This window comes from Salvelinus namaycush, chromosome 23, assembly GCF_016432855.1.
Source record: "Salvelinus namaycush isolate Seneca chromosome 23, SaNama_1.0, whole genome shotgun sequence".
NCBI classification, from domain to species: Eukaryota; Metazoa; Chordata; class Actinopteri; order Salmoniformes; family Salmonidae; genus Salvelinus; species Salvelinus namaycush.
The window spans coordinates 23,507,332-23,563,296 of NC_052329.1; the positions used below are offsets into that span (position 1 = coordinate 23,507,332).

Genomic DNA, 55,965 nt, shown 5'->3' on the forward strand with positions numbered 1-55,965 from the left:
ACATATAATCCTCAATGGATTTTAATGCTTCAAGTCCAAACAATGCAATGGTCCCTGGGAAATATCCATGGAGTAGCCTACAAAAAAAACAACAGAACGAGGGAAAGCACGTGGAGGTGGAGGCTCAGATACTACTATGGTAGTAGGACTGGCCTGGAGTAAGTCGATTATAGTTATACCATCTAATGTCCATACATGACTTGGTAATGTGTTGGACAAAAAAGGAACATAATGCATTCGGATATCATAAGACATAATTGTCCTGACTGACGTAACAAACGAGCCAAGATAGTCAGAGATAGAGTCTGCATTCCATACGACACCCTACTTTTGACCAGGACCCATCTCTGGTCAAAATTAGTGCACTACATAGGTAATAGGGTGCCAGAGAGCACCACCTGTCCAGGGATTTACCCTGGCTGCCTGAAAGGTTGTCTGTCGGCCATGTTGTTCTTTAAAGATCTGCTGCTGTAATCCTTAGCATTATAGCTGTGTTTATTCCACCTGTCCTCTGGCTGTCCGTCGTTCAAGGACAGGCCCTCCTCCTGACACAGACAGCTGAGGAGCAACAGTGACCACAGTAGTAGACACCACACCACCCACTTCATGTCTCATCCCTCCTACTCTCAAACGTTGTGCTCTGCTGTTTGTTTGCTCACAGACTGACACTATTGTCTTCTTATAGAACACTTGTCATATTGTCTATGATTGTCTCCTCTAGTACCAGCTGTGCCTTTGTACATGTGACACCACACATCCTATGACTCCTGCTTTGATGATGAAGCTCACAGCCAAGAGAGTTGTAGGTTTTGTTTGAGCATCACTTGAGATTGCTGTCTCAGATATTAGTTCAAAGCCCTAATGCACTAACAGTGCTCTATGCCTGCTTTCACTACTCAAGGACTTGCTCTCCAGAACTACTTTTGTTAGCCTTAGATTTTCTGATAGTTTGCCTTACAGATAAGTTAAATCCATTGTAATAGTTTTAAGGTCTGTCCGTTGTAAGAAAGACAGAGGCACTTTTTGACTTATTTAAACACAACCAGTACCGTATACAGCATGGTAGATGATGAAAAAAATCACACAAAGGGAGCAAAGAAATACCATTGTTCCGCAACTAAACACAGACGTGTGTTACAGCGGAGGGGAAGGTGAGGTGAAAACAACTGATGTCAAAGCTAATAAAATGCATGAAATATAAAGGAAGGGGATGTGAGAGGCCCCATCTAGAGGCCTTTCAAGGCGAGCAGCGTGAAGTCCTAATTACAGGGACTTAACACTGGCCTGTGCTGCACTCACGCTGCGCTGGTCTGGAGTTTAGACCTGCTGCTCCCGCTGCTAGGAGGAAGGAAAAGAGACTGACTGACCCTTTTTCTGCAGGCTGTGGATGTTTCCCAATGGAACCCTATTCCCTATATGGTGCACTACTGAGCCCTATGGGCACTGTTCAAAAGTAGTGCACAATAAAGGAAATTCAGTGTCATTTGGGATGCAGATAGACGGAGCCTCTCAGGTCTGAGACTTGGGGCATAACAAGACGTTTCCACTTTCTTCTGCCAATGGAGAGGAAAAATATAGTTCCATTGTCTGGAAGGTTAGGTATAATCAGATTAGGCAACATTCTGACCTTGACTGGACCAGTCTGAAGGAAAGAGGAGGGGAGAACTGGAGAGGAATATTCCATCATCAAATCAGGCACTTTCACAACATTACTCCTGTCAGGTTGAACCTTCATGCTCACTGAGTTTACCTGCAATAATGATCACAATTGACTCCCCGCTGTCCAATCACATGGCACCACCTGCTGATCACAATGAGTGAAGAAAATGTACTTGGAAAAGGACCAGAGATTGAGAGAAAGGAACTGGTCAAGACTTACTGTGGCTGTGTCCCAAATAGCAGGCACCCTATTCCCTATATAGTGCACAACTTTTGACCAGAGCCCATAGGTCTCTCTCAGTTCACTACATAGGGAATAGGGAGCCATTTGTGGCATAGCCTTGCAATACATAATACAGTACCTTATAGATGGTATCATGAACGTGGGATGTTTTTTATTTTTGCCCTTTTTTGTTGTTGCCCTTTTTCATCTAATTGGTAGTTACAGTCTTGTCTCATCGCTGCAGCTCCGTACAGACTCAGGAGAGGCAAAGGCCAAGAGCCGTGCATCCTCCGAAACACAACCCAACCAAGCCTCACTGCTTCTTGACACAATGCCCACTTAACCCGGAAGCCAGCTGCACCAATGTGCCAGAGGAAACACCATACACCTGGCGACCGTGTCAGCATGCACTGTGCCCGGCCCGCCACAGGAGTCGCTAGTGTACGATGGGACAAGGACATCCCTGCCGGCCAAACCCTCCCCTAACTCGGACGACGCTGGGCCAATTGTGCACTGCTCCATGGGTCTCCCGGTCGCAGCCGGCTGCAACAAAGCCTGGACTCGAACCCAGAATCTCTAGTGGCACAGCTAGCACCGCGATGCAGTGTCTTAGACCACTGCGCCACTCGGGAGGCCTGAGGGTGGGATGTTTACCATGTGAATCAGATTGCACATTGTTAACCTTGGCACCTGGCCTCCCTCCCTATGCTGTCAGGGTTGAAACCCTCTTTAAGACCAGTTAGTGTTTGTTTTTATCACACAGCTTCAAAAGGCAGTTGTGGAGTATATTCACATGATCCAAGAAGATCAAAGGAGACAGATTCATATGGTGTAATAATGCCTATTGAGAGATTACTTAGGTGACTGTTACCGTTAGTTACTGTTTATAGAGTAAAAAAAAAAATCATTTTTGGTTATGCCTCAACTTAAACTGACTTGCAGACTCAGACGGTTTTGGATGCCTTCAAGGGTGACTAATATCATAAAGTTATTGAGCTCCTTCAATTAGCTCAATCTCCAAGTGACTCTCGTGGTGACGTCAGAACAAATGCTATGTGGCAGCTCCATGCTACCGTTTGGACCCATGGCTCTGTTATTCAATTCACCCATGGCTGTGCTACCTGGAGAGGAGGGGTCATGAATTTGTGTCACTCCGGCAATGAGGAACAGAGGACTGGTAACTAGCTGGTAACCATGACGATGCACTTTCATTTTTCAGCCTGGCTTGTATATCCCAGAATGCAATAAAACCGTCTGGCTGCCATGTCTGGCTCCAGACCTTTTTTATTGACTGAAAATGTTGAGCCGCTAAGATTATTAGGTGGAATATGTGGCTAAATTGTGACTTTTTAGTGCCAATTTTTTTCTCTTTTTACTTGAGATGTTGGACATCATTAAGCAGACATTGGACAGGAGTGAGTCACTAATTATAGAGGAGAGAAAGTCCTATAGTGTGTCCCAAATGGCACCCCATTCCCTACAAAGTGCACTACTTTTGAACAGAGCCTTATGGGCCCTGGTCAGTAGTGCACTACTTAAGGAAATAGGGAGCCATTTCGGATGCAGCCTATGTGTTTTATTGAGGTTCTGCATGTCTACTGTACCAAACCAAGACTCCAGTAACTCTGTTGCTAGGGGCACAGGTCATCCCAGTCTTTCTTTATATTTATGTTGGCCAATAGAGCAGAGTTTCCAAAACTTGGTCCTGGGGCACCCCCTGGGTGCATGTTTTGGTTTTTGCCCTAGCACTACACAGCTACACACACTACAAATAACCACCTCATCATCAAGCTATGATTATTTGAATCAGCTGTGTAGTGCTAGGGAAGGAAAAAAAAGTGCACATAGAGGGGCCCCAGGACCAAGTTTGGGAAACACTAGAGAACAGGCTTTGTGCATATGGGTGTCTGAGTGCAGTCTTGTTGTTATCTCTTAAAAGTTTGTGGAGTCATTTTTTATGTGTTGTTAGGGGGAGAGAGAGGTGTGTGGAAGTGTGGACACAGCGGTCAAGTAAAGCCAGATTAGCCAGAGGAGGTTGGGGTGCCAGGCCAGGCAGGGCCACCCAACTGTGAGAAGGTCTGCTGTTTGTTCAGAGCTGGGGGATGGGTGGGGATTCCTCCTCAACATGATTCTTTTGAGTGCCTTGTCATTTTACCTCCATATGAATAAAGATTTGATATCACAAGGACTTCAGTCTTTAGTTATAACCGAATTAAAGCTAGAATCCTTGATTTAAACAATAACAAAGGGTCTCTCCACCTCTGTTTTGGTTAAAAGCTGAGGGACGGGCCTGGAGAAACTTAACCACTCTCAAATTCATAGACAGAGCTATGGAGGCATGGACTAACCATCCATGATATCAACATTTGAGTTTAAATAATGTTTTGAGGCCGTACAGTTTTTGTTTACATTTAATTTGTTTAGAAACATTGGAGTAAAACAAGCTTTTGGGTTCTAATTGGGTAAGCCAGTTGAACTAAGCTCAAGAGGCATTTATAAATTATATTCTTCAAGAATCAATGGGTATATATTAATTTATAAGTCCAACAATGGATGTAGCAACTAAGGATTCTAGCTTTAAAGCTCGCCATCACTTTTTGTCCCTATTTTATAGCTATGAACGTAGCTGTTTTTTGTTTCTAGTGAATTATCCATTTAGACCAGCCTTTTACAGTAATTAGTGGTTCGAAATTGTTATGGGAATAATTCAAAGCCTTTAGTTAATAGTCAGCACTAGCACAACAATGTCTTCTGTTGATGTTTTCTTTTATGAGTTTCTCAAGTACAATAAAACATAGCTCTTTTTTTATTGGTGGCCATTTGTTAAAAAAAAAATGGAATAAGTACAATTTCCTGTTTCACATTTAAATGGTTTTCAAGTTGTTGGAGAGGATTTAGTTGCAATCCAATGCCACTGGACTAAATCTCATGAACTGTATCATAAAGATCATCTCTCAGTTTATAAAACTGCGGCAGGCATTTCACTATCCAATCTACTGTATACTAAAGAAACCCAAACCGTAAAATTCACTGAAGGTTATTATTTCAGTTGAAATGTTTTTGCCAGGCACTGAGTCACTGAAACATTATCAACCTCATTTCCTACACTGACTTAGCGTGTCTCAAGGACAACATGAGCCCCAAACATTTCTCTCTCATCCAGGAACCTAAATCTAATTAACGGTGACAACAGATGTTCTTTGTAAGAAGAAATTATTGTGACCTTTCTAGGGCTGTTAAGGTTGCTTTGAATGCATTGTTTCGACTTATCTTTGATGGTGTGGTGGGCCTGGGGAATAACAGAGTTTATGTGTGGATTAAGAGGAGTGTGGCGTGGGTGTGCTCTGCCTACACAGACCTGCCTCTGATGTAGCGCCAAAGCTCACAGTCTGTGACATTTTGCCTGACATTCAGGTGAGAGACCATCCACAGGGTCCAGGGAAGGGCTGACTGACTGACTGCTCTTTTCATTACATGTATATAAAGGGACTTCCCTTGTTGTCCTGTCTCATGCTGAATATGAGAAATCATATCATACATTAGCACTGTATAATATCTAATATATAAACAAAACATACAGTATTACCATAGTTTGGCAACATCTTTCATATTTTACATACCATAGTTATTATTTATTATGTTAGATTTGATGTGAATATGCAATACTTCATATTGTATAAAGTATCAGAATAGATTTCAATAGGATCAGAGCCTCGGGCATAGATAAGAGTTGACTATAGGCTACTCCCTACGATATACAATAAGTGCAGGACATGACTAATTGCTTTTAATTAACGTTGGCCCGTTAAGAGGATCAATGGCGCCATCAACAATGATCCAGGGTGGATGAGGCTTGTAGGCTCAGGCCTGGAGAGAGGAGGATGGGGAGCGGAGAGGTAGGACTGGGGTTTGAAATATTGCCTCTCAAACCTTTAGTGGGCGATCATCAGCAATCAGCACCATAGATCACACTCGTAGATAGACATCAGGACTGTGTGAACATTGGTGTGAACGCTAACTCAGCACAGGTACAAGACAGGTGAAGTTCAATATGGCAAAGGAAATAGGGAAAAAATAATTCAACAAGTGATATCTCTCCGTTTGGATGCCTATGTGAAAGGCATTGTGTGAATGGTTATATATTGATCAGGCTAGGCGTGACAGCGGTGATCGGGTCTATTGCTGCTGCGAGGCTTAAGGTTAATTGGACAGAGAGAGTCTGTCTCTACAGTTCCAGTTGTGATTATGGCGATTCCTGTATCAACACAGCTAGGCCTCCAACCTACAGTAGAGTGTGTAACAGGAATGCTTTGGTCCGACATTCAGTGAATACATATAGAGGCGCCATGAGTGATTCTGGGGAGCTCTGCTCTCGTCATCCATGCATGTGTATTCTTTGCCCAGACCTTTGGATCATCCCTGGTCACCCTGTCTGGACCAACACTCTGCATCCATGTATACATTTTATGTGTGGGTGGTCCCAGGAATCAAACCCACTACCCTGGTGTTACAAGCACCATGCTCTACCAACTGAGCTACAAATGGGACCCTTAGGGCTCTGGTCAGAAGTAGTGAACTATATAGGGAATAGGGTGCCATTGTCATAAGCAAGAGCTTTGAAATATGTATCCTCCATTGCATGCTGGCCTGATTTGAAGGGGCAATCAGCAGTTGCTACATACAATTAATGATACAATAGATATACAAAAGTATGTGAACAACCCTACAAATTAGTGGATTCAGCTATTTCAGCCACACCCATTTCTGACAGGTGTATAAAATTAAGCACATAGCTAGCTATGCAATCTCTGTAGACAAACATCGGAAGTAGAATGGCCTTATTGAAGAGCTCAGGGACTTAGGATGCTACCTTTCCAACAAGTCAGTTCGTCAAATTTCTACCCTGCTAGAGCTGCCCAGGTCAACTGTAAGTGCTGTTATTGTGAAGTGGAAACGTCTAGGAGCAACAATGGCTCAGCCGCCAAGTGGTAGGCCACACATAATCACAGAACAGGACCGCTGAGTGCTGAAACGCGTAGCGCGTAAAACTCGGTTGCAACACTCACTACCGAGTTCCAAATTCCCTCTGGAAGCAATGTCCGCACAACAATTATTCGTCGGGAGCTTCATGAAATGGGTTTCCATGGCCGAGCAGCCGCACACATAAGCCTAAGATCAGAATGCGCAATGTCAAGTGTCGGCTGGAGTGGTGTAAAGCTCGCCGCCATTGGACTCTGGAACAGTGGAAACGCGTTCTCTGGAGTGATGAATCATTCTTCACCATCTGGGTTTGGTGGATGCCAGGAGAACACTACCTGACCGAATGCATAGTGCCAACTGTAAAGTTTGGTGGAGGGGAATAATGGTCTGGGGCTGTTTTTCATCGTTAAGGCTAGGCTCCTTAGTTCCAGCGAATGGAAATGTTAATGCTACAGCATACAATGACATTCTAGACGATTCTGTACTTCCAACTGTCACGTGTGCTCCCTCTCTGGCCTCTAGGTCACCAAGCTGCTCGTTATGGCGCACACCTGTCACCATCGTTACGCACACCTGCTCGTCTTCAGACTCTGGACTCCATCACCTCCCTGATTACCTTCCCTATATATGTCACTCCCTTTGGTTCCTTCCCTAACGCCTTATTGTTTCTGTATCTGTGTCATGTCTGTGCGTTGTTTGTGTTTTCTTGTTTTGTATTACGTTTATTTATTAAACCACTCACTCCCTGAACTTGCTTCCCGACTCTCAGCGCACACGTTACACCAACGATTCTGTGCTTACAAGAGTTTGGGGAAGGCCCTTTCTTGTTTCAGCGTGACAATGTCCCCGTGCACAAAGCGAGGTCCATAAAGAAATGTTTTTTTGAGATCGGTGTGGAAGAACTTGACTGGCCTGCACAGATCCCTGAGCTCAACCTCATCGAACACCTTTGGGATGAATTGTAACGCTGACTGCGAGCCAAGCTTAATCACCCAACATCAATGTCCGACCTCACTAATGCTCGTGGCTGAATTGAAGCAAGTCCCCCCAGCAATGTTCCAACATCTAGTGGAAAGCCTTCCTAAAAGAGTGAAGTCTGTTAGAGCAGCAAAGGAGGGACCAACTCCATTTTAATGGCCATGATTTTGGAATGAGATGGTTGACTAGCAGGTGTCCACATACTTTTGGTCATGTGTATGTACCCATTGATTCTTGAAGAATATAACTTAGAAATGCCTTACGAGCTTATTTCAACTGTCGTACCCCATCAGAACCCAAAATATAAGCTTATTTCATTCCAATGTTTGGAAACAAAGTAAATGTAATCAACACTATAAAGCATCAAAACATGATTAAAACTATCATTTTGATATCATGGATGGTCAGTCCTTGCATTCTAGCTCTGTCTATGAATTTGAGAGTGGTTAAATTTATCCAGCCCCATTCATTTTTTGTCATTTAGCAAACACTCTTATCCAGAGCAACTTACAGGAGAAATTTGGGTTAATTAAATGAATAGCCTTGCTCAGGTTTTACTTAATGTCCTTTAAAAGATTAATATTGAGTGTGTGTGGGTGCATGGCAGGTTTTGAAACAGACAGTGTTGAGGAAGGCTAATGGAAAGGAAAACTAACCGTCCTAGGTTGTGTCCCATTGGGCCGTAGGGCCCTAGTCTAAAGTACAGCACTATAAAGGGAATAGAGTGCCATTTGCTCTGGTCAAAAGAAGTGCACTATATAGGGGATAGTGTGCCATTGGGGACACATCCTTAATGTTCTCCATTACCCCACCAGCCAGCCTGCATGTGGGACCCTCCCCATGCCTCCTCTCAGTCCTCCCCTAGAGAGACTAGATCAAACATGACTGAAAATAGCCCTGCTAAGAGGGAACATTTATGTATGATTCAGGTCTATAAAGCCATATTGATTTGCTGCTTCCCTCACTCCACTCCCCAGCCCCCACTCTGGCCAGTGTTGGGATAATTTGTCCCCCAGGTCTAAGGTTGCATGTGAATTTTCTGTTGTGTCAGCTGAGCTGGGTGCAGCCAGCAGCACATGCAGTAGTGCTGCTTGTTCGCTTCAGAGGAGGTGGAACTCTAATTACACTGCTTTTAATTAAGAGCTCATTGCCTAGGAAAGCAACATCTTTAACTCGTTTATTGCCCATAGTTACCGGACATCTCCAAACTGTAATGGGCACATTTATCAAGATCAGCAAAGAAGTATGCGTGCCCTTCGGGTTTTCACGATAACACTCTTAAGATAATTTACTCAAGCAGAGAGTAGAGATTTTGTGGCTGAGGGTACAGTAGGAGAATGGGGGCCACAGGATGTACAGCATGTAGCTCTCTTGTGATATTCAATGGTTTGTTCGTGATGTTTTGTTGTTGACTGTCAACATAAATGACCTTTTCACCCTGAGAGTAACTGTTTAAGGTGTGGCCCTCCTGCTTTGCTCCTTAAAGCATTGTGGTTCAAAAATGCATTTCCTCTGTACTGTGAGCATTCTAGCTACTGCAAGTGCACCTACAGAAACAACAATCACAGACATTTTTTGAAAGACTATAAACCACAAACTGCCTAAGGTCTTGGTTGTGAAAAAAGATCATGTCCATGTATGCCTCCCAAATTGCACCATGCTCCCTTCACAGCTCTTGGATGATGGGCTGATATTATGAGTCACCTCCCCCATGCTTGGGACCTGTAGGGTTGGTTGGCACTGGAAGATGCTCTCTGCCTATACTCTAGAAAGATCCATGCAGCAGGGGATACCAGGAGTGGTGCCAGGCATGGTGGGCTCCACCTTGGATTTCACTGGCCTAGCCAGGACCAGCCAGGACCAACCAGGCGCATACAGTACAGCCGGTACCCAAACCAGAACCATCTGCTGTCCATTTTCACTGCCGTGCTCTCTTGATACCTTCCCTGCCAACGGCCCTCATCCCCCACCCACACACCACAGCAGTCACCTGAATCTACTCTGAGTGTCTAGTCTCTATTCCATCAACTGGCAATGCAGCACAGCCTGTTCCCTATGGTAAGATCTCTGCTTTTATATACGGGGGTTGTAAAGTTTTCCGTCAGATAGAATTATGTGATGCAAATTGATACTGTGAGTTATTTTTGAAATGCAGACTGCACTTCACTGCACTGTGTTTCAAAATGACACCTGGGTACAGTGCTCCCAGTGAAATGCAGCCTAGCCACCACCAACTGTATTAAATGACTTGATACTGCTGGAGTAGCTCACATACAGTATGCAGGTGGCCATTTACCATAAACAGCCATCCCTATTAGCGCTACCACTACTCTAATGGCAGATTAGTCAACACAATCTGCTGCTGTGCACTCCAGTCGAGGAGACATTTCCCTCCACTCAACAACCATCAAGCACTCAGCCTTTCAGCATGCTCTAAGCATAAGTAAAACGTAATGTTCAGAGGAGGAGAATTCAATACAATGCATGAATGGTCTGTGCCTTGCTCAGTAAAGAGTGAAATGTTGTTGTACCTCCCTTTCATAAAACATAAAGGAAATAATTTATAACACCACAATCACTTCCCTTCCCCAGCTTTTGTTTTGTATGCATGAACAGGTGGCTTGAAAACCAGGACACTTTACCTGAGCCTGAGGAGAAGAGAAGCCCTGACAACTAACCAATGCATTTGGCCAGGTATACACGTTCCTCAAAACAAAGTTGGTCTTTGGGCTTAATTGTCTTAGTGTTGTCATTTTGTGAGGTGTCCATGCTGTGGAGAATGACATCTTAGGACATGCACTATGTGCCCAGGTCAAAAGTAGTGCACTATAAAGGGAATAAAGTGCCATGTGGGACGCAGACGTCTTTCCCCTCTCAGTTTTATGGGCTCCCGAGTGGCGGAGGCGGTCTAAGGCACTGCATCTCAGTGCTAGAGGCGTCACTACAGACCCTGGTTCGATTCCAGGCTGTATCACAACCGGCTGTGATTGGGAGTCCCATAGGACGGCGCACAATTGGCCCAGCGTCCTCCGTGTTAGGGTTTGGCTGGGGTAGGCCGTCATTGGGAATATGAATTTGTTCTTAAGTGACTTGCCTAGTTAAATAAAGGTTAAATAAAAAATGTAATAATAACGTTTGGTCTACTGCACAGAAATCTCATATGCCTTAACTCTTAACATATCTCAGATTGCTTACTAGGTAATAGTATATCAATCAAGTCTGGAGTCAATGTGGAATCTATCATAGAACCATGTCTGGGAAGGGAACGTGGGAGGGAGGGTTCATATTAAGAACAGGAGAGTGCAGAAGAATAGAGAGGAATTGTAAAATATTTTTTTTCACTTTTGGAAAGAATTATGATTTTCTCCTTTCCATCGGGTTAAGTGGCTCATCACAGCCCTAAAGAGACCTATCTCAATGATCTGTCCCATAAACATCATTACTGGCCTGATCATCAGCCACCTTTTCCACTCTCTTTTCCAAAGACAGTGTGCGTTTGAGTGTGCTTGCGTACGTGTGTGTCTGAGAGAGAGAGGCAGAGAGAGAAGGGTGTAACTACACTTATTGCGATAGATGGATGCCAACAGTACATCTGTGAAGTTCATAAATATCACAAATAATACATGTTTTATCGCTAGTGAATTACAGAAGGTTTCAGACAGTACGCAGACCGTAGGCTGTAAATGGCAATCAGGAGAAGTTAAAATTCCTGATAGTTCCCACTGCTAAACTCCTCCTCTCTCCAGATTTCAGGAATACCATTGAAGGTAATTTCATTAGGTAGAAAAACAGCTTGCAGGCGTTATGCTCATGTGATTATTCACATTAAGTCAGGGAAGAGAGAGACGAGCTAACTCCATGTTAAGTGTTTGCTATTAAAAGCTAATGCCCCATGTAATTCAATTACGTTTTTGAAATTGGTATCTCATGATGTCGAATATGATTTACTATTGGGTGATAAAATCATCAGTGTTTTATCCTCTGCCTGTAAATCATGGCTGCAGCAGCGACAGTAAATTATAGAATCATCAGATATGGATGTATTACTAGATACAGAGCGGTTATATACAAGTCATAGTATTGATTCAACTGATTTACTGTAGTGTCGAAACAGTATATTATAGTATATTTTCATCATGCCCTGCTGCTGTTGCTAGTCTCTGTCACCCTGATGAACAGGAAACACAGTAAGGTTATTGCTTGACATGAAGTCTTCCTGTTTACTGCAGAATCTGTCAGTCTGTGGTGTGTGTGTGTGTGTGTGTGTGTGTGTGTGTGTGTGTGTGTGTGTGTGTGTGTGTGTGTGTGTGTGTGTGTGTGTGTGTGTGTGTGTGTGTGTGTGTGTGTGTGTGTGTGTGTGTGTGTGTGTGTGTGTGTGTGTGTGTGTGTTTGAATGATTGAGTGAGAGAGAGCGAGAGAATACTTATCTGACATAATGCAAAGTACAATGTATTTTCTGATGTCTTCAAGATGAAGTTATAGTCCATTGACACAACCAGAGGATGCGTCTGCTACAACCTCACAGTCAGTACCAGCTGTGTGGGGTGAAACTGTTTTCTATCTCTCTGAATGAGTCAAAATGTTGTTACAAACAAACCACACAAACTATCTGATGACTCAACAGATTTTTTACTCAAGTCATTTAATTTAGTGTCATTGCAAATAGATTACTATGATATACTCCAACACTAGCACAGAGGGTGGGTAAAAGTTCAGCAGCTTTGACAGGAAACACAAAAAACTAAGATGGTGATTGTGTAGTCCACAATGCAAAAAAGAACCATACTACTAAAGATGTGATGGAATGCTAGTGAAATAAACAAAGCCTACAATACTCATCGATCTATAGCAGCATCTAAGATGTGTACTGTATTAGCTTACATTACATAGTGCCCAACAGTTGACCCACATGTTTACAATTTCAAAGTAGTCAAGTCTTTGTATATTTTGCTTTTCTGGGCTCATCAAATCTCAGAATGATCCTGGAAAATTGGTGTAACATTAAAGTTAGCTAAAGGAGACACTGAGGAAGAAGGCTGTTGAATCTGAGGAGGATTCCCAGTTGGCCTATTGTGTAAAGAGGGTCTTACTTCATTCACGTTCTGCTGCATGATTCACATACTCTGGAAGACACTTGTTCCTGAGGTACAGCAGCACAGCTTTTGTAAAACATGATGTAGCCAGCTGGAGAACTGAAGAGTCTTTTTTATGTGCATAGTATTCCTCCATATTTGATTCCAATTGTGATTTTCCTTGCAGGACATTTCTAATGGCAAAGTATATTTAGTAAATTGCTAAATCTGACTAAAAGGAAAACACAGCCATGAAGTGAAATAGTGGGAAATTTTGTGTTGTAAAACAATGCCTTTGTGAGGGATTTCCAGAGCAGCAGGTGAGAAACAGTGAGTTGACTTTGACAGTGTCTGTCTCTGAGGACTCCTGCAGAGATGAGCTGGGCTGAATGATGCATGGCATCGTCGCGGGCAACGGGGAAACGTTGTTATATGAGGTGACCGAGGAGATGAACAGACACATCCTGCAGTATGACATTCAGCTTCTACTACTAAGAAGTCAAAACGCTGGTTTTCAACTAAGTGAGAAGTGAAATAACGACTACTCCATAAAAGAAGCAGTTCTGTTCAAACAGATGTGTGCACATAATAACATATAGAGCACTAGGAGAGTAAAGTGGTTCTAAACAACATAGCCATACACTGTGTACACTGCTCTACACTGTGCATGTGTGGTGTGTGTTTGTAAAAAAACAGCTCTGCTCAGAGGTTTGGAGCACACACCCTCTACAGCTGATTCTGACAGCTTCTCTTGCACTCACTCACACACACACACACACCCACTCACACAAGACACACATCTCAATTTGACTAGAGCAAGTCTTCCTATGAGGGTATTTAATACCCTCATAGGAAGACTTGCTCTAGTCAAATTGAGTCATCACTCTCAATGATACCACCATGGGATGCTCAGGGCTGTTGATTTTGGGCTTTGTCCTAAGTGTGTCTCACTGCTTGGACATGCTGGGTAAGTCTGAGGAGTTATAATCCATCTGTGAGTGTGCTGTTCTGTTTATGGGTTGAGTTTACTAGCCCTTAAAGACTTGTTTATTAACCTGTGGAATTTTACACTGAACAGAGGTGCAATAGTTTCCCTGCCTGATTAGTCTAATTATAAAGGCTTACAAGCAATAAACACAAGAGCAAAATCAATTTGAAATATTCTGAATGCATTTTGACTATAGCATTATCAACACAAAAAAATATGGAGTCGATACATTTTATTTTAAACAACACTTTATTTCTGACATATGTTTGTACTACAATATTATCTGTTAGTCTGCTATTATTGTCCAATGGTGTCAGCTATTAAAACCCTTTTGGTTGCTTTAATGATCTTTTAAATGCCATTTATGACCTTTAATGATACCATTAATAGTATTGCAATGGCTCCACTGAGTGTGTTTAGGGGAAATTCCTGTGTGTTGTTAGTCGACAATATTTTCTGTTAGTCAGAAAGACCTCACAGTTTGATCTGTGTGATCTGAACTTAGGAACTTCAGTGTGTATTTTCAATTGGTAGATGAATGAGCGCCTCTGAGGAATAAATAGGTCTGTAGGTTAGAACCACTGCACCAACAGTATGACTTTCCATCCCCAGATCTCTCCACTAGCACATCATCATACAATGCATTAGTTACATCACCACACTGATCTATTTGTTGAATCAAAAGCAGTTCTTTGTCAATATAAGTAACACATTTTCAGTTGTCTTGCTACCCTCTGAACATTGAATCATCTGCAAGCATCCATGAACGCCTGTTGTTGGGTAGAAGCCAAGATGAAACCGCAGCAGTTTCATATGACTATGCTACGATATATTGGCCCTATATGGTACTTGGGTAGCCTAAACTACATAAAGCACCCTAACCTGTAAACAGAGACAGATGTCAGTGCCTTAGGGACACAGAAAAAGTGCTAGTGGACATTATTTTGTATTTTAGGCTGTTGCTATGTGATTATTTGCAGTGTATCCTTTAAGTGTGCCTCAGATATGCAATCTTTGTAATGCCTTTGCCATTTTTATGAACCATAAACCCACAAGACAAGATATATTTGTGTGGAGCTGTCCCTCTCTTTCTCGCTCTCTGCTCTCTCTCTCTCTCTCTCACACACTCTCTCACGCTGTCGCTCTCCATCTCTCTCTCTCTCTCTCTCTCTTTCCCTCTTCCTCTCTCTCACAAACACATGCACGCAATCCTTACATTACTTAATAACGTTTATTTGACAAATGAATAAGTGCGCATTTTGGGATATTGTCAACTTTGTGTTTGTTTCCATATGTTGTTATGTACAATCCACCACCACTTGCTGTTCTCTGAATTTATTTGGTCAAAGATATAAGTGTTGTCCTCATCAAAGTGTCCTAACAGGACAATATTTTACAGGATTGTTGATGTGAGGTATTAGACTGGGTATCCATTGAGTGTTCCCCATTACCCAATGTACTCATCAAATCAAATCAAATCAAAGTTTATTTGTCACGTGCGCCGAATACAACAGGTGTAGACCTTACAGTGAAATGCTTACTTACAGGCTCTAACCAATAGTGCGAAAAAAAGGTATCTGTGTGTGTGTGTGTGTGTGTGTGTGTGTGTGTGTGTAGGTAAGAAATAAAACAACAGTAAAAATACATTTGAAAATAAGAGTAGCAAGGCTATATACAGACACCGGTTAGTCAGGCTTATTGAGGTAGTATGTACATGTAGGTATGGTTAAAGTGACTATGCATATATGATGAACAGAGAGTAGCAGTAGCGTAAAAGGAGGGGTTGGCGGGTGGTGGGTGGGACACAATGCAGATAGCCCAGTCAGCCAATGTGCGGGAGCACTGGTTGGTTGGGCCAATTGAGGTAGTATGTACATGGATGATGGTTAAAGTGACTATGCATATAAGATAAACAGAGAGTAGCAGCAGCGTAAAAGAGGGGTAGGGGGGGGGGGGGGGGCACACAATGCAAATAGTCCAGGTAACCATTGGTTACCTGTTCAGAAGTCTTATGGCTTGGGGGTAAAAACTGTTGAGAAGCCTTTTTGTTCTAGACTTGGCACTCCGGTACCGCTTGCCATGCGGTAGTAGCGAGAACAGTCTATGACTGCGGTGGCTGGGTTTTTGACAATTTTTAGGGTCTTCCTCTGACACCGCCTGGTGTAGAGGTCCTGGATGGCAGGCAGCTTTGACCCAGTGATGTATTGGGCCGTACGCACAACCCTCTGAAGTGCCTTGCGGTCAGAGGCCGAGCAATTGCCGTACCAGGCAGTGATGCAACCGGTCAGGATGTTCTCAATGTTGCAGCTGTAGAACCTTTTGAGGATCTCAGGACCCATGCCAAATCTTTTTAGTTTCCTGAGGGGGAATAGGCTTTGTCGTGCCCTCTTCACGACTGTCTTGGTGTGTCATCTGTCATCTGTCATCATTCGGCACTTAGGCGGCTCAGGAGTCATACAAGTTCAATTTGCCTCCTGTTTCCACTGGCTAATAGATAAAAACTGTGTCCTTAAGTGTTCCATAATAGAGCGACCAGAGAGAGGAGTGAGTTGGTATGCATTGGACTCTGCATGCTGTTATCAACACTCAAACCTGTCAGGCTGCTTTATTAAATGTCCCCTTCACTGAAACATCCCCTAATCGTGGCTGATGTCTTAGAGACAGACTGTAGCTACGTCCTAAATGGCACCCTATTCCTTACAGTGCACTACTTTTGACCAGGGCCCAAAGATAATATGGTGCCATTTGGTACACAAGTAGCTGCTTGGGATGGACACTCAGAGACAGGGAACCCTTTTTATAGAAGTCACACCAATAGACATCCATAATTTCACTGCCCCTCCTTCTCAACAGAAGTCACATTTGCTGTTGTTTGTTTTTAGGAACAGCTATGGAATTTCTCATCAATTAACCAAAGTGCATCCCACTGAGATATGAGTGGCTAAGTATGCATCCCAAATGGAACCCTATGCCCTATATGGTGCACTACTTTTAAACAGGGCCCATATGGCTTCGGTCAAAATTAGTGCACTATATAGAGAATAGGGTGCACCTTTGGGATGCAAAATGACTGAATTACTAGTAATTTATGCTGATCATAATGTTTTTTTCTCACAGATATGGAGGAGGACATGGAGATTGACCGTAACGTCACTGGGATCCTCGGAGAGGATGTCTTCCTCCGCTGTCAGTACCTGGGACAGAATGACATCACAGACGCCTCATGGAAACGCCCAGACTCTAGAATGAAACGATCGATGAAGAAATTAACAGGCTACAAGAACAACAAGACTTTCAGCAAAGACCCAGACTTCTCCGCCCCAGCCTCTCCCACTAATCTGACTGTGAAGATGAGGGTGTCTACTCTGGAGGCCCAGGGGGAGTACACATGTGTGTTCGCCACCGATGAAGAGGAGATCACTAACAGCATGTTTCTCACTGTTCTGGGTAAGCCTGACTGAAGAACATGGCCCAATTCGAATACTCTTAAAATGCATCCTTCCTTATTCCCTTCTTGAGATTACAAGATTGGTGTAAGCAAGCTTTCCATTGCATTGCTTTGACCAATTATGTCATGTCAGATAATTGATTAATTCAAGGAAGTGAGGAAGGAAGGATGGATTTTAAGAGTATTCGAAGGGGGGCTCTAATGGGTGATGGAAAAGTACCTAACACCTAGATGGTAGAGAGGAGAAACAAAATAATACATGACCTCATGATGCCATTAAGGGGGGTTGGATAAAATACAGTCGTATGAACAAGTTTGGGCACCCCTCTGAGGCTGCATAATCATTTACTCTGTCGTCACAGAAAATGATCACAGTGGCATGCCATTCATTTTCTAATAAAAGCTGAGTACTGGGGTATTGTCCAGACAAAGATTTTTAGTGTAGCAATATTAAGTTGTATGAAATTAAATCAGATGTGAAAAATAGGCTATGCAAAAATGTGGGCACCCTTGTCATTCTGTTGATTTGAATACCTGTAACTACTTAGCACTGATTAATTGGAACACACAATTGGTTTGGTCAGCTCATTAAGCCTTGAACTTCATAGACAAGTGCATCCAATCATGAGAAAAGGTATTTAAGGTGGCCAATTGCAAGTTGTTGTTCTCTTTGACTCTCCTCTGAAGAGTGGCAACATGGGGGCCTCAAAACAACTATCAAATGACCTGAAAACAAAGATTGTTCAACATTATGGTTTAGAGGAAGGCTACAAAAAGCTATCGCAGAGATTTAAGCTGTCAGTGTCCACTGTGAGGAACATAGTGAGGAAATGGAAGACCACAGGCACAGTTCTTGTTAAGGCCAGAAGTGGCAGGCCAAGTAAAATATCGGCGAGGCAAAGGTGAAGGATGGTGAGAACGGTCAAAAACAGCCCACAGACCACCTCCAAAGACCTACAACATCATCTTGCTGCAGATGGTGTCACTGTGCATCGTTCAACAATTCAGCGCACTTTGCACAAGGAGAAGCTGTATGGGAGAGTGATGCGGAAGAAGACTTTTCTGCACACACGCCACAAACAGTCGCTTGAGGTATGCAAACGCACATTTGGACAAGCCAGCTTCATTTTGGAATAAGGTGCTGTGGACTGATGAAACAAAGATTGAGTTATTTGGTCATAACAAGGGACGTTATGCATGGCGGCAAAAGAACACAGCGTTCCAAGAAAAACACTTGCTACCCACAGTAAAATTTGGTGGGGGTTCCATCATGCTGTGGGGCTGTGTGGCCAGTGCCGGTACTGGGAAGTTGAGGGTCGCATGGATTCCACTCAATATCAGCAGATTCTTGGGAATAATGTTGAAGAATCAGTCACAAAGTTGAAGTTACGCCAGCGCTGGATATTTCAACAAGACAACGACCCAAAACACTGCTCAAAATCTACCCGGGCATTTATGCAGAGGAACAAGTACAATGTTCTGGAATGGCCATCCCAGTCCCCAGACCTGAATATCATTGAGAATCTGTGGGATGATTTGAAGCGGGCTGTCCATGCTCGGCAACCATCAAACCTAACTGAACTGGAGATGTTTTGTAAGGAGGAATGGTCCAAAATACCTTCATCCAGAATCCAGACACTCATTAGAGGCTATGGGAAGCGTCTAGAGGCTGTTATTTTAGCAAAAGGAGGCTCTACTAAATATTGATGTGATTTTTCTATTGGGGTGCCCAAATTTATGCACCTGTCTAATTTTGTTTTGATGATTATTGCACATTTTCTGTTAATCCAATAAACCTCATTTCACTACTGAAATATTACTGTGTCCATCAGTTATTTGATAGATCAAAATGAAATTGCTGATCCAAACACCCAATTATTTATAAATGGAAATCATGGAAATTGTCAGGGGTGCCCAAACTTTTTCATACGACTGTATGTGACATTATCATTGCCTGTTGTATCCTTACCTTACTGTACCTTCAATGTCATCACAGAGACAGAATCATACAAACATCCATTGCATAAATGTTTCTCGTACCAGCATCATCCTCTTCATGTCTTTTAATGTTTTTGTTTTGAAGCTCGACCTGATATCTACACAGTGGTGACAGAGGACACAGACAACGCTACCCACTACCAGTCAGTCACATGCTCAGCTACCAATGGTAAACCTATGGCTCTGATTCGCTGGGAGATCAACGGCAGCCCTCCTACTAACGATTCCTCTGTGGGGATGAGGAACACCAGTTATACCAATGGCACTGCCACTATGACCAGCTTCCTTCGCTTCCCCACCCACCTACAGGATCAGGACAGGGTGACCTGTGTGGTCCAGCACCCAACCCTGCCTGACCCCACCACACATGTCACAGTGAGAGTGGAGACCTTCGGTAAGCCTGCCAGTTCACATACACTCCATCCTAAATGGTACCCTATTCCCTTTATAGTGCACCACTTTTGACCAGGAAGGGTGACAAGATTTGGGACACATCCTTGATGTGTATGTTTGTTTGTACAGTACTTGGCATTCTCACTTTTGTGGGCAAGGATTTGACATGTGATGCTAAGAATCAAGGTCTGAGAATGATCTGGAGATATTGCATCATGCTGGGACTGGCACCACCTTGAGCTCATTGCTTACTGGCACAGATGTTTCCTTTACTTTCTCCCAGCCTGTTGTTCCACGTGTTCACCTCCCCACTCCCCACCATGTACCAGGTGTTGTGTCTCTCGCCAAGGCTGTGTTTCCTGTACGAGTCAGCCCTCGCAATCAGCTGTGGCATCAGAGACAGATCATACATCATATCACATTGCACAGTAAATGTATTCTCATCAGATTTAGATATCCCTCCCTACCACATTAGGAGACACATTTTTGATATACAGCCTGTATCCATGTGTCAAAGATGATCATATGACAGAAATGTCCTCCCTTATCCATATGTGGTAGTATCAAAGTGTATTTGACAATCGGCATTAGAGTGATGTTTTTCTATATGCTCAGTCAGTCTGTATTGAGTTGCGTGATATAGGGTGCCTCTACGTCCCAAATGGCACCCTATTCCCTATATAGTGCACTACTTTTAACCAGAGCCCTATAGGAAACAGGGTGCCATTTGGGATGCAAACATACAGTAGTCCTCTCAGCTGTAGCCTGCTGAACAGAGGGAACAGGTGAGAAGAGTCAGCACTCTCCTCCTAAACCCAACCGGTAGCCCTGTTATGCCCTGTGTTTATCTTTCATACGTCTATCCTTTCACTTCAGCCTTCTCAAAAATATAAACCACAGCCCTAGAGTCCCAGACATTAGATTTAGGACTGTTGTTGTACTGATGGATCATTCCCACCTGCTCATGTAAAAGTATAATTTCTCTCTGCCTGCAGTGGCTCCCAATGTGACCATTGAGACATACCTGGTTCTAGAGTACGGGGAGGAGTTCTGGGTGGTTACCTGTGATGCGGCCGGAGGGCGACCCCGAGCTGACATCACCCTGATGCTGCCCAATCAGGAGGTCAGTTCCATGCTACAGAAGGAGGTTGTCATGGATGCAGGAGACACATGGGTCAGGTCATACCGCTTCCCAGCTGAGCTTCATGAAGGGGAAAACATTACCTGCCTGTTTGACCACCCCAAGTTCCCACACAGAGAGCTTCGGACCGTCACTTTACCAGCATTCTGTGAGTACTTCACAAGTTATAATTGTGGATTTGGAGCCAAAAGTATGGTTTTAGGAGACTGCTTTTCATTTACTCTACTTAATAACAGACTCGGTGTTGGATCTTGTGTTTTAACTTCCTATTGTGTAGCTCTGTCTGCTGTTCGGCTGCAGAACCCAGGGTTGGCAGACAGCAGCAACGAGAGCCAGGCTGTAGAGTCAGTGGTTCTGGAGGAAGGACAGAGCAACACCACCATCGGGCTAGAGGTCATTGGGGATGTACCACGTTACAGTATAGTATGCACCAAGTAAGAATACCTGTATTACTATCATAATACAGACAAGATGTCTGTTAATTTCTCTTGATTGTAACTTCTGTTAATCTCATATAAAGGACAACATTACCATGAAGGAACTGCTGTGATAATCTTATCGGTCAGGGTACAGTTACAAAAAACAAAGTTTGCTATTACGTTTTGCCTTCTAGCAATTTCATTAATTTATGCTATTCTTACTATACTAGTGTTTGCATCACTAACACAGGGGTGAACATTATGTCTGGCAGCTGTGGTGAGAGGTTCGGTTGAAAACCACAGGTGATAGACAGGCACTAGACACACATCCTGCACATTTTTTTTTAGAAGCACCCAGCTGCAGATTGTGCGGGTTGACACCGCGAGTTGTGCGAACCTCAAAGCGCATGCGTCTCAAATGTTATGAGTAAGTGCAACCTGTAACTAGACGTTTGTTGTCGGAAAACTAGCTCAGGGGCAGCCGTCCAAACACTTAAAAGACACACCCTCGTTTTATGCCTTTGGGGGAATCCCCATCGCCATATTGATGGGCGGTCCAAATGATTAGCCAAGCAAGGGAAGTTTGCAAGTTAAGCCCCTCAGCCCTTGTTTTTAGTCGAGTTTGCGAGTATACAATTATGTTCACTTCGGGGCCTGAAAATCCCCATAATTCAATTCGCCACGATTGTACATCCGATAAGAAGTCTGCCAAAAATTAAAACCTCAACGACAATATGGAGTCAATATACAAGTGTAAAAACAAATGTAAATAAGTTAGAAATTGTGCTACTAATGCACATGACGGCACAAACATGTCTCGTAAAAGTATTGGTGTTTTTGTTTGGTTAGCTTTTGGAAATTGTAGCCAGTCTAACGGGCTAACGTTATTTAGCTAATTAATTTAGTTGCTATCATACAGTAGGCGTATATTAATAATGATATATTTAATGTAAGTAAACATGCAATCATAATTGACTGTAGCGCATATAAAGCACCCACGAGCTACCGGTGGCTGAAAACGCAATCATCGAGGGATGAACGAGTGTTACACTTCCCGGTGAAAGAGGTCCATTTAAAAAGCATTCCTTCCTCGCCCTGCAAGTGTGTACTCGTCAGACGTCATGGTATGTCATCAGAAGTGTCCACTTAATTTGAGGGGATAGGGTGTGTCTTTTAAGTGTTTGGACTATTGTCCTGGTCATTCGACATCCTGTCTGAGCTTGTATCTCACAGCGTCTGTGGCGTGAGAAGATACTGTATCTGCTGCAGCCAGACGCTTTGGATATAAAAAAAAATCACCTTTGAATAGCAACAATCACCAAGTTGGTGACATTATCCCTGGATCTAACTATGTGAGAACCAAAGCTCTTCGAGCTGCTGCTCTTCTGCCTTTGGAGAGTGGCTAACAGTGTATTGTCTTGTGTTGTCTCCTAGAGAAGAGCAGTCTCTCCCTGAGGGTGTGGCAGTATTTGGCAGTGCTCTAACCCTGCAGGGTCCTGTCGAGCTCTACCATGCAGGGCTGTATGAGTGTGAGGCCTCCTACTACAGCCACAGGGCATCTGTACTGCTGGACATTACCGTTAACCCACATGTCAAGCAGCCTGGTACGAGCAGAGCCTTGTCTACATATCATAGGTTTGCGTCCCAAGTGGCACCCTGTTTCCTATATAGTGCCTATGGACCCTGGTAAAATGTTTGGGATGTAGACTACATTTAATTTGGGATGCAGCCTAAATATCTTCATAATTTGACAACTGGTAGCCATATCTGTCGGTCTGCAATTTGTAGCGAGCCAGCATATGTTAATACAAGTGACTTCTATCATAAATATTGTTAGTATAAATCAGTGTTTATTTTCCTGCAAACTGTAAAGTGATTAGCATGTTTACAGCCCTTTCTCCTCTCTGTGTGCTAGTGACTGTTCCTCCCAGCATAAGGATTGATGTCCAGGACAGACTGGGTGACAGATTCATTGAGTGCCTTGCTGCAGACTCCGTCCCTGTTGCCAATGTGTTCTGGGTTCTACCTGATGGTGTGTCTGGGCCCTCCTGGTCCAGACTCACATCCCATAATGGAACCTACTCTGTCAGCAGTGTGTTAGTCCTGCCTGCCTGCTCAGCCCAGGAGCTCAATATGGAGTGTGTGATAGATCATACTGTGTTTGTGTTTCCAGAGAGAAGACAGATAACACTCCCTGTGTGTGGTATGTTCAACAAATCATCAAACACCATCAATTAAAGCTCTAGTGTTAAAATAACATATTTACATTGAGAACATGTATCCTATATCTGTTATTTTATTTACATTGAGAACATGTATCCTATATCGCTGTTCTATCTACATGCAGCTCCTCCTAACATCACCGTCCAGTCCAGCTCTGAGTGGGAGGAAGATGTAGCATACACACTGGTGCAGTGCACTGTGGACAATGTTGGACCTGCTGCCACCATCTCCTGGAGTCTTGGAGACTGGGACAGTGACAATAGTACCAGTCAGCTCATGGAGGTGCAGGAGCAGGTAAAGGGAGAAAACAAATGAAAGGGTGCTTGGAACCGTGAAATAGACACAGCAAAAAATGTAAAACTCCAGCACTCATTTGGATATTAGTTGCATGCTCTGACATATGTTTCGCTAGCAGGTTCACGGGCAGCCTGAGCTCCATGCCAATGGCTCTGTGACGGTCCGTAGTGTGTTGAGGTTCCCCACTTCCATGTTCTCTGGTCAGAATGTCACCTGTGTGGTGGATCACCTGGGTCTTGAGAGGCCAGAGAGAACAGGGATACTGCTTAGTGGACTGGGTAATTTACTTTACTGGTGGAGATACATGGTAGCTACAAGTCATAGAGGCTGCTGAGGGGATGACGGCTCAATGTCTGGAATGGTATCAAACACATCAAGCAAGTGGTTTCCATGTGGTTGATAACATTCCAGACATTATTATGAGCCGTCATCCCCTCAGCAGCATCCACTGATCTACACAATACGTTATGTGTCCCCAATGACACCCTATTCCCCCTCTAGGCCCTGGTCAAAGTAATGCACTATAAAGGGAATAGGGTGCCATTTAGGGACGCATCCATTGTATCCAACCCGCACACACTGTCACTCTCTCTCCATCCCTCCCCTCAGAGTCCCCTGTGATGCGTGTTTTTGTTGTGAGGCAGAGGGAATCTCCTCTGTGGCTGGCTGTATGCGAGTACAGAGGGGACAGGTTCGGAGCACACCTCTCTTGGGTTCTACCTGACAACGCCACAGGCCACATCTCCTTCCGCTCTGGGTATGAAGGAGTGAGAGTGCTAACCAACCTCACCTATGAGTTCTCACTGGCCCTCCACGAGGGTCAGGACCTGATCTGCCTCATTCAAAATCACCATGGACTAAAGGAGAGGAGGACAGTCCATGTCCCCAAATACTGTAAGTGTAATAGATACAGAGATGAGATATATAAAGCACCCAGCACCACAAATGATATACTTGTCATACTACACATACATTCTGTATACTCTTAGAAAAAAAGGTTCCAAAAGGGTTCTTCAGCTGTCCCCATAGGAGAAGCCTTTTTTAAATTCCAGTTAGAACTCTTTTTGGTTTCTCTGGAAAGGGTTGTTCATGGAACCCAAAGTTTTTTTAACCTGGAACCAAAAGGGTTCTTCAAAGGGATCTCCTATGGGGACAGCAAATACATATTTTAGGTTCTAGATAGCACCTTTTTTCTACGAGTATACAATTCTGTCATGACATTCTTTGAGGTACAGTACTTACCAGGCATGCCAAGCTCCATCCTCCTGTTCAACATTTAACTGCAACTACCTGTCTATTGACTATGTATCTAGGGAGTGATTTGTTTTTTGCCCCCTGTTGACCACTTCTCCTTCCCCTTCTTAGACATCTCATCTGTCAGAGTACTGAATCAAACCACTCCACTGTACAAACCTTATGGAGACGAGTTCGTTATACATCGAATGTCCCTAAAGGAGAATTTCCACAACCAGAGGATCCTGCTCAAAGTCTATGGCAGTGTGCCAACTTACAGCCTTACCTGTCAGAGGTAGTAGACTTTGCTAGACTCTTTTACTACTATGTTCCATCCCTACAACTTCTAAACTGTGGAGGCTGAGTGAGAGAGCTACAGAAGGATGGAAGACAGAGTAGGGCAGGGCCCTGTCTGATAATATTACCACTACACAGGGGCGGTAATTTGTACGAACATTGTTCTCGTCCAGATGGAAGTTCTCATTTGTATTGTTTTATGAGAGCTTTTAACTAGACAGTCAAATACGTGTAGTGTCGTAAAGCTGCTATAATGTCTTATTAAGATACTATCAGGACTTCTGTGCTGTGGGGCCCAGGGAAGGTTGTCCTGACTGGCAGGCGGCACTAAAGAACCCTTTTAACAGGGACAATGAGTGACTCATGAAGCAGTATATCTTCAGAGGTCCTGACACTCTCCTGCCCCCCTATACACAGACTCGTATAAATTGTTATTCTGTCAAGCTATTCTGGGTAAAGCTGTGTTCATATCTGCTAAGGTGGATGATAGTTACTTAGGTATACACCTAAGTATATATATGAAATACAATGTCTCATTAGATTTTTACCACTCAATGTAGGCAGTTTTTTTTGTATGACCAAAAAGTGTTGTGATAGCAATTCCCTACCTCACTTGCTTATCTTATTCTCTCTTCATGACTGTCTTCTTTGCCACTTAGATGATACAGATCAGACAAACGTGTGTACTATATAATGACTTTGTGTCCTGCTGCGTGTTGAAGAAATGACGGCACATTGGTCCAGATGGATGGTCGGGCTCTGTTGTTCCAATCAGAGGTCACGGAGCGGGAGGCGGGCCTCTACACTTGCCAAGCCTCTTTCTACCACCATCAGGCCTCGGTCCTCATTCAAGTGGAGGTCACCAGTGAAGATAAACAGCTCAGTGAGTGTACACTCACCTTATCATGCATCAGTGAAACAATATGTAAGATATTTCAATGCTTTCTGGTGAACATCCAAAAATGATTGGCATACTATAATTTTAACATAATTTACTTCCATTTACAACAGGTGTTCCATTCACTTCCATTTTGTGTTACCTGATGTCTTTCTCCTGTGTGTTTGTGCAGTGATTGTCTTCATCGTCTGTCTCTCCTCGGCTGCAGCCATCACGATCCTCCTTGTCACTCTGTGTGTTTTCTGGTGAGTCGATCAGTACGAAGGCCTCCTCCTGCAGTTGACAGACAAACAGACAAACAGCAACTCAGCAGGTGACATGTTTACAGGTAGCACTCTGGCAACCAGCCACACAGTCTGATTCTTTCTGTCTCTGTGGTTAACTTCTTACGGCTGAAATCCCGTTAACGGGATCGATTTGACAACAGCCAGTGAAATTGCAGGGCGCCAAATTCAAACAGAAATCTCATAATTAATTCCTCAAAACATACATGTATCTTATACACCATTTTAAAGATAAACTTGTTGTTAATCCCACAGTGTCCGATTTCAAAAAGGCTTTACGACGAAAGCATACCATGCGATTATGTTAGGTCAGCGCCTAGTCACAAAAAAAAAACAATTTTCCAGCCAAAGAGAGTCGTCACAAAAAGCAGAAAGAGATAAAATGAATCACTAACCTTTGATGATCTTCAGATGGCACTCATAGGACTTCATGTTACACAATACATGTATGTTTTGTTCGATAAAGTTCATATTCATATCCAAAAATCTGTTTACATTGGCGCGTTTTGAGTAATGTTTTGCCTCCAAAACATCCGGTGATTTTGCAGAGCCAAATCAATTTACAGGAATACTCATCATAAACGTTGAAAGATACAAGTGTTATGCAAAGAATTAAAGATACTTCTCCTTAATGCAACCGCTGTGTCAGATTTTAAAATATCTTTACGGCAAAAGCACAACATGCGATAATCTGAGTACAGCGCTCAGCCACCAGATACTCGCTATGTTGTGAAGTCAACAAAAGTCAGAAATAGCATTATAAATATTCACTTTGATGATCTTCATCGGAATGCACTCCCAGGAATCCCAGTTCCACAAATGTTTGTTTTGTTCGATAAAGTCCATCATTTGTCCAAATACCTCCTTTTTGTTCACGCGTTTAATCCAATAATGCACAAGGCGCGAGCACTAAGTCCAGACAAAAAGTCGAGTTATTACAGTTCGTAGAAACATGTCAAACGATGTATGGAATCAATCTTTAAGATGTTTATCATAAATCTTCAATAATATTCCAACCGGACAATTCCTTTGTCTTTAGAAATGAAAAGGAACGGAGCTCGCGGAGCTAGTGGAAGCCTTAGGAAGTGCAATCGGACCAAATTTTACACTATATTGGATAGGCAATCACTTGAAAAACTACAAATCTCACATTTCCCACTTCCTGGTTGGATTTCTCTCAGGTTTTCGCCTGCCATATGAGTTCTGTTATACTCCCAGACATCATTCAAACAGTTTTAGAAACTTCAGTTTTCTATCCAAATATACTAATAATATGCATATCTTAGCTTCTGGGCCTGAGTAGCAGGCAGTTCACTCTGGGCACGCTTTTCATCCGAATGTGAAAATAGCACCCCCAGCCATGAAGTTAAGACAGATTTATTTTCGGTTGAACTTTATCATAGGGCAAGTATAGAGCTTTACTCTGAGTGACTACTCTGGAAGTAAGAAAAGCTATTCAAAAACTTCACAGCTAGAGAATTTATTGTAATTCAATCCCAGTCACAATGCTTGGAATGAGAACTGCATAAAGCAGTCGTCTCTTGTTTCTGTCATTGCTTCGGATCAGATAATTAGACAGGTATCTCAATACCACAGTGTTTGGATACACTTTGGGATCCCAAATGTCTCTAAAAGCATCAGATCCACAAATCCATGAAAACTCTCCCACAGGGCTCTGGTCAAAAGTAGTGCACTGTGTAGGGATTAGGGTACCATTTGGGATGCAGACTAAGTTCCTTTTTGTCAGAACTCGTGTGAAAAGGGATGGTAAATATATAGACACAGACTGCACTTCCGTGTTAGTTCAGAGGCTGATTAATTTTGTCTTTGGTCAGTACATTTGGTCAAGGTGCGATGAGCATCACTGTCCCATTATCCATGGTTCCTGTGGGAAGGTCCCGTCAGGCTAATTTGGGAAGGTCAGTCAGTCGACAAGCGTACACAGAGAACCTGACTCCCCAGGAGAATAGCTATTCCGGGATTTGCGTCTTCCCGGTCGCCAGCACTAGGAACACTTTTTGAAAGGAGCAGGTTCTCATTGGCCTGGTTGGTGTCCTAGGGATCATGATGGATGAGGAGAGCTACTGCTTCTAACATCAGAGAGATCAATGATGATATCACCATCATTCTGCTTATATATTCCCATCACATAATGCATTCAGTTCACACACTCAGTGGAAGTCTGTTCACTCATACAAGGGGTGCAGTTTGGCCATACAGGTTGGCCATACAGGTAAGTTTAGCTGTACAACTTTCTTAGTGAGGATGATACCCAACTGTATAAAAACAAAAATAATTTGACAATATTTTAAATGCTGTCTGCCACTGCAACTGACAATTAATTGTTAATTTGTTTTGCAGCAAAATAAATGGAGACTGCCTAGCATCTAAGGTTAGTATCAATCTTTCACAATTTCTCTAATTGTTGAGCTCTCAAAAAAACAATGCATGCTTTGAAATATTGAGAATGGTCTTCTTGCCTTCATTCATCTATTCTTGTAGCTTCTATCCATAGGTCTTTATTCAACATTTTAATGTTCTTTGTACCCATCTATCTTCTCTGGTCACTGAACTCCTGTAAGAAGCTGGAGTCGCTGGCACCCTTGACCTCTCTGACCCAGGAACTGTGCTCTCCAGAGCTGAGGAAGGGAAAGACAGTGACAGTACCAGGAGGGGGAGGCCAGGAGTACAACCAGCTGCTCAGCGACTCTATTGTCATTGATGCCAGATCCACTGTGTAAATGACAGTGTGTGTCCCTACTGGCACACTATTACCTATATAGAGCACTACTTGTGCATTGTGCCATTTGAGACTGAATGATTTTATTTGACAGTTTTTTTCTTTACTCACAGTACATGCATTTAAATAAACTTGACCGGGATAGACTTTGCCCCTAAATTCCATGGTGCAAAAACATTACATAGAGTACATAGATCACTTTTTTTTTCTCGATCATTAGCCAGATTTTGACTTTAGACACAACCACAGGCTTCTACTATATGTTAGAGTCCACGCTACAGTATCCTGTGCATCACTCTTACGTGGTGCATGATGCAGCTTCTCCTAATGCCAAGTCATTAAAATGCATTATTTTGTGAATTTTTCATGATTTTTAGTTTTGTTTATTGGTGTATTTCATGCATTGGTGTTTTAAATAATTGTAATGTGTTGTAAAGAAATGTATTGTAAAACTGCTAGAAATGTTGAGCGTAGCTTCTATTTGTTTTACTGTTGTATTATGCTAAAGTTTGAAAGGTTATTCATTTTGGTTCTAATGTAAAATCTGGAGCATTATCAATAAAATTACTGTAAATGTGTATCTTGTTAAACCTGCTTTGTTTTACAGGTTTAAGACTAAATTAAATTACACACGTGTGCACGTACATACAGCCTTGTATAACTAAACTTGTGTGGTCACAATTCAGTCCCACTCACAGTCGTATTTTCCAGAACCCCTAAACCTAATCTAGCTCCTGAACCTAATTCTAACCCCAACTCTAACCTTAACCCTAAAACCCCTAGAAATAACATTTGACCATATGGGGACTAACAAAATTTTGGTTGTTTACTATTCTTGTGGGGACTTCTGGTCCGCACAAGTATAGGTAAACACGTCCAGACACACACAGTTAGAATGAAGTTCTTTGCACTAACCCTGATTGTGTCATGGAAATAAGACACTAAGAGAGCTCACCTCATCACTTGCGGAAGAGCAGTAAAATGTATTCTCACCCGAGAGAATAAAGTAAAATCAGGTTGGATCAGGTTTTGCATCATTTTAATAGACTGCAACTTGCTGTAATAAATGTAATATAAATGTGTGATGTGGCAATTTTCTTCATACCGATGCTAGTAAGAAATGTGTGTATTTTTAACCAAAACTAGGGCAATTGACTCAATTGCCCTAGGGTTATACTACTCTTAGTGAATAATGCATTTTAAATTCTGGTACAGGGTTAGTCCATGGTAAATTGAAGTTAATTCAAATGTGTACGTACTTATTATAGTGACTGCCAGGTTATGACATAAAAAACAGTGGGCCCTTTTTGTCCTGTGAGTTCAACATTAGTTATCACAGTGCAAAGTCTGCACAAACTTGGATTATGAAAGCATCACAAATATTTCTGACTCTCGCTCTCAATTCAATTAGCTTTATTGGCATGACGTAACAATGTACACTACCGTTCAAAAGTTTTGGGTCACTTAGAGCCTGTAATCGAACTCACAAATGCTGATGCTCCAGATACTCAACTTGTCTAAAGTTGGCCAGTTTTATTGCTTCTTTAAATCAGAAAGAGTTTTCAGCTATGCTAACATAATTGCAAAAGGGTTTTCTAATGATCAATTAGCCTTTTAAAATTATAAACTTGGATTAGCTAACACAACCTGCCATTGAAACACATAAGTGATGGTTGCTGATAATGGGCCTCTGTACGCTGTAACGGTTTTGACTTGAGGATATTGTTTGTATGGGTGCCAGGTAGGTTGTGCCTATGTAACCGATGTGAAACGGCTAGCTAGTTAGCGGTGGTGCGCACTAATAGCCTTTCAAACGGTGACGTCACTCGCTTTGAGACCTTGAAGTAGTGGTTCCCCTTGCTCTGCAAGGGCCGCGGCCTTTGTGGAGCGATGGGTAACGATGCTTCGTGGGTGACTGTTGTTGATGTGTGCAGAAGGTCCCTGGTTCGCGCCCGGGTCGGGGCGAGGGGACGGACTAAAGTTAAACTGTTACACCCACCAGAGAAAATATTGGTTTCTCCTTTTAGTTTGGGAGGGAATGAGTCCCATCTGGTCCGTCAAGTCTACACCAATACAAAGGACTCATGTAAAAGTCAGGATGGAAATACACTTTTCATAAACCCTTAACATTAGAAAGTACTTCAAAGACAACTGTATTCTTTTGCGTGGGTTGTATTACCAACATAAATGATCACACACACACACATAATTCTACTGCCGGTACAGGGCACGGAACCCCGCCGATCCTCTACGACTGGAATACCGACATAATATGCCCGAGGATTCCAACAGGCCCCTCAGGCGCAACGCCCGCTGAAGGCCCATTCTGCTAACCTGCTAGCTACCTAGAGCTACTTGGAACCCTACTAATTCCACGACTGGTCTATTGACGTCACCGCAGGAAGAGGCAAAAACAGACTTACCCCCATCTGCTAACTGCTTGCTTGCTAACCCGGTCTGCTAACTGCTAGCCCCGGTCTGCTAACTGCTAGCTTGTTTAGCCCCGGCCTACTAACTGTCTGAATCGCCGTATCCCGAGTCAGCCCAACAACTCACTGGACCCATATGTTCACTTGGCTACGCATGACTCTCTCTAATATCAATATGCCTCGTCCATTACTGTCCTCGTTAGTGATTACTGTCTTATTTCACTGTAGAGCCTCTAGCCCTGCTCAATGTGCCTTAACCAACCATGTTGTTCCACCTCCTACATATGCGATGACATCACCTGGTTTAAACGTCTCCAGAGACTATATCTCTCTCATCATTACTCAATGCCTAGGTTTACCTCCAATGTACTCACATCCTACCTTACCTTTGTCTGTACACTATGCCTTAAATCTATGCTATCGTGCCCAGAAACCTGCTCCTTTTACTCTCTGTTCCGAACGTGTTAGACAGCCAGTTCGTATAGCATTTAGTCGTACCCTTATCCTACTTCTCCTCTGGTGATGTAGAGGTTAATCCAGGTCCTGCAGTGCCTAGCTCCACTCCCACTCCCCAGGTACTCTCATTTGTTGACTTCTGTAACCGTAAAAGCCTTGGTTTCATGCATGTTAACATTAGAAGCCTACTCCCTAAGTTTGTTTTACTCACTGCTTTAGCACACTCTACCAACCCGGATGTCTTAGCCGTGTCTGAATCCTGGCTTAGGAAAACCACCAAAAACCCTGAAATCTCCATCGCTAACTACAACATTTTCCGCCAAGATAGAACTGCCAAAGGGGGCGGTGTTGCAATCTACTGCAAAGATAGCCTGCAGAGTTCTGTATTACTATCCAAGTCTGTACCCAAACCATTCGAGCTTCTACTAATAAAAATTCATCTTTCCAGAAACAAGTTTCTCACCTTTGCCGCTTGCTATACACCTCCCTCTGCCCCCAGCTGTGCCCTCGATACCATATGTGAATTGATTGCCCCCCATCTATCTTCTGAGTTCGTGCTACTAGGTGACCTAAACTAGGACATGCTTAACACCCCGGCCATCCTACAATCTAAGCTTGATGCCCTCAATCTCACACAAATTATCAATGAACCTACCAGGTACAACTCCAAATCCGTAAACACAGGCACCCTCATAAATGTCATCCTAACTAACTCGCCCTCCAAATACACCACTGCTGTTTTCAATCAAGATCTCAGTGATCACTGCCTCATTACCTGCATCCGTAATGGGTCTGTGATCAAACAACCACCCCTCATCACTGTCAAACGCTCCCTAAAACACTTCTGCGAGCAGGTCTTTCTAATCGACCTGGTCGGGGTATCCTGGAATGACATTGACCTCATCCCGTCAGTAGATGATGCCTGGTTATTCTTTAAAAGTGCCTTCCTCACCATCTTAAATAAGCATGCCCCATTCAAAAAAATGTAGAACTAGGAATAGATATCGTCCTTGGTTCACTCCAGACCTGTCTGCCCTTGACCAGCACAAAAACATCCTGTGGCGTTCTGCATTAGCATCGAATAGCCCCCGTGACATGCAACTTTTCAGGGAAGTTAGGAACAAATATACAAAGGCAGTTAGGAAAGCTAAGGCTAGCTTTTTCAAACAGAAATTTGCATCCTGTAGTACTAACTCAAAAAAGTTCTGGGACACTGTAAAGTCCATGGAGAATAAGAGCACCTCCTCCCAGCTGCCCACTGCTCTGAGGCTAGGAAACACTGTCACCGCCAATAAATCCACTATAATTGAGAATTTCAATAAACATTTCTCTACTGCTGGCCATGCTTTCCACCTGGCTACCCCGGTCAACTGCCCGGCACCCTCCACAGCAACCCGCCAAAGCCCCCACCATTTCTCCTTCACCCAAATCCAGATAGCTGATGTTCTGAAAGAGCTGCAAAATCTGGGCCCCTACAAATCAGCCAGGCTAGACAATCTGCCGAAATTGTTGCAACCCCCATTACTAGCCTGTTCAACCTCTTTCGTATCATCTGAGATTCCCAAAGATTGGAAAGCTGCCGCGGTTATCCCCCTCAAAAGGGGGTGACACTAGACCCAAACTGCTACAGACCTATATCTATCCTACCCTGTCTTTCTAAGGTCTTCGAAAGCCAAGTTAACAAACAGATTACCGACCATTTCGAATCCCACCGTACCTTCGCCGCTATGCAATCTGGTTTGAAAGCTGGTCATGGGTGCACCTCAGCCATGCTCAAGGTCCTAAACGACATCATAACCGCCATCAATAAGAGACATTACTGTGCAGCCGTATTCATCGACCTGGCCAAGGCTTTTGGCTCTGTCAATCACCACATTCTTGTTGGCAGACGACAGCCTTGGTTTCTCAAATGATTGCCTCGCCTGGTTTACCAACTAGTTCTCTGATAGAGTTCAGTGTGTCAAATCGGAGGGCATGTTGTCCGGACCTCTGGCAGTCTATGGGGGTGCCACAGGGTTCAAGCCTTGGGCCAAATCTTTTCTCTGTATACGTCAATGACGTTGCTCTTGCTGCTGGTGATTCTCTGATCCACCTCTACGCAGATGACACCATTCTGTATACTTCTGGCCCCTCTTTGGACACTTAACTAACCTCCAGACGAGATTCAATGCCATACAACTCTCCTTCCGTGGCCTCCAACTGCTCTTAAATGCAAGTAAAACTAAGTACATGCTATTCAACCAATCACTGCCCGCACCTGCTCGCCCGTCCAGCATCACTACTCTGGACGGCTCTGACTTAGAATACGTGGACAACTACAAATACCTAGGTGTCTGGTTAGAATGTAAACTCTCCTTCCAGACTCACATTAAGCATTTTCAATCCAAAATTAAATCTAGAATCGGCTTCCTATATCGCAACAAAGCATCCTTCACTCATGCTGCCAAACACACCCTCGTAAAACTGACCATTTTACCGATCCTCGACTTCAGTGATGTCATCTATAAAATAGCCTCCAACACTCCACTCAACAAACTGGATGTAGTCTATCACAGTGCCATCCGTTTTGTCACCAAAGCCCCATACACTACCCACCTGTAGTGGGTAGTGTAGTGACCTGTACGCTCTTGTTGGTTGGCCCCCGCTTCATATTCGTTGCCAAACCCACTGGCTACAGGTTATCTACAAGTCTCTGCTAGGTAAAGCTCCGCCTTATCTCAGCTCACTGGTCACCATAGCAGCACCCACTTGTATCACACACTCCAGCAGGTATCTCTCACTGGTCACCCCCAAAGCCAATTCCTCCTTTGGTTGTCTTTCCTTCCAGTTCTCTGCTGCCAATGAATGGAACGAACTGCAAAAATCTCTGAAGCCTCATATCTCCCTCACTAGCTTTAAGCACCAGCTGTCAGAGCAGCTCACTGTCCATAACCCATCTGTAAACAGCCCATCTAACCACCTACCTCATCCCCATACTGTATTCATTTATCTTGCTCCTTTGCACCCCAGTATCTCTACTTACACATCTACCATTCCAGTGTTTAATTGATATATTGTAATTACTTCACCACCATGGCAAATGTATTGCCTTAACTCCCTTATCTTACCTCATTTGCACTCACTGTATATATACAGTTTTCTTTGTTCTACTGTATTATTGACTATGTTTTGTTTATTCCATGTGTAACTCTGTGTTGTTGTATGTGTCGAATTGCTATGCTTTATCTTGGCTAGGTCACAGTTGCAAATGAGAACTTGTTCACAACTAGCCTACCTGGTTAAATAAAGGTGAAATAATGATCCCTGGTTCATCCAGAAATGTCCTGTACCTCGGGCCTAAAGAGTCCAGCCCAGTAAAGAAGTTCAGGGAACTCAAGTGACCTTAGTCACGCAATGTTTGTCCGTTCATACAAGTGTAGCGTAAACCCAGTATCAATCATACAATCAAAATAACAATTATTTTACCACACAACTATAAAGCGTATCTTAATACGTCCTCACTTACAACATAAATCATCACGGTATACATCACACCAAAACAAATTAAATTCCGTACACAAAAAGGTTGTAGTCAGTCGGTCAGTCAGACAATCCGTCAGATCTCCAGCGGAGAAAGGCCACGAAGAACAACGGAGAGGTGTAGTCCACGGACGCAAAGAGTGGATCCGATCCTGGGTAAACTTGCTATTAGGCTACAAAGCACACTGTTAAATGCAACAACACAAACGGCAGAGCCGCTTCAGAACTGAACCTCATTCACGTCTCCATCACAACCCCACTTTTACGCAGCTGATGCTGGCTATTTAATTGGGAATTAAAGGGGAAGCGCCCTATTGGAAGGAGAAGCACTATTTAATTGGGAATTAAAGGGGAAGCGCCCTATTGGAAGGAGAAGCACTATTTAATTGGGAATTAAAGGGGAAGCGCCCTATTGGAAGGAGAAGCACTATTTAATTGGGAATTAAAGGGGAACCGCCCTATTGGAAGGAGAAGCACTATTTAATTGGGAATTAAAGGGGAAGCGCCCTATTGGAAGGAGAAGCACTATTTAATTGGGAATTAAAGGGGAAGCGCCCTATTGGAAGGAGAAGCACTATTTAATTGGGAATTAAAGGGGAAGCGCCCTATTGGAAGGAGAAGCACTATTTAATTGCGAATTAAAGGGGAAGCGCCCTATTGGAAGGAGAAGCACTATTTAATTGGGAATGAAAGGGAAAGCCCCCTATTGGAAGGAGAAGCACTGAGACATTCAGAAAAATTCAGGGCCGTCACAACGCCTATGTAGATATTCCATAAAAAATCTGCCTTTTCCAGCTACAATAGTCATTTACAACACTAACACTGTCTACACTGTATTTCTGATCAATTTTATGTTCTTTTTCTGGACAAAAAATGTGCTTTTCTTTCAAAAACAAGGACACCAAACTTTTGAATGGTAGTGTACATATTGCCAAAGCTTACTTTGGAGATTTATAATATTAACATCATTAAAATAATAATCAATATTGTCAATGGGACAACAGTAACAACAATAATCAAGGGTCAACCATATATTGAACAATAACAATAAGCATAGAGTACATGTGCAGGTTGGTTGGTCTGTCAGACACTGTCCCTCATCTTATTGCAAGCAGCAATGTCGTGCGCTGCCAACCCACAGCTCTCTACATCCTCCCCCAACAGGATGGGTAGCCTATTCTCATCAGAGAGGTCTTTGACAATTTGTGGAAATAACACTCTAATTGTTTTATATATATATTTTACTTTTTCTCAGGAAATGCAGCTCTGTCTCATGTTCTGCTGTGGTGCCGTGGTTACACAGCCTTTCCTCTACAGGGAGCCAGGTTTTCCTGTGTCTATTATGAGCATTTATTCATGTATGGACAAAAACAAAATGTCACACTCCTGGAAATTTCTCCAATAACTAATGTTGTATCTTCTAGCGCTCCCTTGTGGAATATACGAGATCCCACAATATGGGCCATAAACGTTGACGTTGCGTCCAATGTAACTATGGGAACGAGACCTGCTGATATTTTGCAGTGGATCAATTTCACGATACAGGTGAGAACGTTTGAAAAGTTAGATAGTTAATAAAGCTAGTTAGCCCTTTTCCTATCTAAATGTACACTTATATATACATACAAGGTATCTTAGATTGCTAGCTACCTTCCAACTTTTCCCCCCATAAAATCAACTTTTACACGCAGGGATTTTTTTGCATTCGAGTCATCATTGCTAACGGTAACGCTAGCTAACTAACAGGTAGCAAAGCTGTCAAGAGGTATTTCCTGTTTTTGTATCTTCTCTAATATCTTATCTTGCCCCCCAAAAAGTTCAACTGTCAAAGATAATGGAGACCACGACTAAGTTTCTAGCCTTAACTATATTTTATCTGCAAAATCTGTCATCCCTTTAAATGAGAGGTTGTGCTCTTTGCCTCATTTATGGCAGGAATCCTTGGGAGTTTTTATTTTTCCAGAGTTGGGCTCAACAGAGGAATATGAAGATGATCTCAGCAAATAGTCGCTAAAACTTGGAGTTTTGTGGCAGAACTAATGATACAAAACAACCTACAATTATGCCTGCTCCAAAAAGAGATAGTCAACACAGGACCCGTGCAAGAGGCATAGCAAGGCCAAGGGATGGTTCCCTGGATCACAGAGGGAGGAAAAATGACTCTATCCCTGCAGCCAATGTGGCCTCTGTTCTCTCACTACCACCACTGGAGTCTCGGGAGCACCATGCCTCCTCACCAGCCTTCATGTATGAGCCCCAGCCAGGTCGAGCCCTTAGCACTGGAAACCTCTCCCCTGCTCCCACTCCTCTGTCCATGGTGGAGCTCCCTCACCTCGTGGCAGAGGTGGGTCCTGAGCTGGCCATGGGGGAGTCACTGTGGATGGAGGGACCTTGTCTGATTGCTTCAGTGCTGGGGACTGATATCCCTGTCAAAGCTACTCAGGTGTCATTTGAGGAATCTGCTCTGGACAGGTAGGTTAAGCAGTGAGCATGTGTGTTTGCTGCTTCATTTCACTATTGTGTTCAAATGTGACATTGGTCTTTCAAAAAAATAAAAAGCACATTCAGATAGCACATTTAGTATTGTGTCCATTGTTGATTCAGCTTTACAGATCATGGAGACGTGTCCCAGGTAAAGATGGCTGATCAAGACAAAGAGACAGAAGAAAGAAAAGATGCCAAGTACAGAGAGCCTCTGACTGGCACAGAGGTGGTGGAAATCTTTGCAAAGAAAAGACATCTGGGAAAGCTTCAGTTTTTCCACTTGCAAGCTGTGAACAATGGCCCATTCAGGTAGTGAACACCATAGCCAAAGCCATAGTGTAATAACAGTGGCTTTGCCAGGCTTCTGTAGCGTTCACACTATTTTGCAGATACAATTTGTTCATTGGATGTGTTTTCTTTTTTTTTGTAGACCGTATGACCTTCGTGTGGTCCCTCCCAATAGAGCAGGCACTGAGCACTTCATCTTCTCCCCCTCCTCTGTGCTGCATGTGCAGGATGGATGCAGTGCTGGGCTCCTTTCTCTGTCAGAGTGGCATCGGGAGGCCATACTGTGGAGAGCCTTGCAGGATATCCCATTTTTCAGAGACTATTTACTTCGTAAGGCATTCATCAGGTAGGCTACGATGGCATTCCATTTGGCACCCTATTCCCTCCCTACACAGTGCACTACTTTTGACCAGGGCTCATAGGGGACAGACTTTGGAACACATCTTAACTGTCCACATGTATTGTATCATGTAACTTTTTTGGCGAGTTGCAATTCTCTCTCTTCACTTAAACTATTTTCTTTTTCAACTTTATGTTGCTGTTGCGTGTCGCAGGTGGCATAGAAGCGTGTGTAAGATCACTCTGCAGAGGAAGGGTGAAGTACTGCAGGGCCTGCTACTCATGGCTGTACCCCAGTTCAGAGATGCTCTCTTTCAATTCTCCAGGTATTCTGCATCCCAAATGACATCCTATTCTCTATTTTGTGCACTACTTTTGACCAGGGCCCATGGCTCTGGTCAAAATAAATGCACTATATAGGAATAGGGTGCCATTTGGGATGCAGACACTAGTGTTGTACATCAACATTACAGTCACATGCACATGGGGCCTTATTGTTCATTTTGGTCCATGATTAACATTGAAATTGTTTTTTTATTGATGTTGAAATGCACACAGTGTTAAATACTTTTTTGTTGCTGTTTTCAGACTGATTGAAGAACTGAAAGGGGTTCACTGGTTGCCACAGGATGATTGCAAGACCTACACCCTTCTGGACTTCCAGAATGCCCTCATGAAAAAGAACCAGGAGTGCCGCAGGCTTCTTGAGATATTCTTGCAGTATCGTGCTCTCATCCTCAACATGGTTTGTAACTACTATTCTTATCCTTAGACAGAGGAACGCAAATTGACTGCTAGGCCTGACACAGCCAAGAGCTTGGCCTGTTGGCCTCCATCCCTCTCTCTAATGTGTGTTTGTGTGTGGATATCAGAGGGGTTGGGTACAGCAGAAGACACATTTCCATCTCATATAGATTAATAAAGACTTTCTTCCAGGTCCAGGAGGACAGCTATGGGGCTCACCAGGAGCTGCAGTTACGTGTTGAACGCTCCCAGCTTAACCAGCGCAGCCAGCCCCTGTACCTCCAGCTGGCTCATCTGAGGGACCTGAGGAAGGAGCTGGGCCGGGCAGAGAACGTCCTGCAGCAGCTGGGAAATATGGCCGCTCTGGCCGATCAGATGATCGTGCAGGGTATCGTCACAATCACCCACCGAGAGGTCACTTCTTTCCTCAACAACGTCATGAAGGTGAAGAGAAAGAAGAGCATGAAATAACACAATGGTTGCATCCCAAATGGCACCGTTTTCCATATATAGTGCACTACCTTTGACTAGGGCCCATAGTACAAGTAGTGGACCATGTAGGGAATATGGTGCCATTTGGGACATGCATCATCATGTTAATGAAAGGTTTGCTGGTAATGGTATTGATATTTTTGATTCCATGATTCTCGATAGAGAGTGCAGCCACAGCAGGGGAGTCTGTTCCAAGCAGAGCTGATATTCGGAGCAGACGGTCAGCCGACTCTGTTCCCACCCATGCACTTGTTCCAGGAGGTGCTGCGAGGGGCACTGCTGTCAGTCGCAAACTCTGCCCTTCAGGTGAGATCATTAAATTAACCACACACTGAAGGATGGGCTCTGGTCAAAAGTGGTGCACTATATAGGGAATAGGGTGCCATTTGGGATGCAGACATTCAATTAGGTCAAGGTTGTGATTAACTCAGCACAGAATTCCCAGTTGTGTGTCCCAGCGAGTCTTGCATACTAATGTGGTTTTGCTCTTGTAGGTATTTGACACTTGTAGTTACTGTCTTGATGCCAAGGAGAGTGTGTCTGCCAGCACCTCCCTCATCAGTGCTGCTCAGGAGCTAAGCCCTGACCTGAGCCTGGCCTGTACCAGTGGAACTAATTGTATCACAGGTAATGCTGAACAGGACAGGAGATTATCTTATCTTCCCAATTGTACCACAGTCCAGGGCTTACCCAGGAAAAATGTCTAATTCATGGTAAACAGAAGTTGAAGCACAAAAACAAAAAACAGGCAGAGATATACATTTTCTTACGCTCATCGCCTGTGTTTGTATGTGCATGGTTCTCAGCTTTTGGGGAGAAGGACAGTGAGCCGACTGGTGTCAGCAGCTTCTCCTCCAAGCGGGAGCCTCATTGTGTTCTATCAGCTCCCAGGTTGGTGCTGCCCAAGCTGACCCCTCTGATGGTCCAGGGCCAGAGGCTGAGAGGGCAGTACTACCCCCTGTCCAGTAAACAGCTGGAATGGCAGCTCAGCCTGAACGCTGGGGCTAAGGAGGTCCAGAGAGAGCAAGCCAGGATTACACAGGTCATTCACACGCTTTGCCATTCATCTGAATGGATCCCTGAAAAGCTTTACAACGATGCACTCGCTATCCTTTCATCATGTTTGGTTTCTGAATAATGGATTGTTTGTTGATTCTCCCTTGACCCACAGGAGGCTGGGCTTGAGATCCAGCAGCTGTGTGAGGGACTCTCCTGGTTGGTTGACATTCATCTGTTTACCAGCCAATGGAGTCCAGCTTCTCTGGAGACCATGAGGGGCATGCCTGCCTTACACTACGAGGAGCACATTCAGAAGGTGCGCTTCTGGACTGACAGGGTGCGCACAGTGCCCCCCTCTCTCACTACCTCCAACAAGCTGCTCATCGTCACCTGCTCCCACATCCAGGAGAAGATAGGTGTGTGGGTGTGGTTGTTTGTGGGTGTGCTGGTGTTTTTTGGTTGCATATGCTGCGTGACTTTGGGCCAACTTAGTTACTACATGTGTGTGATGTGCGTACGAGTGTGTGACAGTGTTTTACTGGTATGACTGGGGACCTTTTGTAGTCTTGTTATGATTGTGCGGCCCTGCACATCGGCCCTAGTCAAATTAGTGCCCTGAATAGGGTGCCATTTGGGAAGAATCCTGAATGTGTGATTTTGTTTATCCACGCAGGGCCTCTGTTGAACTCCATAGAGGAGGATGTGTTGACTCTGTTGAATGAGGAGCTGAAGCTGCGCTCAGAGAACTTGATATTAGAACTGAAGAGAGCTGTGGAAGGTCTTAGGGTCGAACCCACAGATTTCAACGATTTCACCCACTATGCCAGCATGGTATTGCCTACACATGCACCTTTCTGTAGTTATTGCTGTGCATAGTCATCTAATCATTATTTGCTTCCTTTAATCAATACTGTATATTTTATCGACCCCATTCGATTTCTTCCCTCAGGTGAAACGCTGTGCGAAAATGTCTGATGACATGCAACATCAACTGGAGTACCTACACTCTCTCCAGGAAACCGTTCGAACCAACTACAGACAGATGACACCAGATGAGCTGTTATTGGAGGAACAGGTTTTAAACACATAGCTTTTGATATGTCTGAATCATTTCCTTGTACCTATTTTGAGTCATCACAAGAAGAGCTACCTACAGATATTGTTGTTTTTATTGCTTTATTCACATAGATATCGCAGTGCATTTCCAAATGTGTGTTTATCCACCCCTCCCCCCGTATTTAGATGCTGGACCTGTGGGACATTTTTGTTCCTCTCCTGAAGCAGGGAGCAGATAAAGTGTGCCAGCGTCTTCCCTCCATGGCTGACACCCTGGACAACACCTTTTCCTCCCTGGCCCACGACCTGGACGAGATGGTGACCAAAGCCACCTCTGGACCATATCTGGACCCCACTCAGAATGCTGCTCAGATGCTTAACAAGCTCAAGATCATGTGCAGACAGGTGTATGCTGTCTCTGCTCGCCTGACAGAGCTCAGCAGGACAAGTAAAAGTCTCAGAGGTGAAATGAGAGAGGGACTGAAGGATGGTGCCTGCCTTGTGTTTACATCGCTCCTTCCTCACTCTCTTATCTGTGTTCCCTCTGTAGGAAACCCTCTGGATTTGACTTTTGTAACAGCAGCCAAGCAGAAGATGGAAGCTCGCAAAGGACTGTGGGAGCTGATGACTGTATCCACCTCCCAGATCCAAGAGTGGAGGCTGCTGCTCTTCAGCAAGGTGTCTGTCTGGTTGCTCTATTCTAATAGTGTCTAGGTTGATTAACAACATACTAATAATAAGTGACAGCAGGAACCTAGTATGCTTATTGAATTAGAAAATGGCGCCGATAGATAGGGCAGCCGTGCTTCTAGCCCCTAGGCAACTTTGCAGTATTTAGTTATTTCTTATTACATACAGCCGGGAAGAGCTTTTGCATATCAGAGTGGCGGTAACTCACCAGTATTACCAGCATTATGACCAGGAATACGACTCTCGAATCGGATCCTTTGTTCGTACCCCCCTACGGCAATTGAACTGATTCCAGAGGCTGATCCAAAACACAGCTGGCGGAGAAGAGGTATTCGGAGTGGACTTATAGTCCGACTCAGGAGGCGCGCACACCACCCACTGCTTCCGAGTATATTACTCGCTAATGTTCAGTCCCTGGATAATAAAGTTGACGAGCTCAGGGCGAAGATTTCCTTCCAGAGAGACGTCAGGGATTGTAACATACTGTTTCACGGAAACACGGCTCTCTCGGGATATACTGTCTATGAGTCCGTCCAGCCAGTTGGGTTCTCAGTTCATCGCGCAGACAGGAATAAATATCTCTCCGGGAAGAAGAAGGGCGGAGGTGTATGTTTCATGATTAACTACTCATGGTGTGATTGTGATAACATACATGAACTCAAGTCCTTTTGTTCACCCAACCTAGAATACCTCAATCAAATGCCGACCATATTACCTCCCAAGAGAATTCTCTTTGGTTATAGTCACAGCTGTGTATATTCCCCCTCAAGCCGTTACCACAACGGCCCTCAAATAACTTCACTGGACTTTATGCAAAATGGAAACCACATATCCTCGGGCCTCATTTAATTGTAGCATGGGATTTTTAACATAGCAAATTTGAGGAAAACGCTACCAAAGTTCAATCAACACATTGACTGTAGTACTCGCGCTACTAAAACACTCGACTACTGCTACTCCAACTTCCGGGATGCCTACAAGGCCCTCCCCCGCCCTCCCTTCGGCAAATCTGATCACGACTCCATTTTGCTCCTCCCTTCCTATAGGCAGAAACTCAAACAGGAAGTACTCATGCTAAGGACTATTCAACGCTGGTCTGACCAATCGGAATCCACGCTTCAAGATTGTTTTCATCACGCTGACTGGGATATGTTCCGGATAGCCTAAGAGAATAACATTTGACGAATACACTGATACGGTGACTAAGTTAAACAGGAAGTGTATAGGAGATGTTGTACCCACTGTTACTTTTAAAACCTACCCGAACCAGAAACCGTGGATAGATGATAGCATTTGCGCAAAACTGAAAGTGCGAACCACAGCATTTATCCATTGCAAGGTGACTGGGAATATTGCAGAATACAAACAGTGTAGTTATTTCCTTTGTAAGGCAATCAAACAGGCAAAACATCAGTATAGAGACAAAGTGGAGTTGTAATTCAACAGCTTAGACATGAGATGTATGTTGCAGGGTATACAGACAATCACGGACTACAGAGGGAAAACCAGCCACGTCGCAGACACCGATGTCTTGCTTTCGGACAAGCTAAACACCTTCACCCGCTTTGAGGATAACACCGATATGGCCCACTACCAAGGACTGTGGGCTCTCCTTCTCTGTGACCGACATGAGTAAGACATTTAATCGTGTTAACCCTGCAAGGCTGCCGGTCCAGACGGCATCCCTAGCCGTGTCCTCAGAGCATGCACAGACCAGCTGGCTGGAGTGTTTACGGACATATTCAATCTCTCCCTTTCCCAGTCTGCTGTCCCCACATGCTTCAAGATGGACACAATTTTTCCTGTACCCAAGAAAGCAAAGGTAACTGAACTAAATTACTATTGCCCCATAGCACTCACTTCTGTCATCATGAAGTGCTTTGAGAGACTAGTCAAGGATCATATCACCTCTATTTAACACCGTATACCCACTTCAATTTTCTTACCACCTCAATAGATCGACAGATGATGCAATTGCCATCGCACTGCACACTGCCCTATCCCATCTGGACAAGAAGAATACCTATGTAAGAATGCTGTTCATTGACTACTCAGCATTCAACACCATAGTACCCTCCAAGATCATCATTAAGCTTGAGGCCCTGGGTCTGAACCCCGCCCTGTGCAACTGGGTCCTGGACTTCTTGACGGGCTGCCCCCCCAGGTGGTGAAGGTAGGAAACAACACTTTCCCTTCACTGATCCTCAACACTGGGGCCCCACAAGGGTGCCTGCTCAGCCCCCTCCTGCACTCCCTGTTCACCCATGACTGCCTGGCCAAGCATGCCTCCAACTCAATCATCAAGTTTGCAGATGACAAAACAGTAGTAGGCTTGATTACCAACAATGACGAGACAGCCTACAGGGAGGAGGTGAGGGCCCTAGGAGTGTGGTGCCAGGAAAATAACCTTCCACTCAAAGTCAATAAAACTAAGGAGATGATTGTGGACTTCAGGAAACAGCAGAGGGAGCACCTCCCTATCCACTTCGACGGGACAGCAGTGGAGAAGGTGGAAAGCTTCAAGTTCCTCGGTGTACACATCACTGACAAACTAAAATGGTCCCCCCACACTGTGTGGCGAAGAAGGTGCAACAGCGCCTCTTCAACCTCAGGAGGCTGAAGAAATTTGGCTTGGCAACTAAACCCTCAAACTTTTACAGATGCACAATTAAGAGCATCCTGTCAGGCTGTATCACCGCCTGGTAATGGCAACTGCACTGCCCGCAACCGCAGGGCTCTCCAGTGGGTGGTGCGGTCTGTCCAACGCATCACCGGGGGCAAACTACATGCCCTACAGGACACCTACAGCACCCGATGTCACAGGAAGGCCAAAAAGATCATCAAGGACAACAACCACCCGAGGACTTGAGTTCATGTATGTTATCACAATCCTGGATCTCTGTAACAGACAGTTTGTCAGGTTCTTGAAAGTCTGTCACACAATGTCACATTTTCTGGACTTTCCTGGGTGTTGGCAAAAGCAACATGGATGTCTCCATCTGAACATTCTACTTCCTCCTCACACACACAGTCAGCCAGAGATTTTGTTAATGTCAGAGTCAGTCAATATCATGTCAAGTCCCTCGAGGCGTGATGGTAACTAGGCTGTTCATATCATCTTCTGGACATTCAACTTCCTCTATATCCATACCACACAGATGTCTTGGCAGGGCTTCTGTAGGGTCAGTGTCACTCAATAGCATCTCCATGGCAACATGGCTGGTCATGTAATCTGGGTATTATACTTCCTAATCCAACAGTCCATGTCACAATGTGTAATTATACGGCTCGTACCTTGCTTGGTTTGCTCCTCCTCTGCCCTGTTGTGCAGGCTGCTTCCTCCTTTATCCCCAAGCAATCTCTGGCTTAACGATTCCCAGTCTTGCCTAGCTGGGGCAGGAAGTCCATATAATGCTTGGGGATGGAGCCAGCTACCTGCAAGATATCTCTCCTCAATTACCACCCCCCTCACCTCTCCCTGCAGTCTGCCATAACAGACTTGCAATCACTGGCCACTTTAATAGTGGAACACTAGTCACTTTAATAGTGTTTACATATTTTGCATTGCTCATCTCATATGCATATACTGTATTATATTCTACTGTATCTTACTCTGTCACTCTGACATTGCTCGTCCAAATATTTATATATTCTTAATTCCATTCCTTCACTTTAGTTTTGCGTGTATTGTTGTGTATTGTGTTTGATATTACTGCACTGTTGGAGCTAGAAACACAAGCATTTCGCTACACCCACAATAACATCTGCTAAACACGTGTATGTGACCAATAAAATTTGATTTGAATCTGATATGGGAAAGACTAATATTTTCACCTACTGTTGATTTGATGTTAATGTGAGTCTACTTGCAAGAATTGTGATATGTTAGTTTTTTCCTACTAAACTTAGCTGAATGCACTGACTGTAATTAGATCTGAATAAGAGCATCTGCTAAATGACAAAAATGTAAAAATATAAATGTTTGGTGTCAGTTTGTTGTGTCGAGAGCCCAGGAGAAGGTGGATGAGTGGCTGCAGCAGGCAGTATCCCTGGCCAGGACCATCCCTTCCCGAGATGCTGTGCTGCAGGAGACCCTGGAGATCCTTGAGCGTTTCAACCAGCAGCTCCCTGTGCTGGCCAAACTCAGCAGCCCCACACTCAAACACAAACACTGGAGGAACATCTTCAAAGGTTAGACCAGTGCTTCTGTAGTAGTGTGGTGTAGTAACAAATCCACACCTCGGGACCCATGGGACCTCGCAGTTGTGATATGAGTGACTCAAACATTACAACAAAATCAATGGACAAAACAATCTAGCTAAACATTACCAGACATGGGCTAGTTGATCAACTGGACATTGCTGGCAAGTTATCAATAGCTCTCTAAGGTCTGAAATGACAAGAGGAAAACTACTGATAAACTACCCAATGTCGAAATTGTACTTTCAAGAGTAACTTTTCAAAAGTAACTTTCAAGAGTAAGTCAGAAGCTCAACAGAGTTCCTGAATTTGAAAAGCCTCACTGAGTCAACATGGGTCAGCATCCCTGTGGAACGCTTTCAACACCTTCTAGTGTACATTCAGTGTAGCGCATTACTTTTGACCAAAGCCCTAAAGGCTCTGGTCAAAACTGGTGCTATTTGAGACACAGCCATGACTGGTTATTTGAATAGCAATCATCTTTGCAACATGATTTACATGAGTCCATGATACATACCACACTCCTGTCTCCTCTTCTAGGTATGGGGTTACTTTATGCACCAGAGTGGAACCTCACTGTAGCTGACCTGATGTCCAAGAAGCTGAGAGAGCACCAGAATAAAATCAGCAAGGTGAGAACAGAAAATCCATTTAGCACATTCAAAAGAAGGGCACTATATAGGGAATAGGGTGCCATTTGGGATGCAGTCTTACTCAGGGTAACTTAACTCTCTCTGTGGGACTTTGCCAGATTTGCCAGGAGGCTAAGGCAGAGGCGGACATGGAGCAGGCCTTCAGGAAGCTTCAGAGACGCTGGGAGGGGGCACTGTTCCGACTGGCCAAGTTCATTGTTACTGTGTGGCAGGAAGATAAACCACAGCTTGGTGCCACACGGAGAAAGAAGCCCACTAATGGCCTGGTCTCAAACTACCAAACCCCCAAACAGCACTCTCGTGACAGTGGCACCTTCACCATCATTGGTGAGATTGAACGGGGAGAAAGGAGTGTTTTTTTGTGTTAATAATAAGTAAAATTTCTGAGACCACCTTTTTATATTATATTTTCTAATTTAAATCTCCTTTGGTTCAGATATGTTTAACATGTTGTCATTGTTGCTGTTAAAAGTAGTAAGTAAAGTTGTATTGATTTCTTACTGTAGGTCTGGAGACACTCCTGGCTCAGACACAGGACAGTGTAATGACTCTGTCCAACATGCTGCTCTCTCCTCACGTTGCTGAGTTCAGGCCGGAGGTGGAACACTGGGTGCAGCTGTTGCAAGAACTGGGTAATGTAAACTAGGCTACACCCCCAAAATGGCAAAGTGCACTACTTTTGACCAGACCCATAGTGATCAAAAAGCTTGGGTAGATAGATCTTTCTTTACATAAATATGACTGTTTTCAAGACCATACTGTTTTCAACAATGTCCTCCTATTGTGACGTCTTTATACTACTTTTTATCAACTGTGATTTACTTCCATATGTTCCTCTACTTGCAATATGTAGAGGAACTGCTTGATTTCTTTGAAAGGTACCAGCAGAAGTGGGTCTTCCTTAGCAAAATGTTCTACGAGACAACAGTCAGTGTTCAGAAGGCAGAACTGGTGAGTTCAGGGTCTCTTATGCCTCTGCCACAACTGCCACAATTATAGATTGTTTTGGAGGGTGATGCAGGATAACTAAATGATAATGTTGTCTTTGTCTTTGACCACAGTTGAACAAGTTCCTTCCTGTGGATAAGACCTTCAAGGAGATTATCCAAACTACACTAAGGGACCCCCACGTGCTGAACATAGTGCGGCTCAGGAAGACAACAGAGTTGACTTGCTGCTTCCATGGACACAGCCTCCGTGTTCTCCTCATAGAGGGTCTGTCCACCATGGAGGGTATCTCCAACCAGCTGCTGTACCTCCTGGGCTCACCCCGCAGGGAGTTCCCTCGCCTCTGCTTCCTGAGCGATGGGGAGGTGATCAAACTCCTCTCTCTGCACCCCACACCCTCTGCTCTGCTCCCTCTGGTGCGTAAGTGTTTTCGAGGGGTGCGCTGGCTGGAGGTGGACAGCAAAACTGACATGCCCTCTGATGTGACAGATCTGAGCAGTGGCTTGGATCTCTCTGACACCCAGATGTGTGTACGGGGGGTGTATGGTAGTGTCAGGGAGCACGTGCCCTTCCTCTGCCCTCTGGAGCCAAACCTCAACCCCCTGGTGTGGCTATGTCTCCTGGAGCTGCAGCTTCAACAGGCCATGATGCAGCTCATGAAGCAGTGTGCTGTGGCACGACAACAGTTCGAGCGGTTGGAATCGGACCCGGAATGGGAGAAGAAAGTTGGGGACTCCCCGTCACCTGATCCGTTTCGCTACACCAGCCCATCAAGCTTCCTCAGAAAGGAAGAGGGTAAAGAAGCAAAAGGAGTGAACGATTTGCCTTCTATGTGGAGTATACTCTCTGACTACCCACTGCAATGCCTGTTAGTGGCTGAAGAGGCTTTATGGTGCAGTGAAGTTCGGAAGGCTTACAAGGCCTCAGCTCCGGTCAAGTGGCCCCGCATCAAGGCACAAAATGCTTCCAAACTCCAGAGCTTGTGCCAAGCCATACAAGACGGCATCACGGGTGATATTGACAAATCAATGACCACCCAGCGCATGGTGACAGTGCTGCATGCTCTGGTGTTACTCACCATGAACCACTCGCAACAGTTATCTAGGCTCATGGAGGTAAAGTGTGACCTCGAGTCGTCTTTTGAGTGGCAGAGTTTGATGAAGTACCATCTGATTACAGACACTCAGAATGAGTCAACAACACAAGAGGGACACCATGATTTGTGCTATGTTGAAATCTTGGGCACCCAGCTGCCCTATGGTTACGAATACCTTGGCCCAGAGCACTGGATATTAGTAAACACCCCCTCCACAGATAGAGCAATACTGGGTATCCTCTTGGCTCTGACCAGCTACAGGTGTGGCTTTGTAAGTGGACCTTGCATGTCTGGAAAGAGGAAGACTGTGGTTCAGTTAGGAAGAGCACTGGGACGTCAGGTCATCTCCTTACAGTGTTGTGTCAATACGAGTCCCTCTGTCGTCCAGCAGATGCTGTTTGGGGCCCTTCAGACCGGGGCCTGGCTGGTGCTGGACTGTGTAGACCTGATGACCCAGGGAGCACTTTCCCAACTAGGGCAGCATCTTTCAGACATTCACCAATCCCTGTCCATCCTGCAGAGAAATACTCAGCAGAAAGGCTTTGAGACCCACGCCAAGCCTTTATCTAGTTTCTCCTACCCAAACGGAGATGGTACAGTTTCACCAAGAGACAGCCATGGCGACATTTGGAAAGAGTGCAGAAAGTCTAATGAGTGCCAGATGTCTTTTTCTGGGAAAAACATATTTGCCAAACTGAGCTATGGCTGTGTAATCATTTCATCACGAGGATACACAACAGAGGTCCCAGAGAATCTGCGAGTGGCGACCAGGCCCATTTCGTTGGCCCACCCTGACTACAGGATCATCACAGAGGTCATGCTAGTCTCCCTGGGCTTCTCAGATGCTGTGTCTATAAGTCGACGGCTGATCTCCCTCTTTAGCCTGGCCAAAGACTCTCTCTGTCTCCCTGATTCTGTCAGTGGTGAGCAGACATCCTGGATGGTTCTTCTCAGAAATGTCATTGCTGCCTCTGGGACACATCTCCGCAGCAACAGCCGGCTGGATGTGCATATGGAGAAAGTGTTGAGGGAGGAACCTGACGCTCCTAAGCTTCCTCTGGATGGGATCCTCAAACCCCCTGAGACAGAGGGAGGAGACAAATGTCCCCAGTCTACCCACTACAAGCGTGCCAACCAGTCTGCTGCCCTCATGCAAGCTGTGTTGGAGGAGCAGGCTGTTGTCTACAGTGTTTTGTCAGTCCTACTATCGGCTATCTTTGAGCAGAAGAAAGCCTCACAGTTCCGCACCATATTTGAAGAGATCTTTCCAGTGGCGCGTTCCCACCCTATTCTCCAACAGTACATTGAGGAGGAAGGGGAACAGAACATTCTGAAGACAGCAGTTACAGAGGAGCTGCAACAAACGGGGTTCCATGCTGATACCAAAGTGCTGCGCAATGCACTCACCCTCCATCAGGCTATGAAGCTCTCCAGAGCAGTTCTTCTGGTTGGCCCTGCTGGGAGTGGAAAGACAACCTGCTACCGTGCCCTGGCCGGAGCACTGCGTAGACTGGCAGCTAGGGCAGAGGAGGCCGAATTTGATGAGGATCTCACCTGTGAAGGAGATGGTATGGAAACTGATTACCAGTCCTCTACTTCAAACTGGAGCTCTGTTGACACCGTGGTCTTATTCCCCAATGCTTTGTCCCACGAGGAGCTCTTTGGGGGCTGCTATGAACAGCAGGGGTCCTGGTGGGATGGTGCTTTTACAAAAGTACTGAGAGACTCAGAGCGGCATGACTTGTCAACCACCACCACCTCTAAAAAGAAGAAGGGGGGTCAGACGAGGAAGGGGAAGTGGCTGGTGATGGATGGAGAGCCGCTGGGACAGCCTGGTTGGTTGGACTCCTTCAGCACCCTCTGCAATCCTGACGATCCCTTCCTGTGCCTCTCCTCAGGAGAGAAGGTTCGGCCATCCCACGAGGAGCTGAAACTATTGGCAGAGGTCACAGACCTGGGAGATGCAGCCCCTTCTGCAGTGACCCGCTGCAACCTGGTGTATCTCTCTGGGAAGGACCTGTGGAAGGCTGTGTGGAAGGTCGAAATGGACGCTCTCTACAGAGAGCACAGTCTGGATCAGGGGACCCTGAAGATGTGGAACCGTTTGGCTGAGGACCTTTTCTCCAGCACACTCACTTTCCTTAGGCACAAGGCCCTCACACCTGTCATGCACAGCGAGGGAGATGGATCCAGTAAATTCAGTAAAGGCATCACTTACGGACTGCAAGAAGTGAATTCATTCATTAGGATTCTACATGCCCTCCTGGAGCAGTTTGGGAAAGGACGGGGGTTAAAAGCTACACCAAGGATGACAGACAAAAGAGGTGTTGTAAATAGCAGCATACTATGTTCATGAATATAAATGATCAGAGTACAAATAACCATAAACTGTACAGTGCATGTTCATATTATGATTTCTTAGTTTATTTTTGTCACATATTAACAGCTAGTTGCCTCTCTCCTAATGCTGTAAGAAATGAACCCAGTTGGAGCTCACCCGACATGCACAGATGCCCTGATCCCTTCAACTCAGCAAGAGATTCAAGCCAGGAACCTCTTTCTAGTGGCTTATATCTGGGGCTTTGGCGGACACCTGCATCCCAGGTCAGACACTGTTATTCTGTTTTATTTTCAGTCAAGTCTTATAATCTCACAACTGTACAGGGCTTGATAATACAAAATATGATTTCTATATTTCAGACACTGGCCCCAGTTTGACCTGCTAGCTCGTGAGGCGCTATTTGAGAGCCGGTACAGAGTGGAGGTTCCCTCTGAGGGGATGGTCTTTGAACACTTTTTTAACCTGAGTGAGGGGATGATGGGAGACACTAGCAACCCCATCAACTGTTCCAGGAGCAAGAGCCCACAGATGGTCTACACAACTGTCCCCCAGGTTAGCCCCCCAATCTTCCAACTGTCAAAATGTGTGGTTTTACTGATTTTATTGTATCTAGGGGTTGGAACCAAAATTATTTTGTAATTGTTTTGTTCTGAACAGAACATTATGTTCCACTTTCTTTCTGTTCCTTTTTAAACCTCAGAAATATTACTTTTTTTACATTTAACTCGACATTAAATTACTTCACTAATCACTTCGGATAGAGCAGCTTGCAATGGAGCGGGCAAAAGCTATAGCTATTTGCATGCATTCAACAGACAAGTATAGGGCGTGAGATGCAATTTAAATTTTGCCGGTGAGGAGAAAGTGAGAGAGGGTGGAGGAGGAGGCTTGCTTTGAAGCGCTGGGCATCTTGTTGTTATGACATGCATTATCTGAATTAGGCCCACAGAATTATGCCTACGGAGGACCAGCTTCTATGAAGGAACATTTAATGTCTTTGAACTTCAGAGAGTTGTTTTAACGTTGGACCAAAACTAGCTAGCTAGCTAACAAGCTTGTGTGTGCAGAGTGCCACCAGAATTTAAATAAAAACACATCTTACCTTTTTGTAGTTAATAAATCCACTGTGAAACATGATAACTATAGCGTCCTTTAATAGCATTGAAAAAGTTAATCCATTCTTCTCTAATTAAAAATCTCTCATCCTAATTTCTGTATCAAGCTTGTAACGTCAGTAGTAGGCTAGTAGACTACGCTTCGGAAGGGGAGGGGCAGATAGCCTACACGCACACATAGTGGCTAAAATTTTCATCTGGCAGGCAGGCAGGCAGACACTGGAATAAGAGTGAAGGCTTTGCATAGGAATTTTGTTGTGTTTTTTGTGTGAATAGGAAAAAAATCCCCGGAACGTAAAATAACGTAATTAACCGGTTCCCATGCTTTTAAAATAATGCTTCTGTTCCAGAACAGTATAGATCACTTTCGTTCCCGGTTTTGATTCTGTTCCTCGAAAAATGTCATTATTTTCCAGTTGTCGGTTCTATTCCCTTAACCGGTTCCATTCCCTGAGTTTGATATGAATACAATGTCTATTTTCATATACATCCATGCTGTCCTTATTCACTCAGTATGAGAAATATGCCTACCTGCTGGACCTGATGTTGGAGGCCAAACAGCCAGCGATGCTGGTAGGAGAGGCAGGCTCAGGGAAGACCATGCTGTGTCATTCTCTATTAAGTCAGGACAGGGCACACATCCGCCTGCCTGCCAGCCCACGCCTGAGATCCACTGACCTGCGCAACGTGCTGGAGAGCATGGGTTGCCAGAAGACCCGGCTAGGAACCATGGGTACTATGATCAAACAGCCTGGACTGCTCCTGTTTGTGGATGACCTCCATGAAGCTCCCTGTGGTGAGTTAGTAGGAACCCTGCGTTTGTGAATTAGTATTTTTTAATTTGTGAATATTTTTCTAAATTTAATTTAAAGATAAATCTAATTTGCATCCAAAATGGAATCCTACTCCCTATATTGTGCGCTACTTTTGCTACTTTTTACCTGGGGCACATATTTTTGAATGATTTTTGAAGATTTGTTTTTGTGGATATTTTTCATTATCAAAGATAAATCTAATGGTAACCCAAACTATGCTCTTCTCTTTACTGTAGATGCTTTTGGAAAGACGTCCATGGCTCTGGAGACACTGCGGCAGTGCATTTCTCGGGGCGGCGTTCTAACTTCAGATGGTTATCATTTCAAGCTGTTTAGTTCCGGAGCTATCAGCTTCTTGGGTACCTGCCGCACATCAGGAGTGGGCAACCAATCAGATTGCAATCGAATCTCCTCCCGCCTCTCCCGTCACTTCTCCATCTTGGTGCTGCCCAGCTTGTCTGTAGATGTTTTATTCTCCATCCACTCTCCACAGCTACAGAACTGGCTCAAAGAGTTCCCATGCATGCCCAGGTACATGGATATGGCACGATGTATCATCACTGCAACCTTAGACCTGTATTATGCCGTGTGTGAGCAGTTCCAACCCAACGTCCACAGGCCACACTTCCTCTTCTCCATGCATGACCTGCAGAAGGTGTTTCAGGGAATATGCTTATGGGCACCGCGCAACTCTAACAGACAATCACTCCAGAAGAAGATTAGCCTCAGGGTTCTTCACTCTTCCTCTGCCCTTCCTTGCTTTGCTCCAGCCACACTGGGCCCTGCAGCCAACATGCTCAACATAGCTCGTCTGTGGATGCATGAGTGTCTGCGCACATTTGGAGACCGGCTGTGCTCAGAGGATGAGGGCCAAGCGCTGGTGTCACTGATGGCTAAGGTGTCAGAGAGACACTACAGCAGCAGGATGACAGTTAAACCCCAGACTGCCAGAGCAGAGGACACCCCATGTGCTGCATCAACTAGGCCTAGCACACATATACCCCCTCCTACACCAACAGACTACCAGAAGTCAAGCCATCAGCGACCATCCACTCCAAAGCAGCCTGCCAAGTCCCCATTGCCTATGAAGGCTGAAACACACACAGAACAGGAGGAGCAAGCAGAGTTTTCTGACAGGGTGAGCAGCTCAGACTCCAGCTCATGGGGCAGTAGTGAGGATGATTTATTTAGTGAGATCTACCCCCCAGAACAAGAAAATGTCAAGAAAAAGCATGTGAAGAAACCCCTCAAGAAAGATGTGTCTCTTTTTCAACCGACACAGCTCATATCAAGCTCACATCAAGCACTGGATCCCTCTCCTCCAAAAGGACGTAAACCAGTCAATCAGTCAGACTGGAAGAGGAGCCATAAGCTGTGTGAACAGACCCCACAGACTGAGCCCAGCCCAGCCAGGTCCCTTGTGCCTTTACAACTCCTGCAGGACATGGAGACTACTATTCAACATGTTGTCTTTAGCGTAGAGCTATTGGAGCCGCTCCCTTCCATGTCTCAGCAGCACAATTTCAAACGCAACTCTGCCTACCTGGAAAGAGACCTGGGGTTACTAGTTCAGCAGCTGGCTTTCACAGTCAAAAGCAAAGAGGAGGAGGAAGAAGAGGAGTTTGATGATAACTACAGGAGCACCTCTAGTTACACTGTGCACAGGCAGAGGGTATGTCAGCTGGTGCACGTCCTCAGGGCTCTGCTCATACCTGGCGGGCATGGGGCTCTGTTTGGGGCTGTGAGAGGCACAGGCCGAAAGACCACAGTGCGTTTAGCTGCCTATCTCACTGGCTATCAGTTGATAGAGGTGCATCCTGGGAATGAGAGTCAGTTGCGTGAGATGCTGCGGGAGGCAGGTGGCCAGGCAGGCGTGCACGGTGGCAATGTGGTGATACTTGTCCACGAGGAGACCAGTCAAGCCGCCAGAGATGAACTGATAGTGGTGATGGCTGACGGGACCTTCCCAGGGCTCTACTCTGACGAGGAGCTGAAGAATCTGGTGCTGAGAATCAACGCTCTCATCAAGA

At 44.5% G+C, this 55,965-nt stretch overlaps 2 protein-coding genes across 2 annotated transcripts; both read left to right on the forward strand.

Annotated features, from left to right (window-relative positions):
- The first annotated feature begins 17,019 nt into the window (after positions 1–17,019).
- On the forward strand, positions 17,020–23,005 carry LOC120018552. Its single transcript, XM_038961770.1, has 6 exons — positions 17,020–17,347; positions 19,432–19,740; positions 20,735–21,028; positions 21,158–21,314; positions 22,734–22,903; positions 22,971–23,005. The coding sequence occupies exons 1-6, from the start codon at positions 17,020–17,022 to the stop codon at positions 23,003–23,005; spliced, it is 1,293 nt and encodes a 430-aa protein (XP_038817698.1).
- A 793-nt stretch (positions 23,006–23,798) lies between these two features.
- Positions 23,799–29,272, forward strand: LOC120018553. The gene is made up of 7 exons (XM_038961771.1): positions 23,799–23,816; positions 23,938–24,097; positions 24,429–24,713; positions 25,185–25,347; positions 26,072–26,232; positions 26,420–26,492; positions 29,047–29,272. The coding sequence occupies exons 1-7, from the start codon at positions 23,799–23,801 to the stop codon at positions 29,270–29,272; spliced, it is 1,086 nt and encodes a 361-aa protein (XP_038817699.1).
- The last annotated feature ends 26,693 nt before the right edge of the window (positions 29,273–55,965 follow it).

Coding starts and splice junctions, on each gene's coding strand:
- LOC120018552 (XM_038961770.1), top strand. CDS start 17,020: ATGGAGGAGGACATGGAGATTGACCGTAACGTCACTGGGATCCTCGGA. Junction 19,741..20,734: donor AGTGAGAGTGGAGACCTTCG/GTAAGCCTGCCA, acceptor CTCTGCCTGCAG/TGGCTCCCAATGTGACCATT. Junction 21,029..21,157: donor CGTCACTTTACCAGCATTCT/GTGAGTACTTCA, acceptor CCTATTGTGTAG/CTCTGTCTGCTGTTCGGCTG.
- LOC120018553 (XM_038961771.1), top strand. Junction 25,348..26,071: donor TACAGCCTTACCTGTCAGAG/GTAGTAGACTTT, acceptor TGCGTGTTGAAG/AAATGACGGCACATTGGTCC. Junction 26,493..29,046: donor GTCACTCTGTGTGTTTTCTG/GTGAGTCGATCA, acceptor TTCTATCCATAG/GTCTTTATTCAACATTTTAA.